General features: G+C 31.8%; 1 protein-coding gene and 3 non-coding genes across 4 annotated transcripts; 1 reads left to right on the plus strand and 3 right to left on the minus strand.

Annotated features, from left to right (window-relative positions):
- The first annotated feature begins 12,782 nt into the window (after positions 1 to 12,782).
- Positions 12,783 to 14,072, plus strand: LOC145952739 (NADH dehydrogenase family protein). Its single transcript, XM_083065693.1, is given in 2 exon segments — positions 12,783 to 13,540; positions 13,542 to 14,072. Coding segments are annotated over 2 exon segments (567 nt in total). The 5' UTR covers positions 12,783 to 13,504.
- Positions 14,073 to 32,915: 18,843 nt separating this feature from the next.
- On the minus strand, positions 32,916 to 32,989 carry TRNAW-CCA (transfer RNA tryptophan (anticodon CCA)). The gene has a single exon. It is a non-coding gene; the product is annotated as a tRNA-Trp (tRNA).
- Positions 32,990 to 33,187: 198 nt separating this feature from the next.
- TRNAP-UGG (transfer RNA proline (anticodon UGG)) lies at positions 33,188 to 33,261 on the minus strand. Its single transcript has one exon. It is a non-coding gene; the product is annotated as a tRNA-Pro (tRNA).
- Positions 33,262 to 34,862: 1,601 nt separating this feature from the next.
- Positions 34,863 to 34,935, minus strand: TRNAF-GAA (transfer RNA phenylalanine (anticodon GAA)). The gene has a single exon. It is a non-coding gene; the product is annotated as a tRNA-Phe (tRNA).
- Positions 34,936 to 72,089: the final 37,154 nt, after the last annotated feature.

A 72,089-nucleotide genomic window follows, 5' to 3' on the forward strand; every position in this document is an offset into this window, starting at 1 on the left:
CAAATTGATTCGAATCAATCAGATCCAATTTCAAAAAAATAACTCCAGATCGATCCTGTATATAAAATCAATTCAATTATTCGATCCACTTTGTAACTCTTAAAAAGTGGATCGATTCAATTCAAGTTGGTTTTTTTAAGAAAATGATCCTTATAGGGGTAAAAAATCAATAATTGCAGCGCATTAAACTGATTCATCTTCAAAAAATGGATCCATATTTAAAAAAAAAAATTGATCCACTTTATAAAAATTGGATCAGTTAAACCATGGACCGTGTAAATCAACGGTACAGAACCCACCGAGGAGATCGTATCGATGTGTTCCAATTTGATGTTCATTCATCATGAATCTCCCTGCGTTCATCTGGGTTGCAAGGATTTTTTCAATGATATTGTTCATCTGTCAACATATTTGTTGCCTACCGTCTAGAGCTGTGCAAAAAATGCAAATTGATTCGAATCGATCAGATCCAGTTTGAAAAAATAACTCCAAATCGATCCAGTATATAAAATCAATTCAATTATTCGATCCACTTTGTAACTCTTAAAAAGTGGATCGATTCAATTCACGTTGCTTTTTTTAAGCAAATGATCCTTATAGGGGTAAAAAATCAATAATTGCAGCGCATTAAACTGATTCAACTTCAAAAAATGGATCCATATTTAAAAAAACAAAATTGATCCAGTTTATAAAAATTGGATCAGTTAAACCATGGACCGTGTAAATCAACGGTACAGAACCCACCGAGGAGATCGTATCGATGTGTTCCAATTTAATGTTCATTCATCATGCATCTCCCTGAGTTCATCTGGGTTGCAAGGATTTTTTCAATGATATTGTTCATCTGTCAACATATTTGTTGCCTACCGTCTAGAGCTGTGCAAAAAATGCAAATTGATTCGAATCAATCAGATCCAATTTGAAAAAATAACTCCAAATCGATCCAGTATATAAAATCAATTCAATTATTCGATCCACTTTCTAACTCTTAAAAAGTGGATCGATTCAATTCAATTTGGTTTTTTTAAGCAAATGATCCTTATACGAGTAAAAAATAAATAATTGCAGCGCATTAAACTGATTCAACTTCAAAAAAACTGATCCATATTTTAAAAAAAAAAATTGATCCACTTTATAAAAATTGGATCAGTTAAACCATGGACCGTGTAAATCAACGGTACAGAACCCACCGAGGAGATCGTATCGATGTGTTCCATTTTAATGTTCATTCATCATGAATCTCCCTGAGTTCATCTGGGTTGCAAGGATTTTTTCAATGATATTGTTCATCTGTCAACATATTTGTTGCCTACCATATTTGTTGCCTACCGTCTAGAGCTGTGCAAAAAATGCAAATTGATTCGAATCGATGAGATCCAATTTGAAAAAATAACTCCAAATCGATCTAGTGTATAAAATCAATTCAATTATTCGATCCACTTTGTAACTCTTAAAAAGTGGATCGATTCAATTCAAGTTGGTTTTTTTAATCAAATGATCCTTATACGCGTAAAAAATAAATAATTGCAGCGCATTAAACTGATTCAACTTCAAAAAAACGGATCCATATTTTAAAAAAAATTAAATTGATCCACTTTATAAAAATTGGATCAGTTAAACCATGGACTGTGTAAATCAACGGTACAGAACCCACCGAGGAGATCGTATCGATGTGTTCCAATTTAATGTTCATTCATCATGAATCTCCCTGAGTTCATCTGGGTTGCAAGGATTTTTTCAATGCCATTGTTCATCTGTCAACATATTTGTTACCTACCGTATAGAGCTGTGCAAAAAATTCAAATTGATTCGAATCGATCTGATCCAATTTGAAAAAATAACTCTAAATCGATCCAGTATATAAAATCAATTCAATTAGTCGATCCACTTTGTAACTCTTAAAAAGTGGATCGATTCAATTCAATTTGGTTTTTTTAAGAAAATGATCCTTATACGGGTAAAAAATAAATAATTGCAGCGCATTAAACTGATTCAACTTCAAAAAAACGGATCCATATTTTAAAAAAAAAGTAAATTGATCCACTTTATAAAAATTGGATCAGTTAAACCATGGACCGTGTAAATCAACGGTATAGAACCCACCGAGGAGATCGTATCGATGTGTTCCAATTTAATGTTCATTCATCATGAATCTCCCTGAGTTCATCTGGGTTACAAGGATTTTTTCAATGATATTGTTCATCTGTCAACATATTTGTTGCCTACCGTCTAGAGCTGTGCAAAAAATGCAAATTGATTCGAATCGATCAGATCCAATTTGAAAAAATAACTCCAAATCGATCCAGTATATAAAATCAATTCAATTATTCGATCCACTTTGTAACCCTTAAAAAGTGGATAGATTCAATTCAATTTGGTTTTTTTAAGCAAATGATCCTTATACGGGTAAAAAATAAATAATTCCAGCGCATTCAACTGATTCAACTTCAAAAAAACGGATCCATATTTTAAAAAAAAATAAATTGATCCACTTTATAAAAATTGGATCAGTTAAACCATGGACCGTGTAAATCAACGGTACAGAACCCACCGAGGAGATCGTATCGATGTGTTCCAATTTAATGTTCATTCATCATGAATCTCCCTGAGTTCATCTGGGTTGCAAAGATTTTTTCAATGATATTGTTCATCTGTCAGCATATTTGTTGCCTACCGTCTAGAGCTGTGCAAAAAATGCAAATTGATTCGAATCAATCAGATCCAATTTAAAAAATAACTCCAAATCGATCCAGTATATAAAATCAATTCAATTATTCGATCCACTTTGTAACTCTTAAAAAGTGGATCGATTCAATTCAATTTGGTTTTTTTAAGAAAATGATCCTTATACGGGTAAAAAATAAATAAATGCAGCACATTAAACTCATTCAACTTCAAAAAAACTGATCCATATTTTAAAAAAAAAAAATTGATCCACTTTAGAAAAATTGGATCAGTTAAACCATGGACCGTGTAAATCAACGGTACAGAACCCACCGAGGAGATCGTATCGATGTGTTCCAATTTAATGTTCATTCATCATGAATCTCCCTGAGTTCATCTGGGTTGCAAGGATTTTTTCAATGATATTGTTCATCTGTCAACATATTTGTTACCTACCGTCTAGAGCTGTGCCAAAAATGCAAATTGATTCGAATCAATCAGATCCAATTTCAAAAAAATAACTCCAAATCGATCCTGTATATAAAATCAATTCAATTATTCGATCCACTTTGTACCTCTTAAAAAGTGGATCGATTCAATTCAAGTTGCTTTTTTTAAGCAAATGATCCTTATAGGGGTAAAAAATCAATAATTGCAGCGCATTAAACTGATTCAACTTCAAAAAATGGATCCATATTTAAAAAAACAAAATTGATCCAGTTTATAAAAATTGGATCAGTTAAACCATGGACCGTGTAAATCAACGGTACAGAACCCACCGAGGAGATCGTATCGATGTGTTCCAATTTAATGTTCATTCATCATGCATCTCCCTGAGTTCATCTGGGTTGCAAGGATTTTTTCAATGATATTGTTCATCTGTCAACATATTTGTTGCCTACCGTCTAGAGCTGTGCAAAAAATGCAAATTGATTCGAATCGATCAGATCCAATTTGAAAAAATAACTCCAAATCGATCCAGTATATAAAATCAATTCAATTATTCGATCCACTTTGTAACTCTTAAAAAGTGGATCGATTCAATTCAATTTGGTTTTTTTAACCAAATGATCCTTATACGGGTAAAAAATAAATAATTGCAGCGCATTAAACTGATTCAACTTCAAAAAAACGGATCCATATTTTAAAAAAAAAAAATTGATCCACTTTATAAAAATTGGATCAGTTAAACCATGGACCGTGTAAATCAACGGTACAGAACCCACCGAGGAGATCGTATCGATGTGTTCCAATTTAATGTTCATTCATCATGAATCTCCCTGAGTTCATCTGGGTTGCAAGGATTTTTTCAATGATATTGTTCATCTGTCAACATATTTGTTACCTACCGTCTAGAGCTGTGCAAAAAATGCAAATTGATTCGAATCAATCAGATCCAATTTCAAAAAAATAACTCCAGATCGATCCTGTATATAAAATCAATTCAATTATTCGATCCACTTTGTAACTCTTAAAAAGTGGATCGATTCAATTCAATTTGGTTTTTTTAACCAAATGATCCTTATACGGGTAAAAAATAAATAATTGCAGCGCATTAAACTGATTCAACTTCAAAAAAACGGATCCATATTTTAAAAAAAATTAAATTGATCCACTTTATAAAAATTGGATCAGTTAAACCATGGACCGTGTAAATCAACGGTACAGAACCCACCGAGGAGATCGTATCGATGTGTTCCAATTTAATGTTCATTCATCATGAATCTCCCTGAGTTCATCTGGGTTGCAAGGATTTTTTCAATGATATTGTTCATCTGTCAACATATTTGTTACCTACCGTCTAGAGCTGTGCAAAAAATGCAAATTGATTCGAATCAATCAGATCCAATTTCAAAAAAATAACTCCAAATCGATCCTGTATATAAAATCAATTCAATTATTCGATCCACTTTGTACCTCTTAAAAAGTGGATCGATTCAATTCAAGTTGGTTTTTTTAAGCAAATGATCCTTATACGGGTAAAAAATAAATAATTGCAAAGCATTAATCTGATTCAACTTCAAAAAAATGGATCCATATTTTAAAAAAAAATAAATTGATCCACTTTATAAAAATTGGATCAGTTAAACCATGGACCGTGTAAATCAACGGTACAGAACCCACCGAGGAGATCGTATCGATGTGTTCCAATTTGATGTTCATTCATCATGAATCTCCCTGCGTTCATCTGGGTTGCAAGGATTTTTTCAATGATATTGTTCATCTGTCAACATATTTGTTGCCTACCGTCTAGAGCTGTGCAAAAAATGCAAATTGATTCGAATCGATCAGATCCAGTTTGAAAAAATAACTCCAAATCGATCCAGTATATAAAATCAATTCAATTAGTCGATCCACTTTGTAACTCTTAAAAAGTGGATCGATTCAATTCAATTTGGTTTTTTTAAGCAAATGATCCTTATACGGGTAAAAAATAAATAATTGCAGCGCATTAAACTAATTCAACTTCAAAAAAACGGATCCATATTTAAAAAAAAAAAAAAATTGATCCACTTTATAAAAATTAGATCAGTTAAACCATGGACCGTGTAAATCAACGGTACAGAACCCACCGAGGAGATCGTATCAATGTGTTCCAATTTGATGTTCATTCATCATGGATCTCCCTGAGTTCATCTGGGTTGCAAGGATTTTTTCAATGATATTGTTCATCTGTCAACATATTTGTTGCCTACCGTCTAGAGCTGTGCAAAAAATGCAAATTGATTCGAATCGATCAGATCCAGTTTGAAAAAATAACTCCAAATCGATCCAGTATATAAAATCAATTCAATTAGTCGATCCACTTTGTAACTCTTAAAAAGTGGATCGATTCAATTCAATTTGGTTTTTTTAAGCAAATGATCCTTATACGGGTAAAAAATAAATAATTGCAGCGCATTAAACTGATTCAACTTCAAAAAAACGGATCCATATTTTAAAAAAAAATAAATTGATCCACTTTATAAAAATTGGATCAGTTAAACCATGGACCGTGTAAATCAACGGTACAGAACCCACCGAGGAGATCGTATCGATGTGTTCCAATTTAATGTTCATTCATCATGAATCTCCCTGAGTTCATCTGGGTTGCAAGGATTTTTTCAATGATATTGTTCATCTGTCAACATATTTGTTACCTACCGTCTAGAGCTGTGCAAAAAATGCAAATTGATTCGAATCAATCAGATCCAATTTCAAAAAAATAACTCCAGATCGATCCTGTATATAAAATCAATTCAATTATTCGATCCACTTTGTAACTCTTAAAAAGTGGATCGATTCAATTCAATTTGGTTTTTTTAACCAAATGATCCTTATACGGGTAAAAAATAAATAATTGCAGCGCATTAAACTGATTCAACTTCAAAAAAACGGATCCATATTTTAAAAAAAATTAAATTGATCCACTTTATAAAAATTGGATCAGTTAAACCATGGACCGTGTAAATCAACGGTACAGAACCCACCGAGGAGATCGTATCGATGTGTTCCAATTTAATGTTCATTCATCATAAATCTCCCTGAGTTCATCTGGGTTGCAAGGATTTTTTCAATGATATTGTTCATCTGTCAACATATTTGTTACCTACCGTCTAGAGCTGTGCCAAAAATGCAAATTGATTCGAATCAATCAGATCCAATTTCAAAAAAATAACTCCAAATCGATCCTGTATATAAAATCAATTCAATTATTCGATCCACTTTGTACCTCTTAAAAAGTGGATCGATTCAATTCAAGTTGCTTTTTTTAAGCAAATGATCCTTATAGGGGTAAAAAATCAATAATTGCAGCGCATTAAACTGATTCAACTTCAAAAAATGGATCCATATTTAAAAAAACAAAATTGATCCAGTTTATAAAAATTGGATCAGTTAAATCATGGACCGTGTAAATCAACGGTACAGAACCCACCGAGGAGATCGTATCGATGTGTTCCAATTTAATGTTCATTCATCATGCATCTCCCTGAGTTCATCTGGGTTACAAGGATTTTTTCAATGATATTGTTCATCTGTCAACATATTTGTTGCCTACCGTCTAGAGCTGTGCAAAAAATGCAAATTGATTCGAATCAATCAGATCCAATTTGAAAAAATAACTCCAAATCGATCCAGTATATAAAATCAATTCAATTATTCGATCCACTTTCTAACTCTTAAAAGTGGATCGATTCAATTCAATTTGGTTTTTTTAAGCAAATGATCCTTATACGAGTAAAAAATAAATAATTGCAGCGCATTAAACTGATTCAACTTCAAAAAAACTGATCCATATTTAAAAAAAAAAATTGATCCACTTTATAAAAATTGGATCAGTTAAACAATGGACCGTGTAAATCAACGGTACAGAACCCACCGAGGAGATCGTATCGATGTGTTCCAATTTAATGTTCATTCATCGTGAATCTCCCTGAGTTCATCTGGGTTGCAAGGATTTTTTCAATGATATTGTTCATCTGTCAACATATTTGTTGCCTACCATATTTGTTGCCTACCGTCTAGAGCTGTGCAAAAAATGCAAATTGATTCGAATCGATCAGATCCAATTTGAAAAAATAACTCCAAATCGATCTAGCATATAAAATCAATTCAATTATTCGATCCACTTTGTAACTCTTAAAAAGTGGATCGATTCAATTCCAGTTGGTTTTTTTAATCAAATGATCCTTATACGCGTAAAAAATAAATAATTGCAGTGCATTAAACTGATTCAACTTCAAAAAAACGGATCCATATTTTAAAAAAAATTAAATTGATCCACTTTATAAAAATTGGATCAGTTAAACCATGGACTGTGTAAATCAACGGTACAGAACCCACCGAGGAGATCGTATCGATGTGTTCCAATTTAATGTTCATTCATCATGAATCTCCCTGAGTTCATCTGGGTTGCAAAGATTTTTTCAATGATATTGTTCATCTGTCAGCATATTTGTTGCCTACCGTCTAGAGCTGTGCAAAAAATGCAAATTGATTCGAATCAATCAGATCCAATTTAAAAAATAACTCCAAATCGATCCAGTATATAAAATCAATTCAATTATTCGATCCACTTTGTAACTCTTAAAAAGTGGATCCATTCAATTCAATTTGGTTTTTTTAAGAAAATGATCCTTATACGGGTAAAAAATAAATAAATGCAGCACATTAAACTCATTCAACTTCAAAAAAACTGATCCATATTTTAAAAAAAAAAAATTGATCCACTTTATAAAAATTGGATCAGTTAAACCATGGACCGTGTAAATCAACGGTACAGAACCCACCGAGGAGATCGTATCGATGTGTTCCAATTTAATGTTCATTCATCATGAATCTCCCTGAGTTCATCTGGGTTGCAAGGATTTTTTCAATGATATTGTTCATCTGTCAACATATTTGTTACCTACCGTCTAGAGCTGTGCAAAAAATGCAAATTGATTCGAATCAATCAGATCCAATTTCAAAAAAATAACTCCAAATCGATCCTGTATATAAAATCAATTCAATTATTCGATCCACTTTGTACCTCTTAAAAAGTGGATCGATTCAATTCAAGTTGGTTTTTTTAAGCAAATGATCCTTATAGGGGTAAAAAATCAATAATTGCAGCGCATTAAACTGATTCAACTTCAAAAAATGGATCCATATTTAAAAAAACAAAATTGATCCAGTTTATAAAAATTAGATCAGTTAAACCATGGACAGTGTAAATCAACGGTACCGAACCCACCGAGGAGATCGTATCGATGTGTTCCAATTTAATGTTCATTCATCATGAATCTCCCTGAGTTCATCTGGGTTGCAAGGATTTTTTCGATGATATTGTTCATCTGTCAACATATTTGTTGCCTACCGTCTAGAGCTGTGCAAAAAATGCAAATTGATTCGAATCGATCAGATCCAATTTGAAAAAATAACTCCAAATCGATCTAGTATATAAAATCAATTCAATTATTCGATCCACTTTGTAACTCTTAAAAAGTGGATCGATTCAATTCAAGTTGGTTTTTTTCATCAAATGATCCTTATACGCGTAAAAAATAAATAATTGCAGCGCATTAAACTGATTCAACTTCAAAAAAACGGATCCATATTTTAAAAAAAATTAAATTGATCCACTTTATAAAAATTGGATCAGTTAAACCATGGACCGTGTAAATCAACGGTACAGAACCCACCGAGGAGATCGTATCGATGTGTTCCAATTTAATGTTCATTCATCATGAATCTCCCTGAGTTCATCTGGGTTGCAAGGATTTTTTCAATGACATTGTGCATCTGTCAACATATTTGTTACCTACCGTCTAGAGCTGTGCAAAAAATGCAAATTGATTCGAATCAATCAGATCCAATTTCAAAAAAATAACTCCAAATCGATCCTGTATATAAAATCAATTCAATTATTCGATCCACTTTGTAACTCTTAAAAAGTGGATCGATTCAATTCAAGTTGGTTTTTTTAAGCAAATGATCCTTATAGGGGTAAAAAATCAATAATTGCAGCGCATTAAACTGATTCAACTTCAAAAAATGGATCCATATTTAAAAAAAAAAAAAATTGATCCACTTTATAAAAATTGGATCAGTTAAACCATGGACCGTGTAAATCAAAGGTACAGAACCCACCGAGGAGATCGTAACGATGTGTTCCAATTTAATGTTCATTCATCATGAATCACCCTGAGTTCATCTGGGTTGCAAGGATTTTTTCAATGATATTGTTCATCTGTCAACATATTTGTTGCCTACCGTCTAGAGTTGTGCAAAAAATGCAAATTGATTTGAATCGATCAGATCCAATTTGAAAAAATAACTCCAAATCGATCCAGTATATTAAATCAATTCAATTATTCGATCCACTTTGTAACTCTAAAAAAGTGGATCGATTCAATTCAATTTGGTTTTTTTTAAGCAAATGATCCTTATACTGGTAAAAAATAAATAATTGCAGCGCATTAAACTGATTCAACTTCAAAAAAACGGATCCATATTTTAAAAAAAAATAAATTCATCCACTTAATAAAAATTGGATCAGTTAAACCATGGACCGTGTAAATCAACGGTACAGAACCCACCGAGGAGATCGTATCGATGTGTTCCAATTTAATGTTCATTCATCATGAATCTCCCTGAGTTCATCTGGGTTGCAAGGATTTTTTCAATGATATTGTTCATCTGTCAACATATTTGTTGCCTACCATCTAGAGCTGTGCAAAACATGCAAATTGATTCGAATCGATCAGATCCAGTTTGAAAAAATAACTCCAAATCGATCCAGTATATAAAATCAGTTCAATTAGTCGATCCACTTTGTAACTCTTTAAAAGTGGATCGATTCAATTCAATTTGGTTTTTTTAAGAAATTGATCCTTATATGGGTAAAAAATAAATAATTGCAGCGCATTAAACTGATTCAACTTCAAAAAAATGGATCCATATTTAAAAAAAAAAAATCGATCCACTTTATAAAAATTGGATCAGTTAAACCATGGACCATGTAAATCAACGGTACAGAACCCACCGAGGAGATCGTATCGATGTGTTCCAATTTAATGTTCATTCATCATGAATCACCCTGAGTTCATCTGGGTTGCAAGGATTTTTTCAATGCTATTGTTCATCTGTCAACATATTTGTTGCCTACCGTCTAGAGCTGTGCAAAAAATGTAAATTGATTCGAATCGATCAGATCCAATTTGAAAAAATAACTCCAAATCGATCTAGTATATAAAATCAATTCAATTATTCGATCCACTTTGTAACTCTTAAAAAGTGGATCGATTCAATTCAAGTTGGTTTTTTTTAATCAAATGATCCTTATACGGGTAAAAAATAAATAATTGCAGCGCATTAAACTCGTTCAACTTCAAAAAAACGGATCCATATTTTAAAAAAAATTAAATTGATCCACTTTATAAAAATTGGATCAGTTAAACCATGGACCGTGTATATCAATGGTACAGAACCCACCGAGGAGATCGTATCGATGTGTTCCAATTTAATATTCATTCATCATGAATCTCCCTGAGTTCATCTAGGTTGCAAGGATTTTTTCAATGATATTGTTCATCTGTCAACATATTTCTTACCTACCGTCTAGAGCTGTGCAAAAAATGCAAATTGATTCGAATCAATCAGATCCAATTTCAAAAAAATAACTCCAAATCGATCCTGTATATAAAATCAATTCAATTATTCGATCCACTTTGTAACTCTTAAAAAGTGGATCGATTCAATTCAAGTTGGTTTTTTTAAGCAAATGATCCTTATAGGGGTAAAAAATCAATAATTGCAGTGCATTAAACTGATTCAACTTCAAAAAATGGATCCATATTTAAAAAAAAAAAATTGATCCACTTTACAAAAATTGGATCAGTTAAACCATGGACCGTGTAAATCAACGGTACAGAACCCACCGAGGAGATCGTATCGATGTGTTCCAATTTAATGTTCATTCATCATGAATCTCCCTGAGTTCATCTGGGTTGCAAGGATTTTTTCAATGATATTGTTCATCTGTCAACATATTTGTTGCCTACCGTCTAGAGCTATGCAAAAAATGCAAATTGATTCGAATCGATCAGATCCAATTTGAAAAATAACTCCAAATCGATCCAGTATATAAAATCAATTCAATTATTCGATCCACTTTGTAACTCTTAAAAAGTGGATCGATTCAATTCAATTTGGTTTTTTTAAGAAAATGATCCTTATATGGGTAAAAAATAAATAATTGCAGCGCATTAAACTGATTCAACTTCAAAAAAATGGATCCATATTTAAAAAAAAATAAATTGATCCACTTTATAAAAATTGGATCAGTTAAACCATGGACCGTGTAAATCAACGGTACAGAACCCACCGAGGAGATCGTATCGATGTGTTCCAATTTAATGTTCATTCATCATGAATCACCCTGAGTTCATCTGGGTTGCAAGGATTTTTTCAATGATATTGTTCATCTGTCAACATATTTGTTGCCTACCGTCTAGAGCTGTGCAAAAAATGTAAATTGATTCGAATCGATCAGATCCAATTTGAAAAAATAACTCCAAATCGATCTAGTATATAAAATCAATTCAATTATTCGATCCACTTTGTAACTCTTAAAAAGTGGATCGATTCAATTCAATTTGGTTTTTTTTAAGAAAATGATCCTTATACGGGTAAAAAATAAATAATTGCATCACATTAAACTCATTCAACATCAAAAAAACGGATCCATATTTTAAAAAAAATTAAATTGATCCACTTTATAAAAATTGGATCAGTTAAACCATGCACCGTTTAAATCAACGGTACAGAACCCACCGAGGAAATCGTATCGATGTGTTCCAATTTAATGTTCATTCATCATAAATCTCCCTGAGTTCATCTGGGTTGCAAGGATTTTTTCAATGATATTATTCATTTGTCAACATATTTGTTACCTACCGTCTAGAGCTGTGCAAAAAATGCAAATTGATTCGAATCAATCAGATCCAATTTCAAAAAAATAACTCCAAATCGATCCTGTATATAAAATCAATTCAATTATTCGATCCACTTTGTAACTCTTAAAAAGTGGATCGATTCAATTCAAGTTGGTTTTTTTAAGCAAATGATCCTTATAGGGGTAAAAAATCAATAATTGCAACGCATTAGGCAACAAATATGTTGACAGATGAACAATATCATTGAAAAAATCCTTGCAACCCTGTTGACAGATATGTTGGAACACATCGATACGATCTCCTCGGTGGGTTCTGTACCGTTGATTTACACGGTCCATGGTTTAACTGATCCAATTTTTATAAAGTGGATCAATTTAATTTTTTTTAAAATATGGATCCGTTTTTTTGAAGTTGAATGAGTTTAATGCGCTGCAATTATTTATTTTTTACCCGTATAAGGATCATTTGATTAAGAAAACCAACTTGAATTGAATCGATCCACTTTTTAAGAGTTACAAAGTGGATCGAATAATTGAATTGATTTTATATACTAGATCGATTTGGAGTTATTTTTTCAAATTGGATCTGATCGATTCGATTCAATTTGCATTTTTTGCACAGCTCTAGACGGTAGGCAACAAATATGTTGACAGATGAACAATATCATTGAACAAATATGTTGACGGGTATGAGAATGATGCATAATTTTTTTCATATCGGGGGGTAGCGACTGATCTACCTTATGGTTGGGTGGATAAATGTTATGATTTCTGCGATTATTTTTTAACAAGGATTGTTGAATATCAAAAACTTATTACACGAAATCCTATTTTTTTAGAACGGGTTGAGGGGATAGGTGTTATTGATGGAAAGGAAGTAATAAATTGGGGTTTGTCGGGACCGATGCTTCGAGCTTCTGGAATACAATGGGATCTGCGTAAAGTTGATAATTATGAATGTTATGAATAATTTGCTTGGGAAGTTCAATGGCAAAAAGAAGGAGATTCATTAGCTCGTTATTTGGTTCGAATTGGTGAAATGATAGAATCCATAAAAATTATTCAACAGGCTTTGGAAGGAATTCCCGGCGGGCCGTATGAAAATTTAGAAATCCGCAGCTTTGATAGAGAAAAAGAGCCAGAATGGAATGATTTTGAGTATCGATTTATTAGTAAAAAAACCGTCTCCGACTTTTGAATTACCAAAACAACAACTTTATGTAAGAATTGAGGCCCCAAAGGGAGAATTAGGAATTTTTCTAATAGGAGATCAAAATGGTTTTCCTTGGAGATGGAAAATTCGTCCACCGGGGTTTATCAATTTGCAAATTCTTCCTCAATTAGTTAAAAGAATGAAATTGGCCGATATTATGACAATACTAGGTAGTATAGATATTATTATGGGAGAAGTTGATCGTTGAAATGATAATTGATATAAGAGAAATACAAGATATCCATTTTTTTTTTCAGATTGGAATCTTTTAAAGAGGTATATAGAATTATATGGGTATTTGCCCCTATTTTTATTCTTGTATTGGGAATTACAATAAGTGTACTAGCTATTGTATGGTTAGAAAGAGAAATATCTGCAGGGATACAACAGCGTATTGGACCTGAATACACAGGTCCTTTTGGGGTTCTTCAAGCTTTAGCAGACAGAACAAAATTACTTTTCAAAGAGAATCTTATTCCATCTAGAGGAGATATTCGTTTATTCAGTATAGGACCATCCATATCAGTCATATCCATTATAATAAGCTATTCAGTAATTCCTTTTGGCTATAACTTTGTTTTATCTGATCTGAGTATTGGTGTTTTCTTATGGATTGCTATTTCGAGCATTGCTCCCATTGGACTTCTTATGTCAGGATATGGGTCAAATAATAAATATTCCTTTTTAGGTGGTCTACGAGCGGCTGCTCAATCGATTAGTTATGAAATACCATTAACTCTATGTGTGTTATCGATATCTCTACGTGCGATTCGTTGAGACAAAAAATTTGGATACTATTAGCTATACTCCTCTCTTTATAATACTTTGTAGTAAAGGAAGATAATAAATTGAATATATTCAATTTATTATTTTTCGTTTCGCAATTGGGATTGAAGAATTTAATCAATAGTTATATGAGTGCAATAAAACAGCTTCTATTGAATATAATTTTTAGAATATTAAAAGAATTCTAGTTAATAGAAAGTATGATGATTTAAAATAAATTGCAGTAAAATTATTGAGTCTCATTTTCTATGTATAAGAATTAAGTGAAAAAAACTGAATTTAATAAAAATTATAAGTAGAAATGGTTGTTTCTCCCAAGGTTGTTTGATTAGTCATCCTGTCTTGAAGCGGGCGCAAAAGACCAAACTTTTTTTTTCTCAATATTATTTGATCTTCAATATCATTTGTATGAATTATCATACATATATTAACAATAAGGAATTAATAAAAAAAATGAATGGATGGTTAGAAACACCAAGATACACAAAGGATTAGTAACGTATATTTTTAAAAATCTCCAAAAGAACATTTATGTTTTATGTATAATATAAAAAGAATACTAATCGGGGCTTTAAATTGGTAGAAAAAATAAGGCAGTACTCCCCCCAATTTCGATCCAGAGTATACTTTCATCCAATGATTAAACAAATAACTTTCAGGAACGAAATAATCCTTTAACTTTTTGAAGTCCCTTTTTTTCCTTGCACAACAAAGAATAGGATAAGAATAAAAAAAAAAAAAGTGATCCCCCCTTTTTTTTGTCTTATATCCATAAATATAGATATAGAATTCATGTAATAATTTAGAAAACTAAGATGTAATTCTTTTTCTTAATCGAAAATGATGAGAGAGTTATTGATAATTCTAAAAGAGTATTTTATGGAAGAATAAAGCTATTACTCAACCTATTTGAATTTTGGTTTTTTATTTAAAGGATGAGACAAATTCAGAAGTACTTTTTGTATTTATTTTTAAATATTTTATTAGAGCAGACAGAATTCAATTAGTTTAATTTAGAACTGTCCGATAAAATGGAATCTTATCTATCTTAGAGATATATCAATGGATAAATAATCGGACCGGTCCTTAGATTTTTTAAGGCTTTAAAGGAGCCGTATGAGGTGAAAATCTCATGTACGGTTCTGTAATAGAGGTGGTAACAGTAATGTTATCACCGACTAGTATTATCTAACAGTTTAAGTACAGTTGATATAGTTGATGCGCAATCAAAATATGGTTTTTGGGGATGGAATTTGTGGCGTCAACCTATGGGTTTCGTCGTTTTTCTAATTTCTTCTCTAGCAGAATGTGAAAGATTACCTTTTGATTTACCGGAAGCGGAAGAAGAATTAGTAGCGGGTTACCAAACCGAATATTCGGGTATCAAATTTGGTTTATTTTACATTGCTTCCTATTTAAACCTATTAATTTCTTCCTTATTTGTAACAGTTCTTTACTTGGGTGGTTCGAATTTTTCTATTCCGTACATATTCGTTTCTGATTTTTTTGAAATAAATAAAGCATATGGAGTTTTTGTAACGATAATTGGTATCTTTATTACACTAACTAAAACTTATTTATTATTATTCGTTTCTATCACAACAAGATGGACTTTGCCTAGGCTAAGAATAGACCAATTATTAAATCTTGGGTGGAAGTTTCTTTTACCCATTTCGCTCGGTAATCTATTATTAACAACTTCGTCTGAACTGTTTTCACTATAAAAAATGTCGACTTTGTATATTCATAATTTGTCTCAAACAATAGAAAGAAAAAAATATTCAGAGATATTCAAGATATGCTCTTTATGGTAACTGGATTCATAAATTATGGTCAACAAACAGTCCGAGCTACAAGGTACATTGGTCAAAGTTTCATGATTACCCTATCTCACGCAAATAGGTTACCTGTAACTATTCAATATCCTTATGAAAAAATAATCTCATCAGAACGTTTCCGTGGTCGAATACATTTTGAATTTGATAAATGCATTGCTTGTGAAGTATGTGTTCGTGTATGTCCCATAGACCCGTTGTTGATTGGAAACTTGAAACAGATATTCGAAAGAAACGCTTGCTTAATTACAATATTGATTTCGGAATATGTATATTTTGTGGTAACTGTATTGAATATTGTCCAACAAATTGTTTATCAATGACTGAAGAATATGAACTTTCGACTTATGATCGCCACGAATTGAATTATAATCAAATTGCTTTGGGCCGTTTACCAGTATCAGTAATTGATGATTATACAATTAGAACAATTCAAATAAAATAAAATTAGTTAGAATTCAAAAAAAATTATTCTAAAAAGTAAAATCATAGAATATATATCAAATGATTATATATATATACTTTCATTTTCATAGTTTGAAATTACTCTTTCACATAAAGAAAAGAATAGAATGACATTGAACCTAGAACAACTGTACTTCTAGAAATTCACATTTATTATCTTAGGATTTGGTTGAATTCAATACGGCGATAATTTTAAGTATTTAATATATAAGCTTTTCCTGGTCATATCAATAAGGTCATGAAATTTCGATTTATTTTATCTCTTATTTTTCATATAATGGATTTGCCCGAACCGCTACATGATTTTCTTTTAGTCTTTCTTGGATCGGGTCTTATATTAGGAAGTCTAGGAGTAGTTTTATTTACGAATCCAATTTTTTCTGCTTTTTCGTTGGGACTTGTTCTTGTTTGTATATCTTTATTCTATATTTTATCAAACTCCCATTTTGCAGCTGCATCACAGCTACTTATTTACGTGGGCGCTATAAATGTTTTAATAATATTTGCTGTGATGTTCATGAATGGTTCAGAATATTATCAAGATTTTCGTCCTTGGACCATTGGGGATGGAATTACTTTGATGGTTTGTACAAGTATTTTTGTTTCACTAATAATTACTATTCTAGATACATCATGGCACGGGATTATTTTGACTACAAAACCAAATCAGATTATAGAGCAAGATTTGATAAGTATTAGTCAACAAATTGGAATTCATTTATCAACAGATTTTTTTCTTCCATTTGAACTTATTTCCATAATTCTTTTAGTTGCTTTAATAGGTGCAATTGTCGTGGCTCGTCAATAATAAATTTTGAGAACTAATAATAGAAATCCAAATTTAATTTTGTTAGATTTTATCACATTGATTTTCGTTGAATTTTATGTAAACGTAAAATAGTATTTATGTAGAAAATCTTTTTTTTATTGTCAATACATTATTTGGTTATAGACTTTTTATATTCTTTAGTCAATAAATTCTTGTTCATATTGAAATGAATCAAAATTGATAAGGAGTTGGTCAATGATATTCGAGCATTCACTTGTTTTGAGTGCCTTTTTATTTTCTATAGGCATCCTTGGGTTGATCACGAGCCGAAATATGGTTAGAGCCCTTATGTGTCTTGAACTTATACTGAATGCAGTTAATATAAATCTCGTAACCTTTTCTGATTTTTTTGATAGTCGACAATTAAAAGGAAATATTTTTTCAATTTTTGTTATAGCTGTTGCAGCCGCTGAAGTAGCTATCGGACCGGCTATTGTTTCCTCAATTTACCGGAATAGAAAATCAACCCGTATCAATCAATCGAATTTGTTGAATAAATAGTATTACTCATAAAAGATAAAAAAAAGTATAATTTAGAAAAGTGTGTACTATTAATCAATTCAAATTAGCATATATGATATATAACTTATGATCATGTTACAAACATAAGAAATCAAAGTATCTTGGTTGTATTCTCTTTTTATTAATTAATTGATAAGTCGATTTTGATTAGCAAAATTCTGAAAAATCATTGATTCATCTGGTGTCTAATATATCTATCTAGATAGATATATTAAATTCGTTTACAAGTTTACTAGATTGAAAATGTTGAATTTTTTATGTTCAAGGATTACGATCCAATGTCACATTCAGTAAAGATTTATGATACATGTATAGGATGTACTCAATGTGTCTGAGCCTGCCCCACAGATGTATTAGAAATGATACCTTGGGACGGATGTAAAGCTAAACAAATTGCTTCTGCCCCAAGAACAGAGGATTGTGTTGGTTGTAAGAGGTGTGAATCCGCTTGTCCGACGGATTTCTTAAGTGTTAGAGTTTATTTATGGCATGAAACAACGCGAAGCATGGGTCTAGCTTATTGATACGTCTCAAAAAGAACCACACACAAGTACGTTTTTTTACCGGCAAAAACCCGCGCTCAAAAAAAAAGAATTTCTTTTTTTTGAGCGCGGGTTTTTCTAGTCTAAGTATATTTTATTTTTATCACGAATTATTTTCCTTGGTTAACAATAGTTGTAGTTTTGCCAATAATCGGGGGTTCCTTAATTTTCTTATTTCCTCATAAAGGAAATAAGGTAATTAAGTGGTATACTATTTGTATATGTTTAATTGATCTCCTTCTAATAGCCTATGCATTTTGTTATCATTTCGAATTGGATGATCCATTAATCCAATTGACAGAAAATTATAAATGGATCCATTTTTTTGACTTTTACTGGAGATTAGGAATAGATGGACTTTCTATAGGACCTGTTTTATTGACGGGATTTATCACTACTTTAGCTACGTTAGCGGGTCAGCCAGTTACTCGAGAATCAAAATTATTCTATTTCCTAATGTTAGCAATGTATAGTGGTCAAATAGGAACATTTTCTTCTCAAGACATTTTACTTTTTTTCATCATGTGGGAATTAGAATTAATTCCCGTTTATCTACTTTTATCTATGTGGGGTGGCAAAAAACGTTTGTATTCCGCTACAAAGTTTATTTTGTACACTGCAGGAAGTTCCGTTTTTTTATTACTAGGAATTCTGGGTATTAGTTTATATGGTTATAATGAACCAACATTAAATTTGGAATCATTAACTAATCAATCTTATCCCGTGGCGCTGGAAATAATATTGTATATAGGATTTCTTATTGCTTTTGCTGTCAAATTACCAATTATACCCTTACATACATGGTTACCAGATACCCATGGAGAGGCACATTACAGCACTTGTATGCTTTTAGCCGGAATATTATTAAAAATGGGAGCCTATGGGTTGATTCGAATTAATATGGAATTATTATCTTGCGCTCATTCTATATTTTGTCCCTGGTTAATGCTATTAGGTTCAATTCAAATAATCTATGCAGCTTCATCATCTCTTGGTCAACGTAATTTAAAAAAAAGAATAGCTTATTCTTCGGTATCGCATATGGGTTTCTTAATTTTAGGAATTGGTTCTATAAACGATACAGGTCTCAACGGGGCTATTTTACAAATAATCTCTCATGGATTTATTGGCGCTGCGCTTTTTTTCTTGGCGGGAACTAGTTATGATAGACTACGTCTTCTTTATCTCGACGAAATGGGTGGAATGGCTATCCCAATGCCAAAAATATTCACGGTTTTTACTATCTTATCGATGGCTTCTCTTGCATTGCCGGGCATGAGCGGTTTTGTTGCAGAATTGATAGTATTATTGGGAATAATTACCAGCCAAAAATATCTTTTAATCACAAAAATACTAATAACTTTTGTAACAGCAATTGGAATGATATTAACTCCTATTTATTCATTGTCTCTCTTACATCAAATGTTCTATGGATACAAGCTTTTTAATACACCAAATTCTTCTTTTTTTGATTCAGGACCAAGAGAATTATTTATTTCAATTTCTCTCCTTATACCCGTAATAAGTATTGGTATTTATCCAGATTTTCTTTTTTCATTTTCGTCTGACAAGGTTGAAGCTATTCTATCTAATTTTTTATAGATAGTTTTTTAAAATAAATGAAAAAAGAAAATCAAAAATAGAAACAAATCCTATGTACAATAATAAAAAAATAAATTTATTTTTTTATTAAATTAATTCAAAATTTGAATTATAATGGAATATCTTTGTTGTTTGCGAGAACCCCTTGAATCACTACTACATTACTTGATTTAAAGGGTTCTCTATTATTGAAAGTTTTATGTATTTGTAGAGTTCTTTACTCACTTTAATTCAATTAGGTGTAAATGAACCATAACTATGTAGTCCTATTCCTAAAAGATTTATTCCTAAATAACATACCCAAATTATAAGAAAGCCCATAGAGGCTACTATTGAAGAATTTATATCTTCCAATTTTTTATTTTTTCTAGTATGTAAATAAATCGCGAATATAGTCCAAGTAATAAAAGCCCAAGTTTCTTTTGGATCCCAATTCCAATATGATCCCCATGCCTCATTAGCCCATACTGCTCCTGAAATAATACCTATCGTTAAAAAGATAAAACCTAGACTAATAGTACGGTAACCCCAATGATCCAATTGTTGAATAAATTGAGATCTAAAATAATTTCTATAAGACGAAAAAAAACTTTTTTTAAAAACATTATTTTTTTCACTCATATTTATGTATTTGATTACAGCAAAAGAAAATGATTCATTTAAAAAATACAAATTCTTGGTAAAAGCAAGAATTTGTATGAGTTCTTGAAATAGAATGACTAAAATAGCTACTGATAATAATGATCCACATAAAAGAGTTGCATAACCCAATATCATCATACTTACATGCATCATTAACCAATGAGACTGTAAAGCAGGTACTAATATTAAGGATTCATGCATTTCGGTTAAAAGACCCGAAGTAGCAAAGCCTTGGGTAAAAATAACACTTGGTGTGATTATTGTATTTAAATAGTAGTTTTTATGTTTTGTAAAGTAAGGAACTATATCAAAAATGGAAAAAGTCCATGAAAGAAATATTAATGATTCATATAAATCACTAAATGGTAAATGGCCCGAAAAAAACCAACGAGTAAATAACAATCCCGTTATACAAAAAAAAGTTATTATCATGCCTTTTTTGGACAAATCAGATAATCCTATGATTTCATTGAATAATAATAAGGTTATCAAATGAATTGAAATTAAAATGGATACGACTGAAAACGATATATGAGTTAATATATGCTCTAAAGTTGAAAATACCATATATAATTATAATGAAAAAATCGAAATACTAGGAATAGAAATAAGAATTGAGTTCATTATAGGACCCATTTTTTTAGAAGATAAGATGTCATGCCGCTACTTGGACTCGAACCGAGATGCTCTAGCACTGCTTCCTAAGAGCAGCGTGTCTACCAATTTCACCATAGCGGCCTACTCGAAATCATAATAACCCTTTTTTAATCCATTGTCGAGATTCAAAAAATCCATTAAAATACAATATACAATATTTGTTTACTAAACATTAAATAAAATTTTTTTAAGAATTTTCTTGGAATCAATTAGAAATCTATCTATATCTATCTATAGAGATAGATAGAGATAGATAAAATATGTAAATATCCTAAATGAATATTATACTATATTAGATATTTAATTTATATTACTATTAGTACTTTTTTACTTAATAATATTCGTTGAATCAAGTTAATTGAAATTATTCTAACGTTTGTATTTGTTACAAAAAAAGCTTTTTGAATTCCCCGTAAAAATAGATTGCGCTAATGAAAAAGCTTTCAATGTTGTCCAATATCCTTTCTTTTTCCATAAAGTGTTACGGATAATTTTTTTTGATATAGAAGTGCGCTTTTTTGGAACTGCCATAGAATTTTTATAGTTTTTCATTGTTCTAAAGTTCGATGTGAAAGACATTTTTCTAAAAATCAAAATCAATTTATCTTTAATTAACCATATATCTTTTCTATCTTAATTCACATTTTTTTTGTTTCCTTTTTTTTAAGTAAAACACTGAATATTAAAATCCTTTTTCTTTTTTAAATTTTTGATATTTTTATATTGTAATAGAAAATTTTAATAGAAAATCTTAAATTAGTTAAAAAAAATGGATTGAGTCATGTTATATGAATAAAAAAAAGTTTATTTTCACTAATAATTTAGGTATTGGTGCATTTTAAGTTTATACTTTGTAATATTTTTAAAATATTGTGCAAAGATTGAGAATAATTAATAATAGATGATTCTATTTTAATTCTATGTTTACTTTTTTATTAACCGAACCTTTCTTTACAAAAAAGATAAAATAAAAACTGACGAATAAGAAACAAAATTCATTGGAATCCTAATTTTTGTTTATTGTATGGAATATACACATCAATATTCATGGATCATACCTTTTATTCCATTTCCAGTTCCTATGTTAATAGGAATGGGACTTTTACTTTTTCCGACGGCAATAAAAAATATTCGCCGTATGTGGGCTTTTCCTAGTACTTTATTGTTAACTATAGTTATGGTTTTTTCGATTGATCTGTCTATTCATCAAATCAATAAAAGTTCTATTTATCAATATGTATGGTCTTGGACCATAAATAATGATCTTTCGTTAGAGTTTGGATACTTGATCGATTCACTTACTTCTATTATGTTAATCTTAATTACTACTGTTGGCATTCTGGTTCTTATTTATAGTGATAATTATATGTCTCATGATCAAGGATATTTGAGATTTTTTTCTTATATGACTCTTTTTAATTTTTCAATGTTGGGATTAGTTACTAGTTCGAATTTGATACAAATTTATGTTTTTTGGGAATTGGTTGGAATGTGTTCTTATTTATTAATAGGCTTTTGGTTCACACGTCCTATTGCGGCAAATGCTTGTCAAAAAGCATTTGTAACTAATCGTGTAGGGGATTTTGGGTTATTATTGGGAATTTTAGGTCTTTATTGGATAACGGGTAGTTTGGAATTTCGGGATTTATTTCAAATAATAAATAACTTGATTTATAAAAATGAAGTTAATATTTTTTTTCTTACTTTGTTTGCCCTCTTGCTATTTTGTGGCTCAGTCGCTAAATCCGCACAATTTCCTCTTCATGTATGGCTACCGGATGCTATGGAAGGGCCTACTCCTATTTCCGCCCTTATACACGCTGCTACTATGGTAAAACTTCGTTTGAAACGATGTGGTAAAAAGCAACGTGCGACTTGAAAGACTTGATTAGATTAGCTGTTGATTCTTACATCCGCCATTTTTTTTTCTAGTATATAGAAATCCATATGCTCTTGGCTCGACATCATTTGTTCTGTTCCACTAGAACTTATTGTTTTGGGGGCGGAAAAGGGGTTGATGATGTAAATCGTACATGATGGAGCTCGAGTTTTTCATTTCTCAGGGGCAAGTATCTAAGGTTAGTGAAAATTAATAAGTTAGAACAACTTCGTAAGTCAATTTTTGATAGAAAAATCGAAAGGATCAAATTTGAGCAAGGTTCAAAACAATTGTTGGAATTAGTAAAACTATTTAGATCAAAAGTTTATCCGCGGGAATTAACCTTTTGTATGATTCTTTCAGAGAAAAAAAAAATGGTATGTTGCTGCCATTTTTGAAAAGATTTAAGATTCCCGAAGTAATGTCTAAACCCAATGATTCAAATAAAAGCTAAAAGATCATGGAACAAGTAAATACCATTTTCAAATTGTCTCATACATTCTATTCGAAAAAAAAAAAGAAAAAAAAAATTCTAAAGAAACGAAATACGGGCAAGAAAAGGGGGTAGAGACCACTCAATAAATGAAATAGATAAATAGCTAAAGGCTTTGTTTTCGTCTTAGTTATTTGAGAATTATCCAATTTGAGTTATGGGGTTACAAATATGAGGAGTTGTTTTTTTTTTCTTTTTCATAAAGAAAAATACTTAAGTCATAGTTTAATTGACTTGATGATTTTTTTGATTTATTTGACATCATAATTATTTACATACATATAATTTAAAATTTCCTCGAGCCGTACGAGGATAAAACTTCTTATACGTTTCTAGGGGGGGTGCATTATTCATCTATATCTATCCCAATGAGCCGTTTATCGAATCGTTGCAATCGATGTTCGATCCCGAAGAGAGGGGCGAGATCTTCGGAAAGTGGGTTATTATGATCCAATAAAGAATCAAACTTATTTAAATATTCCTGTTATTCTATATTTCCTTGAACAAGGCGCTCAACCTACAGGAACTGTTCAGGATATTTCAAAAAAGGCAGGTGTTTTTATGGAACTTAGCTCGAATCAACAAACGAAATTCAATTAATGAAATAAAAAACAAAGAGGGGTAGAGGGGTGTGGATGACTTGTATATAGATTTTAAAAACTCTTTTTTTTTTATCTTTTATCCCCCCGCTCTTTTGTTATATTCATACCTAATCCTTTATTTCTTGTTGTTTATATCGAATGTAAATCAAAACAAAATGAAAAAATGGATAGAGATAAAAGATAGAATATAGGAAAAAGAAAAAGAATAGTTACTAAGTGAAGTAAGTAATTGGACTTATAAATACATTACCCCCAATGAGGTGATTTTTAAAATTATAAAAAAGAATTTCTTTAATATTTTTTATTTTATTATCATTTTAAATACTGACCCGCTCTTTATTATTATCAGTTATGAATCCTAGTTATTTGATTTATATACATTTTTTGATAGTAAAGAATGAGATATAATATTAAAAATGGAATATTTATTTGATTTTCTTTTTCATCCAATGACTATACATTTATTATATTTTTTTGTAAATAGAGGAAAAAACTCTATTTTTAACTAATATGCATAAAAAAGTTCGTAGTTGGAATGATAGTGACAATGCTAGTTACAATTATTTGCATTATTTAGTAAGTGTAAGTAACATCCAGAATTTCCTATCCGATAAAACTTTTCTACTTAGGTATAATAAGAGGAAAAATTATTCAATATTTTTAAATATTGAAAATCAAACTTTGGCTTTTTTAAGTGAACAGGAATGTTTTTTTTCTAGCTATCTGAATAATGTTTCTAAGAATGATGACGATCATTACATGTATGATACTCAATTTAGTTGGAATAATAACATTAATAGTTGCATTGATAGTTATCTTCATTCTCAAATCTGTATTGATAGTTTCATTTTAGGTGATAGTGACAAATACAATGACAGTTATTTTTATAGTTACATTTTTGGTAAGGGCAGAAATTGTAGTGAAAGTGAGAATTCTAGTTCTAGTATAATAACTAGCACGAATGATACAAATAATAAAAATTCTAGGATAGGTGAAAGTTCTAATAATCTCGATGAAAGTAAACAATATAAGCATTTGTGGATTGAATGCGAAAATTGTTATGGATTAAATTATAAAAAAAATTTGAAATCCAAAATAAATATTTGTGAACACTGTGGATATCATTTGAAAATGAGCAGTTCTGATAGAATCGAACTTTCGATTGATCCGGGTACTTGGAATCCTATGGATGAAGACATGGTTTCTCAGGATCCCATTGAATTTCATTCAGAAGAGGAACCTTATAAAGATCGTATTGATTCTTATCAAAGAAAAACGGGATTAACTGAGGCTGTTCAAACAGGTACAGGTCAACTAAATGGTATTCCTGTAGCAATTGGAATTATGGATTTTCAGTTTATGGGGGGTAGTATGGGATCCACAGTAGGTGAGAAAATCACTCGTTTGATAGAATATGCTACCAATCAATTTTTACCTCTTATTCTGGTATGTGCATCTGGAGGGGCGCGTATGCAAGAAGGAAGTTTGAGCTTGATGCAAATGGCTAAAATCTGTTCTGCTTTATATGATTATCAAACAAATAAAAAGTTATTCTATGTATCGATACTTACATCTCCTACTACTGGCGGGGTGACAGCTAGTTTTGGCATGTTGGGGGATATCATTATTGCTGAACCAAATGCTTATATTGCATTTGCGGGTAAAAGAGTAATTGAACAAACATTGAATAAGGCAGTACCCGAAGATTTACAAGCAGCTGAATATTTATTCCATAAGGGCTTATTCGATTCAATCGTACCGCGTTATCTTTTAAAGGGAGTTCTGAGTGAGTTATTTCAATTCCATAATTTCTTTTCTTTGACTGAAAAATAATAATTTTTGGCTATGCCTTATTTTTCAGTCAAAGAAAAGAAATTATGAAAAAAAAATCAAAAATGAAAACATACAGGATCAAAGTATTAAAAGAATAATAAAAGGGTGTATTATGATACATATGTTTGTTTCTTTTAGAAATGGAAGGTGAAATGAAATAAATCCATTTATTTAGTGCAACATATATAGCTAATTATATAATATGTCCATATCTATCTATATCTATCTATATATATAGATAGATATTTTGGCTTAGCTAGAATCACTCGAATTCCTATATACTTAGTATAACCATATAGTAATTCTAGTGATTATATACTATCTTTATAACAATATAAATAAGAAGAAAAATAGAAAATAACAATAATATTTATTTTATAAGGTACAAATAGTAAATCGAGGTACCCATTTTATGATAAACTTTCCTTCCATTTTTGTTCCTTTAGTGGGCCTAGTTTTTCCGGCAATTGCAATGGCTTCTTTATTTCTTTATGTTCAAAAAAACAAGATTTTTTAGATACGGTAAGTAGGAACAAATCTCATATACTTTTTTTAGATCTGGAAGCAATTCGATGAATTTCTCCTAAAGTTTTACATTAAAATAGTGCCAAGTTACTTTAGAAACAAAGAAAGCGAAAGTTTAGTTTAGTTTAAATACGAATTTAGAATTCAATGCAAATTTAAATAGATTATGAATATATTACTGAGATTAGACCATCTACTGGTTTATTCCATAACGGAGTCTCGAAAAATAAGCAATTTTTTTTGGGCTTTTATCATTTTTTTAGGTTCATTGGGGTTGTTATTGGTTGCAATTTCCAGTTATATTGGTATGGATTTTTCATTTTTTTTGAGGAAATTATTGATTTTCCATTTATTCCACAAGGGGCCACAATGTCTTTCTATGGAATGGCGGGTCTCTTTATTAGTTTTTATTTGTGGTGCATTATTTTTTGGGATGTAGGTGGTGGTTATGATATCTTCGATAAAAAAAAGAGAAAAGTGTTTTTTTCGTTGGGGATTTCCTGGAAAAAATCGTCGTATTATTCTCGAAGTACCTATGAAAGAGATTCAATCCATCAGAATAATAACAGGAGTTATAGAAGGAGGTATTTTTACTCGTACCCTTACTTATGAGAGTATTGTTTATATGGAAACCATAGAACAGGGGTTTATTCCCTTGACTCGTATTGAAGATAATTTGACTCCACTAGAAATTGCAGATAAAGCTGCTGAATTATCTATGTTTTTGGGTGTACCACTTTTGTACTGACAAGAATTGGACTTAACTTGAAATTAAATTGCACAAAAAGCTTCAGAATTGTCCTTATTTATTTCGTGTACCGATTGAAATATTTTGAAAAAAAAAAATTCTTTTTTTTTTTCAAAATATTTCGATTTGTATAGATGGGACGTTCTTTGGTTTCGAAATCCTACTATTATATTCATAACCCAAAGTGCTCTTTCGTGTATTCATGAAAAGTAATAATTTTATCTTCAAATCTTAGCAATTGATATCCTTTCAAAAACAATATTTTTTTCTTCATTTGAATTGACAGTGAATTCTTTCGATTTCTTATTCTATTTATTTATTCTTTATAAATTAAATAAGGCAAGGACTAACTCCCGAATTGCAAGTAAAAAAAATGAGAGAATATATAAGCTCTATAACTTTTAATAGAACTTATGTTTGATAGAAAGTATTATAATATAGAGTTGACGAATGAGATGACGTTGAGTTTATTAAAGACGAAAAGAAAAATGACAAAAAAGAAAACATTCATTCCTCTTCTATATCTTACATCCATAGTCTTTTTGCCCTGGTGTATATCATTCACATTTAAGAAAAGTATTGAATCTTGGTTTATTAATTGGTGGAATACTAGGCAATCCGAAATTTTCTTGAATGAGATTCACGAAAATAGTATTCTAAAAAAATTCATAGAATTTGAGGAACTTTTTTTTTTAGATGAAATGTTAAAGGAATGTCCGGAAACACATTTACAAAACCTTCGTACCGGAATCTATAAAGAAACAATCCAATTAATCAAACGCACAACGAAGATCGTATCAATACGATTTTGAACTTCTCGACAAATATAATATATTTCTTTATTCTAAGTGGTTATTCCATTCTTGGTAATCAAGAACTTGTTCTTATTAACTCTTGGGTTCGAGAATTTATATATAATTTAAGTGACACAATAAAAGCTTTTTCTATTCTTCTATTAACTGATTTATGTATAGGATTCCATTCAACCCATGGTTGGGAACTAATGATTGGTTTCGTCTATAAAGATTTTGGATTTGCTCAAAATGATCAAATAATATCTGGTCTTGTTTCCACTTTTCCAGTTATTTTAGATACAATTTTAAAATATTTTATTTTCCGTTATTTAAATCGCGTATCTCCATCACTTGTAGTAATTTATCATTTAATGAATGACTGACTGGAAAAATGATCCACCTATCCAATTTAAATTTAAAGTTTTTTTTAGATAACTTTTCTTTTTTTCCTTCTTTTTAATCCCCTTTTTAATTAAAGGGGTTCCTCATCTTGGATAGGAAACTATGTGAGTGACCTACCTAATCTTATTGTAGAAATTTTCAGGATCAATGATTAGACCATGCAAACTAGAAATGCTTTTTCTTGGATAAAGGAAGAGATTACTCGATCCATTTCCATATCGATCATGATATATATAATAATTCGAACACCCATTTCAAATGCATATCCCATTTTTGCACAGCAGGGTTATGAAAATCCGCGAGAAGCAACCGGTCGTATTGTCTGTGCCAATTGCCATTTAGCTAATAAGCCCGTAGATATTGAGGTTCCACAAGCGGTACTTCCAGATACTGTATTCGAAGCAGTTGTTCGAATTCCTTATGATATGCAAGTGAAACAAGTTCTTGCTAATGGTAAAAAGGGGGCTTTGAATGTGGGGGCTGTTCTTATTTTACCGGAAGGCTTTGAATTGGCACCCCCAGATCGTATTTCGCCTGAGATTAAAGAAAAAATAGGTAATCTGTCTTTTCAAAACTACCGCCCTACAAAAAAAAATATTATTGTGGTAGGCCCCGTTCCTGGTCAGAAATATAATGAAATCACCTTTCCTATACTTTCCCCGGATCCCACTACTAAGAGAGATGTTCATTTCTTAAAATATCCCATATACGTAGGCGGGAACAGGGGAAGGGGTCAGATTTATCTCGACTGGAGCAAGAGTAATAATAATGTGTATAATGCTACAGTAGCAGGTATGGTAAAAAAAATCATACGGAAAGAAAAAGGGGGATACGAAATAACTATAGTGGATGCATTGGATGGACGTGAAGTGATTGATATTATACCTGCAGGACCAGAACTTCTTGTTTCAGAAGGTGAATCTATCAAACTAGATCAGCCATTAACAAGTAATCCTAATGTGGGTGGATTTGGTCAGGGGGATGCGGAAATAGTACTTCAAGATCCGTTACGTGTCCAAGGTCTGTTGTTCTTCTTGTCATCCATTATTTTAGCACAAATCTTTTTAGTTCTTAAGAAGAAACAATTTGAGAAGGTTCAATTGTCCGAAATGAATTTCTAGGCCCGCGTATTTATCAACATATTAAACTCGTAAAAATAACTAAATTTTTTTGTTGATAATTTATGTAATTCTATTCTCTATAATATAAGTATAATATAAATCAAAAAAATTATGAAAGGATCTTTGCTTTTGTATAGTCTTTTTATACCATATTTTAAGAGTTGCTTGTAACGTAATACAAATAAAGTTTGAGCATGAATATTGTCAGGAAGACTATTTAATTTTGTTTTTTTTTTGTTTTTTCCAATGCCAAAATAAATTTGAATATTATGTCACTGTTTTTTTTTTTGGATTTTCAATTTCTATAATTATAATAGAGAGTTCTATTATAGAAATATTTTTCTATTGTAAAATATAAGAAAATTGGATTCGATACTAAACATAATATATATATATAGACACATAATATATATATAGACAGATAATTTTAAGCAAAATAAGGGAAATGGGACGCTAGGAGGATTTTTTGTCTTTTCCTAGAGTCCAATTCCTATTTGTTTGTGTCGAAATAGAAATATTATACGAAATAGAAATATTATAAAAAAATATTATATTAATAATCTTTGTTTTGATTTTTTACAACTTAGAACCTTGTAAAAAAAAGGGAAATGGAATTTTTTGAAACATCGGAAAAAGTTATCTGTTTAGTCATTTATATGAATAAAAAATATGAATAAAAAAAATTCTAATTATTAAGAACTCAGCAAGGATCCACTTTTTCTTTGACGAATTAGAATGGATCCCTGTTGAGTTCTTACGCTTTCATTTCGAAAACCCAATTAATACGATTACTACAGGGATGAGCCCAATCCGGAATATGAACCATAAAAGAAAATACAATTAAACCGATCACAGTAATACCAGTTACAGTACCTATTATCCAAAGAGGAATCCTTCCAGTAGTATCGGCCATTTATCCCACTTTCCTCCACATTTAATCAAGTAGTCAGTCATGCTAAAGACATAAACAGTCATAGATAATTATGAAATGATATCCTTCCGAATGGAATAAAAGAGTTTATCTATAGATAGATAGATATTATTTATTATGTCCCATTTCTTCTATTAATTGAAGAAATAATTTGAAAATAAAACAGCAAGTACAAAAATGAGTAATAACCCCCAGTAGAGACTGGTACGATTCAATTCAACATTTTGTTCATTTGGGTTTGATTGTGTCGTAGCTCTATAATTCAAATTAGGTTTATCGTTGGATGAACTGCATTGCTGATATTGATCCCAAAAAAGAAACAGTGGGTACCGCTAGTCCGTGAACAGCCAACCATCGTACTGTAAAAATTGGATAGGTCCTATCTATGGTCATTGGAGCCTCCTAAAAAGATCTACTAAATTCATCAAGTTGTTCCAAAGGATCAAAACGGCCAGTTATTAATGGAATTCCTTGTCGGCTCTCTGTAAAATACTCGTTTGGGCGGGGGCTTCCAAATACATCGTAAGCTAGACCCGTGCTGACAAATAACCAACCTGCAATGAATAGGGAGGGTATAGTAATGCTATGAATAATCCAGTATCGGATACTGGTAATAATATCAGCAAAAGAACGTTCTCCTGTGCTTCCAGACATGTTGAACTCCACATATTCTTGTACAGTCAAAAGGGGGATCGATTCCATAAACGACTAGATTAGTAAGTCGAAATTTACTAAAATGTAATCCTTGTTAGATCGTCCATTTTGTACCAACGGTGTCTTTTGAGTATACCAAATCAGTATAGCTATCCTTCTTCTAACAGAGCAATGAAATTTCACAATCAGTGGCGAACTAGAGAAGTGCTTTCTTCATCGGTTGTCTCGATGTATTCAAAAATTCGATAGAAAATTTTGCAAAATTTGAATATATAAAAATAAAAAAAAAATTTATAGTAAATTTTTATAGTAATAGTTTAAAATGAAGGCTCTTTACATTATTGGTTTCGGACTATAAACTCAGGATCAATTAAAATTCGAATACGACAAATTATGGGGTTCTTATAATTCATAAAGGATATTTTTTTATTTCTATAATTCAATTAGATGCCAAATCTATAAATAGACTTTTTGTGGCTGTTGAAGATATTTTTTCTTTGAACCTTATCTTTTTTTTTTGGGGGGGGGGGGGGGTGTATTAGACATAACTAAGGGTTATTTCTTGGCTTAGTTATAAATAAGGATAAGACTTTCTTTTTAAATAAAATATGGAAAGAAAAAAGATTGTGGACCCCAAGTTTCGAGTGATCTGATACCTTTTTTCTTCTCGTTGTAGATATTAGAAGAATGGAACCCACTACTAAATCGAATGAGTTAAAATAAAAGATCAAAAAGTAAAGGACATTCAAAGGCTATTTCCTTTTTTTTTTCTAAAAAAAAGGAAAATAGAACATATTAGATACAATAAAAAAAGAAAGGGATAAAATTCAAATAGATATTTTTTTCTATTTTATTCAATATTAATTCAAAGTTAAATAAATTGAAACAACAAAGTTCTTATTTTTTGTTTTTGTTTTAATATTTTTTCTAATCGAAATAGAATTCTACTAAATATTTTCATTCGATTTGTTTACTCAATTCATGAGGTGATTAATAAGTCTGTTGATTTGGAATCACAGGATGGGTAGATGTCACAGATGATGAATTTTTTTCTTAATTATGTCACTCTATTTCTTCTTTTTAGTCGTCTTTAATAATTTATTGATGAATCTTCCATTTTCAATTGTATCTTTCAAGTAGTATTTTTGCTTATCTTTTTTTTCTCAAAAAAAAAATGGAAATTTAGGGAAGTGCTTTATAAACATATGTATAAAAAGAACATATTTCATTTAGCTTCTATATGTCCACTATAACTAGTTATTTCGGTTTTTTACTAGCGGTTTTAATTATAACTTTAGCTCTTTTTATTGGTCTGAGTAAAATACGACTTATTTGATTTGTAATTTGGAAATTTATTGTAAATTTGAGGATAAGATATTCTATAGTTCCTTACTATGTCAATTTACAATTCTCGGTCATTGAGATTCATGATCAATATAGATTAATATTTAAGGATAGATATTACCTTTCTTTTTACCTTTCGAACAAAAAAAATGATTGAAGTTTTTCTATTTGGAATCGTGTTAGGTTTAATTCCTATTACTTTGGCTGGATTATTTGTAACTGCATATTTACAATATCGACGAGGTGATCAGTTGGATCTTTAATTAATGTCTATTTTGTTTATGGATTCCCTATTTATTTGTTTTAATCCTAATACACAAGGATAAAATTAATATTTTCAACTATAGTTCAATTATTTCAGTGTAATTCTCAATCTAACAATACTAGAATCGCATTCTGTAGGATTTGAACCATCACGCTCTGTAGGATTTGAACCTACGACATCGGGTTTTGGAGACCCGCGTTCTACCGAACTGAACTAAGAGCGCTTTGTTTTCATAAATTATTTTAGATGATCCTAATACATTTAGCATATATATATATACTATAATCAATATATTAATATCTATATATATATATATACATATAGATATTAAGTATTTATGTCCAATTGGAATTCTTCTTCAATTGGTCCCGTTCTATTGCTCATATAATAAGGAATATCATAGAAAAGTAATAGTTAGGGATAGGGATGACAGGATTTGAACCCGTGACATTTTGTACCCAAAACAAACGCGCTACCAAGCTGCGCTACATCCCTTTTCGATTTGTTTCTAGTGTTATTGTAAAGAATCTTTGTCTTGTTTTCCACATTTTTATTTTCTCTGTTGATATATCTATATACATATATTTATATATTATTCTGCCATTTTTATAGTTTCCTATACTATAATATACAATCAAATATGAAAAATAAAAAATATTTTAAAAATAAAAGAAATATTATTCCATAGAATAAGAATAAACAATATTCTATATAGATATATATATATAATACTTAATAAAGGAGGATTTGAAATGCGAGATCTAAAAGCATATCTTTCCGTGGCACCAGTAGTAAGTACTCTATGGTTCGGGGCTTTGGCAGGTCTCTTGATAGAGATCAATCGTTTTTTTCCAGATGCATTGATATTCCCCTTTTTTTCATTCTAGTTATTGACACGGGAAGGGATGAAGAAAATTATAGATCCAATTAAATATATGTAATTAATCTCCTCTTTTTGATTTCTTCTTTTTGAAAATTGTAATAGAATAAGTTAGGAAAGATAAAGAATAAAGGTTAATTCTGCCTCATTGAAATTCGGAGTTAAAGTTGGGATCTGGTCCAGGGTTCAATGGAATTGAATTAATAATTCAATTCCATTTCGATTTAGAATAGAGTGAAACCAGAAATCGAAATGGAATTGATAGGGTGGGGCAACAATATTCTAAAAAATACTTAAAAAACTCAAATACTGTATTACAATTCGAAATTAAATCTAGTTCGAGATCATTGTATTATTTTTCTACTATATTAATATTAATTATTAATTGGAACGAAATCTTTCATAACATAATTGGATTTCCAATTATTAATTTCTATTTTTTTTCTTTCTTTTCTTCTTCTTAGATTCGAATCCTAAAATGGAAGAGTTAAGTGAATTAAAAACCCAAAGGAGGTTCATGGCCAAGGGTAAAGATATGCGAGTAACAGTTATTTTGGAGTGTACCGGTTGTGATAAAAAGAGTGTTAATAAGGAATCAACGGGTATTTCTAGATATATTACTCAAAAGAATCGACACAATACGCCTAGTTGATTGAAATTGAGAAAATTTTGTTCCCGTTGTTGCAAACATAAAATTCACGCCTAAAGAAAAAAATAGAGAAAATGGATAGCTTGTGTGTTACCTTTTCAGCCAAAGGAATATAACATGTAAAATGATCTATTTTTAGTATTTATCTATATATCTTTATATATATCTATCTTTCTATATATATATTCTATAATTTATAGTCTATTTGTGTAATCCATCTATAAGATTAATTTTGACTATTCCAATTCCACCCCTGAACTCTCTTAGACTAGACTTTTAGGAGGTCTTTGAACCAACTAATTAAACCATTCGAATATTATGGAAATATTAACTTTTAGAGCGCAGAAAAAGGGAAACAAAATAAAAGAATTTCTTATATATGTACAACGAATATCCCTAATAAAAAAGCATCTATTCTTTTAATCATCTATTAAAAGTATATCTACAGATACTTAAATATATAAAAGAAAATATGTATCATAATCTAGAGTACAATTGTATATGTATCTATTCCCCATATTCATTTAAATGAGTATGGGGAATAGATACTCATACAAATGAATCATGTGCCAGGAACCAGATTTGAACTGGTGACACGAGGATTTTCAGTCCTCTGCTCTACCAGCTGAGCTATCCCGACCATTCTTGACGCATAAGCCTCATCTTTTATTTTAAAAGATTACTAGAGTATATGTCAATGAATCTAAGTAAACTAAGTAAAAAAAGACAAAAAATTAAAAATTATAAATAAGTTTCAGTAATAGTAATTATTTTGTATCGTTAATCATGCATATGAGGATTCCTTGCTCAAAAATAAGATATTCATTTTTTTTATTATCATAAAAAAAATTATACGTGTTTCACACAAATAATTACATATTTCAAATATGCTCTATATATTCCAAAACTTGTGACTCCTAATTATGATAAGAAAAAGAAAAATTCCAATTTCTTTGTGAAAGAATAAATGGAATAAAACACATAAATAACGACTTAAAGACAGAGAGGATATAGGAAAAAGAATTTGAAAGTTAAAGAGGCCCTTTGGTTGGGGATAGAGGGACTTGAACCCTCACGATTTCTAAAGTCGACGGATTTTCCTCTTACTATAAATTTCATTGTCGTCAGTATTGACATGTAGAATAGGACTCTATCTTTATTCTCGTCTGATTGATCAGTTCTTCAAAGGATCTATCAGATTATGATGGAGTGAATGATTTGATCAATGAATATTCCATCTTTTCTTCAACTTTGAATTGATTTGATTCACATCTTTTCCATTTGTTAGAACAGCTTCCATTGAGTCTCTGCACCTATCCCTTTTTTATTATCACTTTTTAAACTTTTATTTCTTTTCGGAAAACAGGATTTGGCTCAGGATTGCCCATTGTGAATTCCAGGGTTTCTCTGAATTTGAAAGTTCTCACTTGGTAAGTTTCCATACCAAGACTCAATCCAATTAAGTCCGTAGCGTCTACCAATTTCGCCATATCCCCCTCTTTTTTATTTGAGATTCGAATTTCATTAGAATATTTTGTTCATTTCTATTATGAAAATGATGCGGGAACTTTTGAATTCATTAAATACAAATTCTTTCTTATATTGAAAAATCTTTGCTCCTTTCTTTTTTATTGATTTTCTTTCATCTATGTTGGATACCATTATTTGGTTGAATCAGAAATGATTCTATTATCTCTGTATTCACAATTCAATATACACAGATATATACCATATATCTATCTATATTATATGCCCCTACTTCTAGTATTTTTTTATGCAATTAGGAATACTCGAATGGTCGATTCTGTTTTTTTTCGTCTTAGTTTTTAATTTTTCTGAATGAAAACATGGGAATCTATAAAATCAATTCAATTAGTCGATCCACTTTGTAACTCTTAAAAGGTGGATCGATCCAATTCAATTTGGTTATTTTTAAGAAAATGATCCGTATACGGTTAAAAAATAAATAATTGCAGCGCATTAAACTGATTCAACTTCAAAAAACGGATCCATATTTAAAAAAAAATAAATTGATTCACTTTATAAAAATTGGATCAGTTAAACCATGCACCGTGTAAATCAACGGTACGGAACCCACCGAGGAGATCGTATCGATGTGTTCCAATTTAATGTTCATTCATCATGAATCTCCCTGAGTTCATCTGGGTTGCAAGGATTTTTTCAATGATATTGTTCATCTGTCAACATATTTGTTGCCTACCGTCTAGAGCTTTGCAAACAATGCAAATTGATTCGAATCGATCAAATCCAATTTGAAAAAATAACTCCAAATCGATCCAGTATATAAAATCAATTCAATTAGTCGATCCACTTTGTAACTCTTAAAAAGTGGATCGATTCAATTCAATTTGGTTGTTTTAAGAAAATGATCCTTATACGGGTAAAAAATAAATAATTGCAGCGCATTAAACTGATTCAACTTCAAAAAACGGATCCATATTTTAAAAAAAAAATAAATTAATCCACTTTATAAAAATTGGATCAGTTAAACAATGGACCGTGTAAATCAACGGTACAGAACCCACTGAGGAGATCATATCGAAGTGTTCCAATTTAATGTTCATTCATCATGAATCTCCCTGATTTCATCTGGGGTGCAAATATTTTTTCAATGATATTGTTAATCTGTCAACATATTTGTTGCCCGTCAGGAGCTGTGCAAAAAATGCAAATTGAATCAAATCGATCAGATCCAATTTGAAAAAATAACTCCAAATCGATCCAGTATATAAAATCGGCTCAATTATTCGATCCACTTTGTAACTTTTAAAAAGTGGATCGATTCAATTCAATTTGGTTTTTTTAAGAAAATGATCCTTAACGGGTAAAAAATAAATAATTGCAGCGCATTAAACTTATTCAACTTCAAAAAAATGGATCCATATTTAAAAAAAAAATAAATTGATCCACTTTATAAAAATTGGATCAGTTAAACCATGGACTTTGTAAATCAACGGTACAGAACCCACCGAGGAGTTCGTATCGATGTGTTCCAATTTAATGTTCATTCATCATGAATCTCCCTGAGTTCATCTGGGTTGCAAGGATTTTTTCAATGATATTGTACATCTGTCAACATATTTGTTGCCTACCGTCAAGAGATGTGCAGAAAATGCAAATTGATTCGAATCGATCAGATCCAATTTGAAAAAATAACTCCAAATCGATCCAGTATATACAATCAATTCAATTAGTCGATCCACTTTGTAACTCTTAAAAAGTGGATCGATTCAATTCAATTTGTTTTTTTTTTAAGAAAATGATCCTTATACGGGTAAAAAATAAATAATTGCAGCGCATTAAACTGATTCAACTTCAAAAAAATGGATCCATATTTAAAAAAAAAATAAATTGATCCACTTTATAAAAATTGGATCAGTTAAACCATGGACCGTGTAAATCAACGGTACAGAACCCACCGAGGAGATCGTATCGATGTGTTCCAATTTAATGTTTATTCATCATGAATCTCCCTGAGTTCATCTGGGTTGCAAGGATTTTTTCAATGATATTGTTCATCTGTCAATATATTTGTTGCCTACCGTCTAGAGCTGTGCAAAAAATGCAAATCGATTCGAATCGATCAGATCCAATTTGCAAAAATAACTCCAAATCGATCCAGTATATACAATCAATTCAATTAGTCGATCCACTTTGTAACTCTTAAAAAGTGGATCGATTCAATTCAATTTGGTTTTTTTAAGAAAAGGATCCTTATACGGGTAAGAAATAAATAATTGCAGCGCATTAAATTGATTCAACTTCAAAAAAACGGATCCATATTTTAAAAATAAATAAATTGATCCACTTTATAAAAATTGGATCAGTTAAAGCATGGACCGTGTAAATCAATGGTACAGAACCCACCGAGGAGATCGTATCGATGTGTTCCAATTTAATGTTCATTCATCATGAATCTCCCTGAGTTCATCTGGGTTGCAAGGATTTTTTCAATGATATTGTTCATTTGTCAACATATTTGTTGCCTACCGTCTAGAGCTGTGCAAAAAATGCAAATTGATTCGAATCGATCAGATCCAATTTGAAAAAATAACTCCAAATCGATCCAGTATATAAAATCAATTCAATTAGTCGATCCACTTTGTAACTCTTAAAAAGTGGATCGATTCAATTCAATTTGGTTTTTTTAAGAAAATGATCCTTATACGGGTAAAAAATAAATAATTGCAGCGCATTAAACTGATTCAACTTCAAAAAACGGATCCATATTTAAAAAAAAAATAAATTGATCCACTTTATAAAAATTGGATCAGCTAAACCATGGACTGTGTAAATCAACGGTACGGAACCCACCGTGGAGATCGTATCAATGTGTTCCAATTTAATGTTCATTCATCATGAATCTCCCTGAGTTCATCTCGGTTGCAAGGATTTTTTCAATGATATTGTTCATCTGTCAACATATTTGTTGCCTACCGTCTAGAGCTGTGCAAAAAATGCAAATTGATTCGAATCGATCAGATCCAATTTGAAAAAATAACTCCAAATCGATCCAGTATATAAAATCAATTCAATTATTCGATCCACTTTGTAACTCTTAAAAAGTGGATCGACTCAATTCAATTTGGTTTTTTAAAGAAAATGATCCTTATACGGGTAAAAAATAAATAATTGCAGCGCATTAAACTGATTCAACTTCAGAAAAACAGATCCATATTTTAGAAAAACATAAATTGATCCACTTTATAAAAATTGGATCAGTTAAACCATGGACCGTGTAAATCAACGGTACAGAACCCACCGAGGAGATCGTATCGATATGTTCCAATTTAATGTTCATTCATCATGAATCTCCCTGAGTTCATCTGGGTTGCAAGGATTTTTTCAATGATATTGTTCATCTGTCAACATATTTGTTGCCTACCGTCTAGAGCTTTGCAAAAAATGCAAATTGATTCGAATCGATCAGATCCAATTTGAAAAAATAACTCCAAATCAATCCAGTATATAAAATCAATTCAATTAGTCGATCCACTTTGTAACTCTTAAAAAGTGGATCGATTCAATTCAATTTGGTTGTTTTAAGAAAATGATCCTTATACGGTAAAAAATAAATAATTGCAGCGCATTAAACTGATTCAACTTCAAAAAAACGGATCCATATTTTAAAAAAAAATAAATTGATCCACTTTATAAAAATTGGATCAGTTAAACCATGGACAGTGTAAATCAACGGAACAGAACCCACTGAGGAGATCATATCGATGTGTTCCAATTTAATGTTCATTCATCATGAATCTCCCTGAGTTCATCTGGGTTGCAAGGATTTGTTTAATGATATTGTTCATCTGTCAACATATTTGTTGCCTACCGTCTAGAGCTGTGCAAAAAATGCAAATTGATTCGAATCGATCAGATCCAATTTTAAAAAATAACTCCAAATCGACCCAGTATATAAAATCAATTCAATTAGTCGATCCACTTTTTAACTCTTAAAAAGTGGATCGATTCAATTCAATTTGGTTTTTTTAAGAAAATGATCCTTATACAGGTAAAAAATAAATAATTGCAGCGCATTAAACAGATTCAACTTCAAAAAAACAGATCCATATTTTAAAAAAAAATAAATTGATCCACTTTATAAAAATTGGATCAGTTAAACCATGCACCGTGTAAATCAACGGTATGGAACCCACCGAGGAGATCGTATCGATGTGTTCCAATTTAATGTTCATTCATCATGAATCTCCCTGAGTTCATCTGGATTGCAAGGATTTTTTCAATGATATTGTTCATCTGTCAACATATTTGTTGCCTACCGTCTAGAGCTTTGCAAAAAATGCAAATTGATTCGAATCGATCAGATCCAATTTGAAAAAATAACTCCAAATCGATCCAGTATATAAAATCAATTCAATTAGTCGATCCACTTTGTAACTCTTAAAAAGCGGATCGATCCAACTCAATTTGGTTTTTTTTAAGAAAATGATCCTTATACGGGTAAAAAATAAATAATTGCAGCGCATTAAACTGATTCAACTTCAAAAAACGGATCCATATATTAAAAAAAAAAAAATTGATCCACTTTATAAAAATTGGATCAGTTAAACCGTGGACCGTGTAAATCAACGGTACGGAACCCACCGAGGAGATCGTATCGATGTGTTCCAATTTAATGTTCATTCATCATGAATCTCCCTGAGTTCATCTGGGTTGCAAGGATTTTTTCAATGATATTGTTCATCTGTCAACATATTTGTTGCCTACCGTCTAGTGTTGTGCAAATAATGCAAATTGATTCGAATCGATCAGATCCAATTTGAAAAAATAACTCCAAATCGATCCAGTACATAAAATCAATTCAATTAGTCGATTCACTTTGTAACTCTTAAAAGGTGGATCGATCCAATTCAATTTGGTTATTTTAAAGAAAATGATCCGTATACGGTTACAAAAATAAATAATTGCAGCGCATTAAACTGATTCAACTTCAAAAAATGGATCCATATTTAAAAAAAAATAAATTGATTCACTTTATAAAAATTGGATCAGTTAAACCATGCACCGTGTAAATCAACGGTACGGAACCCACCGAGGAGATCGTATCAATGTGTTCCAATTTAATGTTCATTCATCATGAATCTCCCTGAGTTCATCTGGATTGCAACGATTTTTTCAATGATATTGTTTATCTGTCAACATATTTGTTGCCTACCGTCTAGAGCTTTGCAAAAAATGCAAATTGATTCGAATCGATCAGATCCAATTTGAAAAAATAACTCCAAATCAATCCAGTATATAAAATCAATTCAATTAGTCGATCCACTTTGTAACTCTTAAAAAGTGGATCGATTCAATTCAATTTGGTTGTTTTAAGAAAATGATCCTTATACGGTAAAAAATAAATAATTGCAGCGCATTAAACTGATTCAACTTCAAAAAACGGATCCATATTTTAAAAAAAAAAAATTGATCCACTTTATAAAAATTGGATCAGTTAAACCATGGACCGTGTAAATCAACGATACAGAACCCACTGAGGAGATCATATCGATGTGTTCCAATTTAATGTTCATTTATCATGAATCTCCCTGAGTTCATCTGGGTTGCAAGGATTTTTTCTATGATATTGTTCATCTGTCAACATATTTGGTGCCTACCGTCTAGAGCTTTGCAAAAAATGCAAATTGATTCGAATCGATCAGATCCAATTTGAAAAAATAACTCCAAATCGATCCAGTATATAAAATCAATTCAATTAGTCGATCCACTTTGTAACTCTTAAAAAGTGGATCGATTCAATTCAATTTGGTTGTTTTAAGAAAATGATCCTTATACGGGTAAAAAATAAATAATTGCAGCGCATTAAACTGATTCAACTTCAAAAAATGGATTCATATTTAAAAAAAAAAAAAAAATTGATCCACTTTATAAAAATTGGATCAGTTAAACCATGGACCGTGTAATTCGACGGTACAGAACCCACCGAGGAGATTGCATCGACGTGTTCAAATTTAATGTTCATTCATCATGAATCTCCCTGAGTTCATATGGGTTGCAAACATTTTTTCAATGATATTGTTCATCTGTCAACATATTTGATACCTACCGTCTAGAGCTGTGCAAAAAATGCAAATTGATTCGAATCGATCAGATCCAATTTGAAAAAATAACTCCAAATCGATCCAGTATATAAAATCAATTCAATTAGTCGATCCACTTTTTAACTCTTAAAAAGTGGATCGATTCAATTCAATTTGGTTGTTTTAAGAAAATGATCCTTATACGGGTAAAAAATAAATAATTGCAGCGCATTAAACTGATTCAACTTCAAAAAATGGATTCATATTTAAAAAAAAAAAAAAAATTGATCCACTTTATAAAAATTGGATCAGTTAAACCATGGACCGTGTAATTCGACGGTACAGAACCCACCGAGGAGATTGCATCGATGTGTTCCAATTTAATGTTCATTCATCATGAATCTCCCTGAGTTCATCTGGGTTGCATGGATTTTTTCAATGATATTGTTCATCTGTCAACATATTTGTTGCCTACCGTCTAGAGCTGTGCAAATAATGCTAATTGATTCGAATCGATCAGATCCAATTTGAAAAAATAACTCCAAATCGATCCAGTATATAAAATCAATTCAATTAGTCGATCCACTTTGTAACTCTTAAAAAGTGGATCGATTCAATTCAATTTGGTTTTTTTAAGAAAATGATCCTTATACGGGTAAAAAATAAATAATTGCAGCGCATTAAACTGATTCAACTTCAAAAAAACGGATCCATATTTTAAAAAAAAAAAAAATTGATCCACTTTATAAAAATTGGATCAGTTAAACCATGGACCGTGTAAATCAACGGTACAGAACCTACCGAGGAGATCGTATCGATGTGTTCCAATTTAATGTTCATTCATCATGAATCTCCCTGAGTTCATCTGGGTTGCATGGATTTTTTCAATGATATTGTTCATCTGTCAACATATTTGTTGCCTACCGTCTAGAGCTGTGCAAATAATGCTAATTGATTCGAATCGATCAGATCCAATTTGAAAAAATAACTCCAAATCGATCCAGTATATAAAATCAATTCAATTAGTCGATCCACTTTGTAACTCTTAAAAAGTGGATCGATTCAATTCAATTTGGTTTTTTTAAGAAAATGATCCTTATACGGGTAAAAAATAAATAATTGCAGCGCATTAAACTGATTCAACTTCAAAAAAATGGATCCATATTTTAAAAAAAAATAAATTGATCCACTTTATAAAAATTGGATCAGTTAAACCATGGACCGTGTAAATCAATGGTACGGAACCCACCGAGGAGATCGTATCGATGTGTTCCAATTTAATGTTCATTCATCATGAATCTCCCTGAGTTCATCTGGGTTGCAAGGATTTTTCAATGATATTGTTCATCTGTCAACATATTTGTTGCCTACCGTCTAGAGCTGTGCAAAAAATGCAAATTGATTCGAATCGATCAGATCCAATTTGAAAAAATAACTCCAAATCGATCCAGTATATAAAATCAATTCAATTAGTCGATCCACTTTGTAACTCTTAAAAAGCGGATCGATTCAATTCAATTTGGTATTTTTAAGAAAATGATCCTTATACGGGTAAAAAATAAATAATTGCAGCGTATTAAACTGATTCAACTTCCAAAAAAAGGATCCATATTTTAAAAAAAATAAATTGATCCACTTTATAAAAATTGGATCAGTTAAACCATGGACCGTGTAAATCAACGGTACGGAACCCACCGAGGAGATCGTATCGATGTGTTCCAATTTAATGTTCATTCATCATGAATCTCCCTGAGTTCATCTGGGTTGCAAGGATTTTTTCAATGATATTGTTCATCTGTCAACATATTTGTTGCCTACCGTCTAGAGCTGTGCAAAAAATGCAAATTGATTCGAATCAATCAGATCCAATTTGAAAAAATAACTCCAAATTGATCCAGTATATAAAATCAATTCAATTATTCGATCCACTTTGTAACTCTTAAAAAGTGGATCGATTCAATTTGGTTTTTTTTTAAGAAAATGATCCTTATACGGGTAAAAAACATATAATTGCAGCGCATTAATCTGATTCAACTTCAAAAAAAATGGATCCATGTTTTAAAAAAAAAAAATTGATCCACTTTATAGCTATCTTTTGAATTTTTCTCTGGAATTTGGTGTGCTAACATTTCACCATTTCAGGGTGTTGCTCACAAAATTTAAGCCAATTCTGATTTTCAAATTTTTTCATCACTTTGGTCTCTGAAAACACAGCACACCATAACTGTTGATCCAGGCGTCAGAATTGGCATTATTTTATATGCTTTTCGGGTAGAAAAATAGGATCTATCACCTGCCAATCGACAGAGTCCATTGGCCACGCTCGGATTTTCAAACAGAGGCCGTTTTCTATTTCTCTATCTCCTTATTTTACTAAACTTTCTTTTAGTGGTTCATATAGCTATCCTTTGAATTTTGCTCTGGAATTTGGTGTGCTGTCTTTTAATCATTTTAGGGTGTTGCTCACAAAATTTAAGCCAAATCTGATTTTTAAAGTTTTTCATCACTTTGGTCTGTGAAAACTTTGAACTGCCATAACTGTTGATCCAGGCGTCAGAATTGGCATTATTATATATGCTTTTGGGGTAGGAAATTGGGATGTATCACCTGCCAATCGACAGAGTCCACTGGCCACGCTCAGATTTTCAAAAAGAGGCCATTTTCTATTTCTCTATCGCCTTATTTTTCTAAACTTTCTTTTAGTGGTTCATATAGCTATCCTTTGAATTTTGCTCTGGAATTTGGTGTGTTGTCTTTTCATCATTTCAGGGTGTTGCTCACAAAATTTAAGCCAATTCTGATTTTCAAATTTTTTCATCACTTTGGTCTGTGAAAACTTTGAACTGCCATAACTGTTGATCCAGGCATCAGAATTGGCATTATTATATATGCTTTTGGGGTAGAAAAATTGGATCTATCGCCTGCCAATCGACAGAGTCCATTGGCCACACTTAAATTTTCATAAAGAGGTCATTTTCTATTTCTCTATCGCCTTATTTTTCTAAACTTTCTTTTAGTGGTTAATATAGCTATCCTTTGAATTTTGCTCTGGAATTTGGTGTGCTGTCTTTTCATCATTTCAGGGTATTGCTCACAAAATTTAAGCCAACTCTAACTTTCAAATTTTTTCATCACTTTGGTCTGTGAAAACGTTGAACTGCCATAACTGTTGATCCAGGCATCAGACTTGGCATTATTATATATGCTTTTGGGGTAGAAAAATGGGATCTATCACCTGCCAATCGACAGAGTCCATTGGCCACGCTCGGATTTCCAAAAAGAGTCTGTTGTCTATTTCTCTATCCCCTTATTTTTATAAACTTTCTTTTAGCGGTTCATATAGCTCTCCTTTGAATTTTGCTCTGGAATTTGGTGTGTTGTCTTTTCATCATTTCAGGGTGTTGCTCACAAAATTTAAGCCAATTCTGATTTTCAAATTTTTTCAGCACTTTGTTCTGTGAAAACTTTGAACTGCCATAACTGTTGATCCAGGCGTCAGAATTGGCATGATTATATATGGTTTTGGGGTAGAAAAATGGGATCTACCACCTACCAATCGATAGAGTCCATTGGCCACGCTCGGATTTTCAAAAAGAGACCGTTTTGTATTTCTCTATCACCTTATTTTTCTAAATTTTCTTTTAATGGTTCATATAGCTATCCTTTGAATTTTGCTCTGGAATTTGGTGTGCTGTCTTTTCATCATTTCAAGGTGTTGCTCACAAAATTTATGCCAATTCTGATTTTCAAATTATTTCATCACTTTGGTCTGTGAAAACTTTGAACTGCCATAACCGTTGATCCAGGCATCAGAATTAGCATTATTATAATGCTTTTGGGGTCGAAAAATGGAATCTATTACCTGCCAATAGACAGAGTCCATTGGCCATGCTCGGATTTTCAAAAAGAGGTCATTTTCTATTTTTTTATCGCCTTATTTTTCTAAACTTTCTTTTAATGGTTCATATAGCTATCCTTTGAATTTTGCTCTGGAATTTGGTGTACTGTCTTTTCATCATTTCAGGGTGTTGCTCACAAAATTTAAGCCAATTCTGAGTTTCAAATTTTTTCATCACTTTGGTCTGTGAAAACTTTGAACTGCCATAACTATTGATCCAGGCGTCAGAATTGGCATTATTATATATGCTTTTGGGGTAGAAAAGTGGGATATATCACCTGGCAATCGACAGAGTCCATTGGCCACGCTCCGATTTTCAAAAAGAGGCCGTTTTCTATTTCTCTATCGCCTTATTTCTCTAACCTTTCTTTTAGTGGTTCATATAGCTATCCTTTGAATTTTGCCCTGGAATTTCGTGTGCTGTCTTTTCATCATTTCAGGGTGTTGCTCACAAAATTTAAGCCAATTCTGATTTGCAAATTTTTTCATCACTTTGGTCAGCGAAAACTTTGAACTGCCATAAGTGTTGATCTAGGCGTCAGAATTGGCATTATTATATATGCTTTTGGGGTAGAAAAATGGGATATATCACCTGCCAACCGACAGAGTCCATTGGCCACGCTCAGATTTTCAAAAAGAGGTCGTTTTTTATTTATCTATCGTCTTATTTTTCTAAACTTTCTATTAGTGGTTCATATAGCTATGCTTTGAATTTTGGTCTGGAATTTCGTGTGCTGTCTTTTCATCATTTAAGGGTGTTGCTCACAAAATTTAAGCCAATTATGATTTTCAAATTTTTTGATCACTTTGGTATATGAAAACTTTGAACTGCCATAATTGTTGATCCAGGCGTCAGAAATGGCATTATTATATATGCTTTTGGGGTAGAAAAATGGGATCTATCACCTGCCAATCGACAGAGTCCATTGGCCACGCTCGGATTTTTAAAAATAGGCCATTTTCTATTTCTCTATCGCCTTATTTTTCTAAATTTTCTTTTAGTGGTTCATATAGCTATCCTTTGAATTTTGCTCTGGAATTTGGTGTGTTGTCTTTTCATCATTTCAGGGTGTTGCTCACAAAATTTAAGCCAAATCTGATTTTTTAATTTTTTCATCACTTTGGTCTGTGAAAACTTTGAACTGCCATAACTGTTGATCCAGGCATCAGAATTGGCATTATTATATATGCTTTTGGGGTAGAAAAATGGGATCTATCACCTGGCAATCGACAGAGTCCATTGGCCACGCTCGGATTTTTAAAAATAGGCCATTTTCTATTTCTCTATCGCCTTATTTTTCTAAATTTTCTTTTAGTGGTTCATATAGCTATCCTTTGAATTTTGCTCTGGAATTTGGTGTGTTGTCTTTTCATCATTTCAGGGTGTTGCTCACAAAATTTAAGCCAAATCTGATTTTTAAATTTTTTCATCACTTTGGTCTGTGAAAACTTTGAACTGCCATAACTGTTGATCCAGGCATCAGAATTGGCATTATTATATATGCTTTTGGGGTAGAAAAATGGGATCTATCACCTGGCAATCGACAGAGTCCATTGGCCACGCTCGGATTTTCAAAAAGAGGTCGTTTTCTATTTCTTTATCGCCTTATTATTCTAAACTTTCTATTAGTGGTTCATATAGCTATGCTTTGAATTTTGGTCTGGAATTTCGTGTGCTGTCTTTTCATCATTTAAGGGTGTTGCTCACAAAATTTAAGCCAATTATGATTTTCAAATTTTTTGATCACTTTGGTCTGTGAAAACTTTGAACTGCCATAACCGTTGATCCAGGCATCAGAATTAGCATTATTATAATGCTTTTGGGGTCGAAAAATGGAATCTATTACCTGCCAATAGACAGAGTCCATTGGCCATGCTCGGATTTTCAAAAAGAGGTCATTTTCTATTTTTTTATCGCCTTATTTTTCTAAACTTTCTTTTAATGGTTCATATAGCTATCCTTTGAATTTTGCTCTGGAATTTGGTGTACTGTCTTTTCATCATTTCAGGGTGTTGCTCACAAAATTTAAGCCAATTCTGAGTTTCAAATTTTTTCATCACTTTGGTCTGTGAAAACTTTGAACTGCCATAACTATTGATCCAGGCGTCAGAATTGGCATTATTATATATGCTTTTGGGGTAGAAAAGTGGGATATATCACCTGGCAATCGACAGAGTCCATTGGCCACGCTCCGATTTTCAAAAAGAGGCCGTTTTCTATTTCTCTATCGCCTTATTTCTCTAACCTTTCTTTTAGTGGTTCATATAGCTATCCTTTGAATTTTGCCCTGGAATTTCGTGTGCTGTCTTTTCATCATTTCAGGGTGTTGCTCACAAAATTTAAGCCAATTCTGATTTGCAAATTTTTTCATCACTTTGGTCTGCGAAAACTTTGAACTGCCATAAGTGTTGATCTAGGCGTCAGAATTGGCATTATTATATATGCTTTTGGGGTAGAAAAATGGGATATATCACCTGCCAACCGACAGAGTCCATTGGCCACGCTCAGATTTTCAAAAAGAGGTCGTTTTTTATTTATCTATCGTCTTATTTTTCTAAACTTTCTATTAGTGGTTCATATAGCTATGCTTTGAATTTTGGTCTGGAATTTCGTGTGCTGTCTTTTCATCATTTAAGGGTGTTGCTCACAAAATTTAAGCCAATTATGATTTTCAAATTTTTTGATCACTTTGGTATATGAAAACTTTGAACTGCCATAACTGTTGATCCAGGCGTCAGAAATGGCATTATTATATATGCTTTTGGGGTAGAAAAATGGGATCTATCACCTGCCAATCGACAGAGTCCATTGGCCACGCTCGGATTTTTAAAAATAGGCCATTTTCTATTTCTCTATCGCCTTATTTTTCTAAATTTTCTTTTAGTGGTTCATATAGCTATCCTTTGAATTTTGCTCTGGAATTTGGTGTGTTGTCTTTTCATCATTTCAGGGTGTTGCTCACAAAATTTAAGCCAAATCTGATTTTTTAATTTTTTCATCACTTTGGTCTGTGAAAACTTTGAACTGCCATAACTGTTGATCCAGGCATCAGAATTGGCATTATTATATATGCTTTTGGGGTAGAAAAATGGGATCTATCACCTGGCAATCGACAGAGTCCATTGGCCACGCTCGGATTTTTAAAAATAGGCCATTTTCTATTTCTCTATCGCCTTATTTTTCTAAATTTTCTTTTAGTGGTTCATATAGCTATCCTTTGAATTTTGCTCTGGAATTTGGTGTGTTGTCTTTTCATCATTTCAGGGTGTTGCTCACAAAATTTAAGCCAAATCTGATTTTTAAATTTTTTCATCACTTTGGTCTGTGAAAACTTTGAACTGCCATAACTGTTGATCCAGGCATCAGAATTGGCATTATTATATATGCTTTTGGGGTAGAAAAATGGGATCTATCACCTGGCAATCGACAGAGTCCATTGGCCACGCTCGGATTTTCAAAAAGAGGCCGTTTTCTATTTCTTTATCGCCTTATTATTCTAAACTTTCTATTAGTGGTTCATATAGCTATGCTTTGAATTTTGGTCTGGAATTTCGTGTGCTGTCTTTTCATCATTTAAGGGTGTTGCTCACAAAATTTAAGCCAATTATGATTTTCAAATTTTTTGATCACTTTGGTCTGTGAAAACTTTGAACTGCCATAACCGTTGATCCAGGCATCAGAATTAGCATTATTATAATGCTTTTGGGGTCGAAAAATGGAATCTATTACCTGCCAATAGACAGAGTCCATTGGCCATGCTCGGATTTTCAAAAAGAGGTCATTTTCTATTTTTTTATCGCCTTATTTTTCTAAACTTTCTTTTAATGGTTCATATAGCTATCCTTTGAATTTTGCTCTGGAATTTGGTGTACTGTCTTTTCATCATTTCAGGGTGTTGCTCACAAAATTTAAGCCAATTCTGAGTTTCAAATTTTTTCATCACTTTGGTCTGTGAAAACTTTGAACTGCCATAACTATTGATCCAGGCGTCAGAATTGGCATTATTATATATGCTTTTGGGGTAGAAAAGTGGGATATATCACCTGGCAATCGACAGAGTCCATTGGCCACGCTCCGATTTTCAAAAAGAGGCCGTTTTCTATTTCTCTATCGCCTTATTTCTCTAACCTTTCTTTTAGTGGTTCATATAGCTATCCTTTGAATTTTGCCCTGGAATTTCGTGTGCTGTCTTTTCATCATTTCAGGGTGTTGCTCACAAAATTTAAGCCAATTCTGATTTGCAAATTTTTTCATCACTTTGGTCTGCGAAAACTTTGAACTGCCATAAGTGTTGATCTAGGCGTCAGAATTGGCATTATTATATATGCTTTTGGGGTAGAAATATGGGATATATCACCTGCCAACCGACAGAGTCCATTGGCCACGCTCAGATTTTCAAAAAGAGGTCGTTTTTTATTTATCTATCGTCTTATTTTTCTAAACTTTCTATTAGTGGTTCATATAGCTATGCTTTGAATTTTGGTCTGGAATTTCGTGTGCTGTCTTTTCATCATTTAAGGGTGTTGCTCACAAAATTTAAGCCAATTATGATTTTCAAATTTTTTGATCACTTTGGTATATGAAAACTTTGAACTGCCATAACTGTTGATCCAGGCGTCAGAAATGGCATTATTATATATGCTTTTGGGGTAGAAAAATGGGATCTATCACCTGCCAATCGACAGAGTCCATTGGCCACGCTCGGATTTTTAAAAATAGGCCATTTTCTATTTCTCTATCGCCTTATTTTTCTAAATTTTCTTTTAGTGGTTCATATAGCTATCCTTTGAATTTTGCTCTGGAATTTGGTGTGTTGTCTTTTCATCATTTCAGGGTGTTGCTCACAAAATTTAAGCCAAATCTGATTTTTTAATTTTTTCATCACTTTGGTCTGTGAAAACTTTGAACTGCCATAACTGTTGATCCAGGCATCAGAATTGGCATTATTATATATGCTTTTGGGGTAGAAAAATGGGATCTATCACCTGGCAATCGACAGAGTCCATTGGCCACGCTCGGATTTTCAAAAAGAGGCCGTTTTCTATTTCTTTATCGCCTTATTATTCTAAACTTTCTTTTAGTGGTTCACATAGCTATCCTTTGAATTTTGCTCTAGAATTTGGTGTGCTGTATTTTCATTATTTCAGGGTGTTGCTCACAAAATTTAAGCCAATTCTGATTTTCAAATTTTTTCATCACTTTGGTATGTGAAAACTTTGAACTGCCATAACTGTTGATCCAGGTGTCAGAATTGGCATTATTATATATGCTTTTCGGGTAGAAAAATGGGATCTATCACCTGCCAATCGAGAGAGTCCACTGGTAACGCTCAGATTTTCAAAAAGAGGCTGTTTTCTATTTCTCTATCGCCTTATTTTCCTAAACTTTCTTTTAGTGGTTCATATAGCTATCCTTTGAATTTTTCTCTGGAATTTGGTGTGCTGTGTTTTCATCATTTCAGGGTGTTGCTCACAAAATTTAAGCCAATTCTGATTTTCAAATTTTTTCATCACTTTGGTCTGTGAAAACTTTGAACTGCCATAATTGTTGATCCAGGCATCAGTATTGGCATTATTATATATGCTTTTGGGGTAGAAAAATTGGATCTATCACCTGCCAATCGACAGAGTCCATTGGCCACGCTCGGATTTTCAAAAAGAGGTCGTTTTCTATTTATCTATCGCCATATTTTTCTAAACTTTCTATTAGTGGTTCATATAGCTATGCTTTGAATTTTGGTCTGGAATTTCGTGTGCTGTCTTTTCATCATTTAAGGGTGTTGCTCACAAAATTTAAGCCAATTCTGATTTTCAAATTTTTTCATCAGTTTGGTAGATGAAAACTTTGAACTGCCATAACTGTTGATCCAGGCGTCAGAATTGGCATTATTATATATGCTTTTGGGGTAGAAAAATGGGATCTATCACCTTCCAATCGACAGAGTCCATTGGCCACGCTCGGATTTTCAAAAATAGGCCGTTTTCTATTTCTCTATGATGAATGAACATTAAATTGGAACACATCGATACGATCTCCTCGGTGGGTTCTGTACCGTTGATTTACACGGTCCATGGGTTAACTGATCCAATTTTTATAAAGTGGAACAATTTATTTTTTTTTAAAATATGGATCCGTTTTTTCGAAGTTTAATCAGTTTAATGCGCTTCAATTATTTATTTTTTACACGTATAAGGATCATTTGCTTAAAAAAACCAAATTGAATTGAATCGATCCACTTTTTAAGAGTTACAAAGTGGATCGACTAATTGAGCCGATTTTATATACTGGATCGATTTGGAGTTATTTTTTCAAATTGGATCTGATCGATTCGAATCAATTTGCATTTTTTGCACAGCTCTAGACGGTAGGCAAGAAATATGTTGACAGATGAACAATATCATTGAAAAAATCCTTGCAACCCAGATGAACTCAGGGAGATTCAGGATGAATAAACATTAAATTGGAACACATCGATACGATCTCCTCGGTGGGTTCTGTACCGTTGATTTACACGGTTCATGGTTTAACTGATCCAATTTTCATAAAGTGGATCAATTTTATTTTTTTTTAAATATTGATCCATTTTTTTGAAGTTGAATCAGTTTAATGCGCTGCAATTATTTATTTTTTACCCGTATAAGGATCATTTTCTTAAAAAAACCAAATTGAATTGAATCGATCCACTTTTTAAGAGTTATAAAGTGGATCGACTAATTGAGCCGATTTTATATACTGGATCGATTTGGAGTTATTTTTTCAAATTGGATCTGATCGATTCGAATCAATTTGCATTTTTTGCACAGCTCTAGACGGTAGGCAACAAATATGTTGACAGAGGAACAATATCATTGAAAAAATCCTTGCAACCTAGATGAACTCAGGGAGATTCATGATGAATGAACATTAAATTGGAACACATCGATACGATCTCCTCGATGGGTTCTGTACCGTTGATTTACACGGTCCATGGTTTAACTGATACAATTTTTATAAAGTGGATCAATTTTTTTTTTTATAAATATGGATCCGTTTTTTTGAAGTTTAATCAGTTTAATGCGCTGCAATTATTTATTTTTTACCCGTATAAGGATCATTTTCTTAAAAAAACCAAATTCAATTGAATCGATCCACTTTTTAAGAGTTACAAAGTGGATCGACTAATTGAGCCGATTTTATATACTGGATCGATTTGGAGTTATTTTTGCAAATTGGATCTGATCGATTCGAATCAATTTGCATTTTTTCCACAGCTCTAGACGGTAGGCAACAAATATGTTGACAGATGAACAATATCATTGAAAAAATCCATGCAACCCAGATGAACTCAAGGAGATTCATGATGAATGAACATTAAATTGGAACACATCGATACGATCTCCTCGGTGGGTTCTATACCGCTGATTTACACGGTCCATGGGTTAACTGATCCAACTTTTATAAAGTGGATCAATTTATTTTTTTTTTAAATATGGATCCGTTTTTTCGAAGTTTAATTAGTTTAATGTGCTGCAATTATTTATTTTTTACCCGTATAAGGATCATTTTCTTAAAAAAACCAAATTGAATTGAATCGATCCACTTTTTAAGAGTTACAAAGTGGATCGACTAATTGAGCCGATTTTATATACTGGATCGATTTGGAGTTATTTTTTCAAATTGGATCTGATCGATTCGAATCAATTTGCATTTTTTCCACAGCTCTAGACGGTAAGCAACAAATATGTTGACAGATGAACAATATCATTGAAAAAATCCTTGCAACCCAGATGAACTCAGGGAGATTCATGATTAATGAACATTAATTTGGAACACATCGATACGATCTCCTCGATGGGTTCTGTACCGTTGATTTACACGGTCCATGGTTTAACAGATACAATTTTTATAAAGTGGATCAATTTATTTTTTTTTAAAATATGGATCCGTTTTTTTGAAGTTTAATCAGTTTAATGCGCTGCAATTATTTATTTTTTACCTGTATAAGGATCATTTTCTTAAAAAAACCAAATTGAATTGAATCGATCCACTTTTTAAGAGTTACAAAGTGGATCGACTAATTGAGCCGATTTTATATACTGGATCGATTTGGAGTTATTTTTTCAAATTGGATATGATCGATTCGAATCAATTTGCATTTTTTCCACAGCTCTAGACGGTAGGCAACAAATATGTTGACAGATGAACAATATCATTGAAAAAATCCTTGCAACCCAGATGAACTCAGGGAGATTCATGATGAATGAACATTAAATTGGAACACATCGATACGATCTCCTCGATGGGTTCTGTACCATTGATTTACACGGTCCATGGTTTAACTGATACAATTTTTATAAAGTGGATCAATTTTTTTTTTTTTAAATATGGATCCGTTTTTTTTGAAGTTTAATCAGTTTAATGCGCTGCAATTATTTATTTTTTACCCGTATAAGGATCATTTTCTTAAAAAAACCAAATTCAATTGAATCGATCCACTTTTTAAGAGTTACAAAGTGGATCGACTAATTGAGCCGATTTTATATACTGGATCGATTTGGAGTTATTTTTTCAAATTGGATCTGATCGATTCGAATCAATTTGCATTTTTTCCACAGCTCTAGACGGTAGGCAACAAATATATTGACAGATGAACAATACCATTGAAAAAATCCATGCAACCCAGATGAACTCAAGGAGATTCATGATGAATGAACATTAAATTGGAACACATCGATACGATCTCCTCGGTGGGTTCTGTACCGTTGATTTACACGGTCCATGGGTTAACTGATCCAACTTTTATAAAGTGGATCAATTTATTTTTTTTTTAAATATGGATCCGTTTTTTTGAAGTTTAATCAGTTTAATGCGCTGCAATTATTTATTTTTTACCCGTATAAGGATCATTTTCTTAAAAAAACCAAATTCAATTGAATCGATCCACTTTTTAAGAGTTACAAAGTGGATCGACTAATTGAGCCGATTTTATATACTGGATCGATTTGGAGTTATTTTTTCAAATTGGATCTGATCGATTCGAATCAATTTGCATTTTTTCCACAGCTCTAGACGGTAGGCAACAAATATATTGACAGATGAACAATACCATTGAAAAAATCCATGCAACCCAGATGAACTCAAGGAGATTCATGATGAATGAACATTAAATTGGAACACATCGATACGATCTCCTCGGTGGGTTCTGTACCGTTGATTTACACGGTCCATGGGTTAACTGATCCAACTTTTATAAAGTGGATCAATTTATTTTTTTTTTAAATATGGATCCGTTTTTTTGAAGTTTAATCAGTTTAATGCGCTGCAATTATTTATTTTTTACCCGTATAAGGATCATTTTCTTAAAAAAACCAAATTGAATTGAATCGATCCACTTTTTAAGAGTTACAAAGTGGATCGACTAATTGAGCCGATTTTATATACTGGATCGATTTGGAGTTATTTTTTCAAATTGGATCTGATCGATTCGAATCAATTTGCATTTTTTGCACAGCTCTAGACGGTAAGCAACAAATATGTTGACAGATGAACAATATCATTGAAAAAATCCTTGCAACCCAGATGAACTCAGGGAGATTCATGATTAATGAACATTAAATTGGAACACATCGATACGATCTCCTCGATGGGTTCTGTACCGTTGATTTACACGGTCCATGGTTTAACAGATACAATTTTTATAAAGTGGATCAATTTATTTTTTTTTAAAATTTGGATCCGTTTTTTTGAAGTTTAATCAGTTTAATGCGCTGCAATTATTTATTTTTTACCTGTATAAGGATCATTTTCTTAAAAAAACCAAATTGAATTGAATCGATCCACTTTTTAAGAGTTACAAAGTGGATCGACTAATTGAGCCGATTTTATATACTGGATCGATTTGGAGTTATTTTTTCAAATTGGATATGATCGATTTGAATCAATTTGCATTTTTTGCACAGCTCTAGACGGTAGGCAACAAATATGTTGACAGATGAACAATATCATTGAAAAAATCCTTGCAACCCAGATGAACTCAGGGAGATTCATGATGAATGAACATTAAATTGGAACACATCGATACGATCTCCTCGATGGGTTCTGTACCGTTGATTTACACGGTCCATGGTTTAACAGATACAATTTTTATAAAGTGGATCAATTTGTTTTTTTTTTAAAATATGGATCCGTTTTTTTGAAGTTTAATCAATTTAATGCGCTGCAATTATTTATTTTTTACCCGTATAAGGATCATTTTCTTAAAAAAACCAAATTCAATTGAATCGATCCACTTTTTAAGAGTTATAAAGTGGATCGACTAATTGAGCCGATTTTATATACTGGATCGATTTGGAGTTATTTTTTCAAATTGGATCTGATCAATTCAAATCAATTTGCATTTTTTGCACAGCTCTAGACGGTAGGCAACAAATATGTTGACAGATGAACGATATCATTGAAAAAATCCTTGCAACCCAGATGAACTCAGGGAGATTCATGATGAATGAACATTAAATTGGAACACATCGATACGATCTCCTCGATGGGTTCTATACCGTTGATTTACACGGTCCATGGTTTAACATACAATTTTTATAAAGTGGATCAATTTTTTTTTTTAAATATGGATCCGTTTTTTTGAAGTTTAATCAGTTTAATGCGCTGCAATTATTTATTTTTTACCCGTATAAGGATCATTTTCTTAAAAAAACCAAATTCAATTGAATCGACCCACTTTTTAAGAGTTACAAAGTGGATCGACTAATTGAATTGATTTTATATGCTGGATCGATTTGGAGTTATTTTTTCAAATTGGATCTGATTGATTCGAATCAATTTGCATTTTTTGCATAGCTCTAGACGGTAGGCAACAAATATGTTGATAGATGAACAATATCATTGAAAAAATCCATGCAACCCAGATGAACTCAAGGAGATTCATGATGAATGAACATTAAATTGGAACACATCGATACGATCTCCTCGGTGGGTTCTGTACCGTTGATTTACACGGTCCATGGGTTAACTGATCCAATTTTTATAAAGTGGATCAATTTATTTTTTTTTTAAATATGGATCCGTTTTTTTGAAGTTTAATCAGTTTAATGCGCTGCAATTATTTATTTTTTACCCGTATAAGGATCATTTTCTTAAAAAAACCAAATTGAATTGAATCGATCCACTTTTTAAGAGTTACAAAGTGGATCGACTAATTGAGCCGATTTCATATACTGGATCGATTTGGAGTTTTTTTTTCAAATTAGATCTGATCGATTCGAATCAATTTGCATTTTTTGCACAGCTCTAGACGGTAGGCAACAAATATGTTGACAGATGAACAATATCATTGAAAAAATCCTTGCAACCCAGATGAACTCAGGGAAATTCATGATGAATGAACATTAAATTGGAACACATCGATACGATCTCCTCGATGGGTTCTGTACCATTGATTTACACGGTCCATGGTTTAACTGATACAATTTTTATAAAGTGGATCAATTTTTTTTTTTTTAAATATGGATCCGTTTTTTTGAAGTTTAATCAGTTTAATGCGCTGCAATTATTTATTTTTTACCCGTATAAGGATCATTTTCTTAAAAAAACCAAATTGAATTGAATCGATCCACTTTTTAAGAGTTACAAAGTGGATCGACTAATTGAGCCGATTTTATATACTGGATCGATTTGGAGTTATTTTTTCAAATTGGATCTGATCGATTCAAATCAATTTGCATTTTTTGCACAGCTCTAGACGGTAGGCAACAAATATGTTGACAGATGAACGATATCATTGAAAAAATCCTTGCAACCCAGATGAACTCAGGGAGATTCATGATGAATGAACATTAAATTGGAACACATCGATACGATCCCCTCGGTGGGTTCTGTACCGTTGATTTACACAGTCCATGGTTTAACTGATCCAATTTTTATAAAGTGGATCAATTTTTTTTTTTTTTAAATATGGAACCATTTTTTTGAAGTTGAATCAGTTTAATGCGCTGCAATTATTTATTTTTTACCCGTATAAGGATCATTTTCTTAAAAAAAACCAAATTGAATTGAATCGATCCACTTTTTAAGAGTTACAAAGTGGATCGAATAATTGAGCCGATTTTATATACTGGATCGATTTGGAGTTATTTTTTCAAATTGGATCTGATTGATTCGAATCAATTTGCATTTTTTGCACAGCTCTAGACGGTAGGCAACAAATATATTGACAGATGAACAATATCATTGAAAAAATCCTTGCAACCCAGATAAACTCAGGGAGATTCATGATGAATGAACATTAAATTGGAACACATCGATACGATCCCCTCGGTGGGTTCTGTACCGTTGATTTACACAGTCCATGGTTTAACTGATCCAATTTTTATAAAGTGGATCAATTTTTTTTTTTAAAATATGGATCCATTTTTTTGGAGTTGAATCAGTTTAATGCGCTTCAATTATTTATTTTTTCCCCATATAAGGATCATTTTCTTAAAAAGACCACATTGAATTGAATCGATCCACTTTTTAAAAGTTATAAAGCGGAACGACTAATTGAGCCGATTTTATATAGTGGATCGATTTGGAGTTATTTTTTCAAATTGGATCTGATTGATTCGAATCAATTTGCTTTTTTTGCACAGCTCTAGACGGTAGGCAACAAATATGCTGACAGATGAACAATATCATTGAAAAAATCCTTGCACCCCAGATGAACTCAGGGAGATTCATGATGAATGAACATTAAATTGGAACACATCGATACGATCTCCTCGGTGGGTTCTGTACCGTTGATTTCCACGGTCCATGGTTTAACTACTCCAATTTTTATAAAGTGGATCAATTTTATTTTTTCAATATGGATCCGTTTTTTTGAAGTTGAATCAGTTTAATGCGCTGCAATTATTTATTTTTTACCCGTATAAGGATCATTTTCTTAAAAAAACCAAATTTAATTGAATCGATCCACTTTTTAAGAGTTATAAAGTGGATCGACTAATTGAGCCGATTTTATATACTGGATCGATTTGGAGTTATTTTTTCAAATTGGATCTGATCGATTCGAATCAATTTGCATTTTTTGCACAGCTCTAGACGGTAGGCAACAAATATGTTGACAGATGAACAATATCATTGAAAAAATCCATGCAACCCAGATGAACTCAGGGAGATTCATGATGAATGAACATTAAATTGGAACACATCGATACGATCTCCTCGATGGGTTCTATACCGTTGATTTACACGGTCCATGGTTTAACTGATACAATTTTTATAAATGGATCAATTTTTTTTTTTTTTTTAAATATGGATCCGTTTTTTTGAAGTTTAATCAGTTTAATGCGCTGCAATTATTTGTTTTTTACCCGTATAAGGATCATTTGCTTAAAAAAACCAAATTCAATTGAATCGATCCACTTTTTAAGAGTTACAAAGTGAATCGACTAATTGAATTGATTTTATATGCTCGATCGATTTGGAGTTATTTTTTCAAATTGGATCTGATTGATTCGAATCAATTTGCATTTTTTGCACAGCTCTAGACGGTAGGCAACAAATATGTTGACAGATGAACGATATCATTGAAAAAATCCTTGCAACCCAGATGAACTCAGGGAGATTCATGATGAATGAACATTAAATTGGAACACATCGATACGATCTCCTCGGTGGGTTCTGTACCGTTGATTTACACGGTCCATGGTTTAACTGATCCAATTTTTATAAAGTGGATCAATTTATGTTTTTTTAAAATATGGATCTGTTTTTTTGAAGTTGAATCAGTTTAATGCGCTGCAATTATTTATTTTTTACCCGTATAAGGATCATTTTCTTTAAAAAACCAAATTGAATTGAGTCGATCCACTTTTTAAGAGTTACAAAGTGGATCGAATAATTGAATTGATTTTATATACTGGATCGATTTGGAGTTATTTTTTCAAATTGGATCTGATCGATTCGAATCAATTTGCATTTTTTGCACAGCTCTAGACGGTAGGCAACAAATATGTTGACAGATGAACAATATCATTGAAAAAATCCTTGCAACCGAGATGAACTCAGGGAGATTCATGATGAATGAACATTAAATTGGAACACATTGATACGATCTCCACGGTGGGTTCCGTACCGTTGATTTACACAGTCCATGGTTTAGCTGATCCAATTTTTATAAAGTGGATCAATTTATTTTTTTTTTAAATATGGATCCGTTTTTTTGAAGTTGAATCAGTTTAATGCGCTGCAATTATTTATTTTTTACCCGTATAAGGATCATTTTCTTAAAAAAAACCAAATTGAATTGAATCGATCCACTTTTTAAGAGTTACAAAGTGGATCGACTAATTGAATTGATTTTATATACTGGATCGATTTGGAGTTATTTTTTCAAATTGGATCTGATCGATTCGAATCAATTTGCATTTTTTGCACAGCTCTAGACGGTAGGCAACAAATATGTTGACAAATGAACAATATCATTGAAAAAATCCTTGCAACCCAGATGAACTCAGGGAGATTCATGATGAATGAACATTAAATTGGAACACATCGATACGATCTCCTCGGTGGGTTCTGTACCGTTGATTTACAAGGTCCATGCTTTAACTGATCCAATTTTTATAAAGTGGATCAATTTATTTATTTTTAAAATATGGATCCGTTTTTTTGAAGTTGAATCAATTTAATGCGCTGCAATTATTTATTTCTTACCCGTATAAGGATCCTTTTCTTAAAAAAACCAAATTGAATTGAATCGATCCACTTTTTAAGAGTTACAAAGTGGATCGACTAATTGAATTGATTTTATATACTGGATCGATTTGGAGTTATTTTTTCAAATTGGATCTGATCGATTCGAATCAATTTGCATTTTTTGCACAGCTCTAGACGGTAGGCAACAAATATGTTGACAGATGAACAATATCATTGAAAATATCCTTGCAACCGAGATGAACTCAGGGAGATTCATGATGAATGAACATTAAATTGGAACACATTGATACGATCTCCACGGTGGGTTCCGTACCGTTGATTTACACAGTCCATGGTTTAGCTGATCCAATTTTTATAAAGTGGATCAATTTTTTTTTTTTTTAAATATGGATCCGTTTTTTTGAAGTTGAATCAGTTTAATGCGCTGCAATTATTTATTTTTTACCCGTATAAGGATCATTTTCTTAAAAAAACCAAATTGAATTGAATCGATCCACTTTTTAAGAGTTACAAAGTGGATCGACTAATTGAATTGATTTTATATACTGGATCGATTTGGAGTTATTTTTTCAAATTAGATCTGATCGATTCGAATCAATTTGCATTTTTTGCACAGCTCTAGACGGTAGGCAACAAATATATTGACAGATGAACAATATCATTGAAAAAATCCTTGCAACCCAGATGAACTCAGGGAGATTCATGATGAATAAACATTAAATTGGAACACATCGATACGATCTCCTCGGTGGGTTCTGTACCGTTGATTTACACGGTCCATGGTTTAACTGATCCAATTTTTATAAAGTGGATCAATTTTTTTTTTTTTAAATATGGATCCATTTTTTTGAAGTTGAATCAGTTTAATGCGCTGCAATTATTTATTTTTTACCCGTATAAGGATCATTTTCTTAAAAAAACCAAATTGAATTGAATCGATCCACTTTTTAAGAGTTACAAAGTGGATCGACTAATTGAGCCGATTTTATATACTGGATCGATTTGGAGTTATTTTTTCAAATTGGATCTGATCGATTCGAATCAATTTGCATTTTTTGCACAGCTCTAGACGGTAGGCAACAAATATGTTGACAGATGAACAATATCATTGAAAAAATCCTTGCAACCCAGATGAACTCAGGGAGATTCATGATGAATGAACATTAAATTGGAACATATCGATACGATCTCCTCGGTGGGTTCTGTACCGTTGATTTACACGGTCCATGGTTTAACTGATCCAATTTTTATAAAGTGGATCAATTTATGTTTTTTTAAAATATGGATCTGTTTTTTTGAAGTTGAATCAGTTTAATGCGCTGCAATTATTTATTTTTTACCCGTATAAGGATCATTTTCTTTAAAAAACCAAATTGAATTGAGTCGATCCACTTTTTAAGAGTTACAAAGTGGATCGAATAATTGAATTGATTTTATATACTGGATCGATTTGGAGTTATTTTTTCAAATTGGATCTGATGGATTCGAATCAATTTGCATTTTTTGCACAGCTCTAGACGGTAGGCAACAAATATGTTGACAGATGAACAATATCATTGAAAAAATCCTTGCAACCGAGATGAACTCAAGGAGATTCATGATGAATGAACATTAAATTGGAACACATTGATACGATCTCCACGGTGGGTTCCGTACCGTTGATTTACACAGTCCATGGTTTAGCTGATCCAATTTTGATAAAGTGGATCAATTTATTTTTTTTTTAAATATGGATCCGTTTTTTTGAAGTTGAATCAGTTTAATGCGCTGCAATTATTTATTTTTTACCCGTATAAGGATCATTTTCTTAAAAAAACCAAATTGAATTGAATCGATCCACTTTTTAAGAGTTACAAAGTGGATCGACTAATTGAATTGATATTATATACTGGATCGATTTGGAGTTATTTTTTCAAATTGGATCTGATCGATTCGAATCAATTTGCATTTTTTGCACAGCTCTAGACGGTAGGCAACAAATATGTTGACAAATGAACAATATCATTGAAAAAATCCTTGCAACCCAGATGAACTCAGGGAGATTCATGATGAATGAACATTAAATTGGAACACATCGATACGATCTCCTCGGTGGGTTCTGTACCGTTGATTTACACGGTCCATGCTTTAACTGATCCAATTTTTATAAAGTGGATCAATTTATTTATTTTTAAAATATGGATCCGTTCTTTTGAAGTTGAATCAATTTAATGCGCTGCAATTATTTATTTCTTACCCGTATAAGGATCCTTTTCTTAAAAAAACCAAATTGAATTGAATCGATCCACTTTTTAAGAGTTACAAAGTGGATCGACTAATTGAATTGATTGTATATACTGGATCGATTTGGAGTTATTTTTGCAAATTGGATCTGATCGATTCGAATCAATTTGCATTTTTTGCACAGCTCTAGACGGTAGGCAACAAATATATTGACAGATGAACAATATCATTGAAAAAATCCTTGCAACCCAGCTGAACTCAGGGAGATTCATGATGAATAAACATTAAATTGGAACACATCGATACGATCTCCTCGGTGGGTTCTGTACCGTTGATTTACACGGTCCATGGTTTAACTGATCCAATTTTTATAAAGTGGATCAATTATTTTTTTTTAAATATGGATCCATTTTTTTGAAGTTGAATCAGTTTAATGCGCTGCAATTATTTATTTTTTACCCGTATAAGGATCATTTTCTTAAAAAAAACCAAATTGAATTGAATCGATCCACTTTTTAAGAGTTACAAAGTGGATCGACTAATTGAATTGATTGTATATACTGGATCGATTTGGAGTTATTTTTTCAAATTGGATCTGATCGATTCGAATCAATTTGCATTTTCTGCACAGCTCTTGACGGTAGGCAACAAATATGTTGACAGATGTACAATATCATTGAAAAAGTCCTTGCAACCCAGATGAACTCAGGGAGATTCATGATGAATGAACATTAAATTGGAACACATCGATACGATCTCCTCGGTGGGTTCTGTACCGTTGATTTACAAAGTCCATGGTTTAACTGATCCAATTTTTATAAAGTGGATCAATTTATTTTTTTTTTAAATATGGATCCATTTTTTTGAAGTTGAATCAGTTTAATGCGCTGCAATTATTTATTTTTTACCCGTTAAGGTTCATTTTCTTAAAAAAACCAAATTGAATTGAATCGATCCACTTTTTAAAAGTTACAAAGTGGATCGAATAATTGAGCCGATTTTATATACTGGATCGATTTGGAGTTATTTTTTCAAATTGGATCTGATCGATTCGAATCAATTTGCATTTTTTGCACAGCTCTAGACGGTAGGCAACAAATATGTTGACAGATGAACGATATCATTGAAAAAATCCTTGCAACCCAGATGAACTCAGGGAGATTCATGATGAATGAACATTAAATTGGAACACATCGATACGATCTACTCGATGGGTTCTATACCCTTGATTTACACGGTCCATGGTTTAACTGATACAATTTTTATAAAGTGGATCAATTTTTTTTTTTAAAAATATGGATCCGTTTTTTTGAAGTTTAATCAGTTTAATGCGCTGCAATTATTTATTTTTTACCCGTATAAGGATCATTTTCTTAAAAAAACCAAATTCAATTGAATCGATCCACTTTTTAAGAGTTACAAAGTGGATCGACTAATTGAATTGATTTTATATGCTAGATCGATTTGGAGTTATTTTTTCAAATTGGATCTGATTGATTCGAATCAATTTGCATTTTTTGCACAGCTCTAGACGGTAGGCAACAAATATGTTGACAGATGAACAATATCATTGAAAAAATCCATGCAACCCAGATGAACTCAGGGAGATTCATGATGAATGAACATTAAATTGGAACACATCGATACGATCTCTTCGGTGGGTTCGGTACCGTTGATTTACACGGTCCATGGGTTAACTGATCCAATTTTTATAAAGTGGATCAATTTATCTATTTTTTAAATATGGATCCGTTTTTTTGAAGTTGAATCAGTTTAATGCGCTGCAATTATTTATTTTTTACCCGTATAAGGATCATTTTCTTTAAAAGACCAAATTGAATTGAATCGATACACTTTTTAAGAGTTACAAAGTGGATCGACTAATTGAGCCGATTTTATATACTGGATCAATTTGGAGTTTTTTTTTCAAATTAGATCTGATCGATTCGAATCAATTTGCATTTTTTGCACAGCTCTAGATGGTAGGCAACAAATATGTTGACAGATGAACAATATCATTGAAAAAATCCTTGCAACCCAGATGAACTCAGGGAGATTCATGATGAATGAACATTAAATTGGAACACATCGATACGATCTCCTCGGTGGGTTCTGTACCGTTGATTTACACGGTCCATGGGTTAACTGATCCAATTTTTATAAAGTGGATCAATTTATTTTTTTTTAAATATGGATCCGTTTTTTTGAAGTTTAATCAGTTTAATGCGCTGCAATTATTTATTTTTAACACGTGTAAGGATCATTTGCTTAAAAAAACCAAATTGAATTGAATCGATCCACTTTTTAAGAGTTACAAAGTGGATCGACTAATTGAGCCGATTTTATATACTGGATCGATTTGGAGTTATTTTTTCAACTTGGATCTAATCAATTTGAATCAATTTGCATTTTTTGCACAGCTCTAGACGGTAGGCAACAAATATGTTGACAGATGAACAATATCATTGAAAAAATCCTTGCAACCCAGATGAACTCAGGGAGATTCATGATGAATGAATATTAAATTGGAACACATCTATACGATCTCCTCGGTGGGTTCTGTACCGTTGATTTACACGGTCCATGGGTTAACTGATCCAATTTTTATAAAGTGGATCAGTTTATTTTTTTTTAAAATATGGATCCATTTTTTTGAAGTTTAGTCAGTTTAATGCGCTGCAATTATTTATTTTTTACACGTATAAGGATCATTTGCTTAAAAAAACCAAATTGAATTGAATCGATCCACTTTTTAAGAGTTACAATGTGGATCGACAAATTGAGCCGATTTTATATACTGGATCGATTTGGAGTTATTTTTTCAAATTGGATCTGATCAATTTGAATCAATTTGCATTTTTTGCACAGCTCTAGACGGTAGGCAACAAATATGTTGACAGATGAACAATATCATTGAAAAAATCCTTGCAACCCAGATGAACTCAGGGAGATTCATGACGAATGAACATTAAATTGGAACACATCGATATGATCTCCTCGATGGGTTCTGTACCCTTGATTTACACGGTCCATGGTTTAACTGATCCAATTTTTATAAAGTGGATCAATTTTTTTTTTTAAAATATGGATCCGTTTTTTTGAAGTTTAATCAGTTTAATGCGCTGCAATTATTTATTTTTTACCTGTATAAGGATCATTTTCTTAAAAAAAACCAAATTCAATTGAATCGATCCACTTTTTAAGAGTTACAAAGTGGATCGACTAATTGAATTGATTTTATATACTGGATCGATTTGGAGTTATTTTTTCAAATTGGATCTGATTGATTCGAATCAATTTGCATTTTTTGCACAGCTCTAGACAGTAGGCAACAAATATGTTGACAGATGAACAATATCATTGAAAAAATCCATGCAACCTTGATGAACTCAGGGAGATTCATGATGAATGAACATTAAATTGGAACACATCGATACTATCTCCTCGGTGGGTTCTGTACCGTTGATTTACACGGTCCATGGGTTAACTGATCCAATTTTTATAAAGTGGATCAATTTATTTTTTTTTTAAATATGGATCCGTTTTTTTGAAGTTTAATCAGTTTAATGCGCTGCAATTATTTATTTTTAACACGTATAAGGATCATTTGCTTAAAAAAACCAAATTGAATTGAATCGATCCACTTTTTAAGAGTTACAAAGTGGATCGACTATTTGAGTCGATTTTATATACTAGATCGATTTGGAGTTATTTTTTCAAATTAGGTCTGATCGATTCGAATCAATTTGCATTTTTTGCACAGCTCTAGACGGTAGGCAACAAATATGTTGACAGATGAACAATATCATTGAAAAAATCCATGCAACCCAGATGAACTCAGGGAGATTCATGATGAATGAACATTAAATTGGAACACATCGATACGATCTCCTCGGTGGGTTCTGTACCGTTGATTTACACGGTCCATGGGTTAACTGATCCAATTTTTATAAAGTGGATCAATTTATATTTTTTTTTTAAATATGGATCCATTTTTTTGAAGTTGAATCAGTTTAATGCGCTACAATTATTTATTTTATACCCGTATAAGGATCATTTTCTATAAAAAAAACCAAATTGAATTGAATCGATCCACTTTTTAAGAGTTACAAAGTGGATCGACTAATTGAGCCGATTTTATATACTGGATCGATTTGGAGTTATTTTTTCAAATTGGGTCTGATCGATTCGAATCAATTTGCATTTTTTGCACAGCTCTAGACGGTAGGCAACAAATATGTTGACAGATGAACAATATCATTGAAAAAATCCATGCAACCCAGATGAACTCAGGGAGATTCATGATGAATGAACATTAAATTGGAACACATCGATACGATCTCCTCGGTGGGTTCTGTACCGTTCATTTACACGGTCCATGGGTTAACTGATCCAATTTTTATAAAGTGGATCAATTTTTTTTTTTTTTTAAATATGGATCCGTTTTTTTGAAGTTTAATCAGTTTAATGCGCTGCAATTATTTATTTTTTACCCGTATAAGGATCATTTTCTTTAAAAGACCAAATTGAATTGAATCGATCCACTTTTTAAGAGTTACAAAGTGGTTCGACTAATTGTGCCGATTTTATATACTGGATCGATTTGGAGTTATTTTTTCAAATTGGATCTGATCGATTCGAATCAATTTGCATTTTTTGCACAGCTCTAGACGGTAGGCAACAAATATGTTGACAGATGAACAATATCATTGAAAAAATCCATGCAACCCAGATGAACTCAGGGAGATTCATGATGAATGAACATTAAATTGGAACACATCGATACGATCTCCTCGGTGGGTTCTGTACCGTTGATTTACACGGTCCATGGTTTAACTGATCCAATTTTTATAAAGTGGATCAATTTATCTATTTTTTAAATATGGATCCGTTTTTTTGAAGTTGAATCAGTTTAATGCGCTGCAATTATTTATTTTTTACCTGTATAAGGATCATTTTCTTAAAAAAAACCAAATTGAATTGAATCGATCCACTTTTTAAGAGTTACAAAGTGGATCGACTAATTGAGCCGATTGTATATACTGGATCGATTTGGAGTTATTTTTTCAAATTGGGTCTGATCGATTCGAATCAATTTGCATTTTTTGCACAGCTCTAGACGGTAGGCAACAAATGTGTTGACAGATGAACAATATTATTGAAAAAATCCATGCAACCCATATGAACTCAGGGAGATTCATGATGAATGAACATTAAATTGGAACACATCGGTACGATCTCCTCGGTGAGTTCTGTACCGTTGATTTACACGGTCCATGGGTTAACTGATCCAATTTTAATAAAGTGGATTTTTTTTTTTTTAAATATGGATCCGGTTTTTTGAAGTTTAATCAGTTTAATGCGCTGCAATTATTTATTTTTTACACGTATAAGGATCATTTGCTTAAAAAAACCAAATTGAATTGAATCGATCCACTTTTTAAGAGTTACAAAGTGGATCGACTAATTTAGCCGATTTTATATACTGGATCGATTTGGAGTTATTTTTTCAAATTTGATCTGATCGATTCGAATCAATTTGCATTTTTTGCACAGCTCTAGACGGTAGGCAACAAATATGTTGACAGATGAACAATATCATTGAAAAAATCCTTGCAACCCAGATGAACTCAGGGAGATTCATGATGAATGAACATTAAATTGGAACACATCGATACGATCTCCTCGGTGGGTTCTGTACCGTTGATTTACACGGTCCTTGGTTTAACTGATCCAATTTTTATAAAGTGGACCAATTTATCTATTTTTTAAATATGGATCCGTTTTTTTGAAGTTGAATTAGTTTAATGCGCTGCAATTATTTATTTTTTACCCGTATAAGGATCATTTTCTATAAAAAAAACCAAATTGAATTGAATCGATCCACTTTTTAAGAGTTACAAAGTGGATCGACTAATTGAGCCGATTTTATATACTGGATCGATTTGGAGTTATTTTTTCAAATTGGGTCTGATCGATTCGAATCAATTTGCATTTTTTGCACAGCTCTAGACGGTAGGCAACAAATATGTTGACAGATGAACAATATCATTGAAAAAATCCATGCAACCCAGATGAACTCAGGGAGATTCATGATGAATGAACATTAAATTGGAACACATCGATACGATCTCCTCGGTGGGTTCTGTACCGTTCATTTACACGGTCCATGGGTTAACTGATCCAATTTTTATAAAGTGGATCAATTTTTTTTTTTTTTTAAATATGGATCCGTTTTTTTGAAGTTTAATCAGTTTAATGCGCTGCAATTATTTATTTTTTACCCGTATAAGGATCATTTTCTTTAAAAGACCAAATTGAATTGAATCGATCCACTTTTTAAGAGTTACAAAGTGGTTCGACTAATTGTGCCGATTTTATATACTGGATCGATTTGGAGTTATTTTTTCAAATTGGATCTGATCGATTCGAATCAATTTGCATTTTTTGCACAGCTCTAGACGGTAGGCAACAAATATGTTGACAGATGAACAATATCATTGAAAAAATCCATGCAACCCAGATGAACTCAGGGAGATTCATGATGAATGAACATTAAATTGGAACACATCGATACGATCTCCTCGGTGGGTTCTGTACCGTTGATTTACACGGTCCATGGGTTAACTGATCCAATTTTTATAAAGTGGATCAATTTATATTTTTTTTTTAAATATGGATCCATTTTTTTGAAGTTGAATCAGTTTAATGCGCTACAATTATTTATTTTATACCCGTATAAGGATCATTTTCTATAAAAAAACCAAATTGAATTGAATCGATCCACTTTTTAAGAGTTACAAAGTGGATCGACTAATTGAGCCGATTTTATATACTGGATCGATTTGGAGTTATTTTTTCAAATTGGGTCTGATCGATTCGAATCAATTTGCATTTTTTGCACAGCTCTAGACGGTAGGCAACAAATATGTTGACAGATGAACAATATCATTGAAAAAATCCATGCAACCCAGATGAACTCAGGGAGATTCATGATGAATGAACATTAAATTGGAACACATCGATACGATCTCCTCGGTGGGTTCTGTACCGTTCATTTACACGGTCCATGGGTTAACTGATCCAATTTTTATAAAGTGGATCAATTTTTTTTTTTTTTTAAATATGGATCCGTTTTTTTGAAGTTTAATCAGTTTAATGCGCTGCAATTATTTATTTTTTACCCGTATAAGGATCATTTTCTTTAAAAGACCAAATTGAATTGAATCGATCCACTTTTTAAGAGTTACAAAGTGGTTCGACTAATTGTGCCGATTTTATATACTGGATCGATTTGGAGTTATTTTTTCAAATTGGATCTGATCGATTCGAATCAATTTGCATTTTTTGCACAGCTCTAGACGGTAGGCAACAAATATGTTGACAGATGAACAATATCATTGAAAAAATCCATGCAACCCAGATGAACTCAGGGAGATTCATGATGAATGAACATTAAATTGGAACACATCGATACGATCTCCTCGGTGGGTTCTGTACCGTTGACTTACACGGTCCATGGTTTAACTGATCCAATTTTTATAAAGTGGATCAATTTATCTATTTTTTAAATATGGATCCGTTTTTTTGAAGTTGAATCAGTTTAATGCGCTGCAATTATTTATTTTTTACCTGTATAAGGATCATTTTCTTAAAAAAAACCAAATTGAATTGAATCGATCCACTTTTTAAGAGTTACAAAGTGGATCGACTAATTGAGCCGATTGTATATACTGGATCGATTTGGAGTTATTTTTTCAAATTGGGTCTGATCGATTCGAATCAATTTGCATTTTTTGCACAGCTCTAGACGGTAGGCAACAAATGTGTTGACAGATGAACAATATTATTGAAAAAATCCATGCAACCCATATGAACTCAGGGAGATTCATGATGAATGAACATTAAATTGGAACACATCGGTACGATCTCCTCGGTGAGTTCTGTACCGTTGATTTACACGGTCCATGGGTTAACTGATCCAATTTTAATAAAGTGGATTTTTTTTTTTTTAAATATGGATCCGGTTTTTTGAAGTTTAATCAGTTTAATGCGCTGCAATTATTTATTTTTTACACGTATAAGGATCATTTGCTTAAAAAAAACCAAATTGAATTGAATCGATCCACTTTTTAAGAGTTACAAAGTGGATCGACTAATTTAGCCGATTTTATATACTGGATCGATTTGGAGTTATTTTTTCAAATTTGATCTGATCGATTCGAATCAATTTGCATTTTTTGCACAGCTCTAGACGGTAGGCAACAAATATGTTGACAGATGAACAATATCATTGAAAAAATCCTTGCAACCCAGATGAACTCAGGGAGATTCATGATGAATGAACATTAAATTGGAACACATCGATACGATCTCCTCGGTGGGTTCTGTACCGTTGATTTACACGGTCCTTGGTTTAACTGATCCAATTTTTATAAAGTGGACCAATTTATCTATTTTTTAAATATGGATCCGTTTTTTTGAAGTTGAATTAGTTTAATGCGCTGCAATTATTTATTTTTTACCCGTATAAGGATCATTTTCTTAAAAAAAACCAAATTGAATTGAATCGATCCACTTTTTAAGAGTTACAAAGTGGATCGACTAATTGAGCCGATTGTATATAGTGGATCGATTTGGAGTTATTTTTTCAAATTGGGTCTGATCGATTCGAATCAATTTGCATTTTTTGCACAGCTCTAGACGGTAGGCAACAAATATGTTGGCAGATGAACAATATCATTGAAAAAATCCTTGCAACCCAGATGAACTCAGGGAGATTCATGATGAATGAACATTAAATTGGAACACATCGATACGATCTCCTCGATGTGTTCTGTACCGTTGATTTACGCGGTCCATGGGTTAACTGATACAATTTTTATAAAGTGGATCAAATTTTTTTTTTTTTTTAAATATGGATCCGTTTTTTTGAAGTTTAATCAGTTTAATGCGCTGCAATTATTGATTTTTTACCCGTATAAGGATCATTTTCTTAAAAAAACCAAATTGAATTGAATCGATCCACTTTTTAAGAGTTACAAAGTGGATCGACTAATTGAATTGATTTTATATACTGGATCGATTTGGAGTTATTTTTTCAAATTGGATCTGATCGATTCGAATCAATTTGCATTTTTTGCACAGCTCTAGACGGTAGGCAACAAATAAGTTGACAGATGAACAATATCATTGAAAAAATCTTTGCAACCCAGATGAACTCAGGGAGATTCATGATGAATGAACATTAAATTGGAACACATCGATACGATCTCCTCGGTGGGTTCTGTACCGTTGATTTACACGGTCCATGGTTTAACTGATCCAATTTTTATAGAGTGGATCAATTTATTTATTTTTTAAATATGGATCCGTTTTTTTGAAGTTGAATCAGTTTAATGCGCTGCAATTATTTA

Source organism: Cajanus cajan, chromosome 10, assembly GCF_000230855.2.
Source record: "Cajanus cajan strain Asha chromosome 10, NIPB_CcT2T_4, whole genome shotgun sequence".
NCBI classification, from domain to species: Eukaryota; Viridiplantae; Streptophyta; class Magnoliopsida; order Fabales; family Fabaceae; genus Cajanus; species Cajanus cajan.